General features: G+C 43.0%; 3 protein-coding genes and 1 non-coding gene across 4 annotated transcripts in view; 2 read left to right on the forward strand and 2 right to left on the reverse strand.

The window, feature by feature from the left end:
• Positions 1-1,843, forward strand: part of LOC139423761 (sodium- and chloride-dependent transporter XTRP3-like) — a 17,644-nt gene extending 15,801 nt beyond the window's left edge. Inside the window, exon 11 of the mRNA XM_071175394.1 lies at positions 1-1,843. This exon is cut by the window's left edge and continues 259 nt beyond it. The gene's annotated coding sequence lies outside the window, so the exon portion shown is untranslated.
• A 12,858-nt stretch (positions 1,844-14,701) lies between these two features.
• On the reverse strand, positions 14,702-28,375 carry LOC139423770 (phosphatidylinositol-3-phosphatase SAC1-B-like). Its single transcript, XM_071175405.1, has 18 exons — positions 28,306-28,375; positions 27,633-27,730; positions 26,750-26,824; positions 26,501-26,628; positions 25,721-25,870; positions 25,456-25,515; positions 25,308-25,341; positions 24,364-24,465; positions 21,983-22,155; positions 21,685-21,833; positions 21,392-21,490; positions 21,102-21,240; positions 20,510-20,579; positions 20,265-20,337; positions 19,736-19,829; positions 19,521-19,613; positions 19,329-19,386; positions 14,702-19,078 (listed from the first exon to the last, which is right to left on the reverse strand). Exons 1-18 carry the CDS (start codon positions 28,332-28,334, stop codon positions 18,942-18,944), a joined length of 1,761 nt encoding a protein of 586 aa, XP_071031506.1. The 5' UTR covers positions 28,335-28,375; the 3' UTR covers positions 14,702-18,941.
• A 225-nt stretch (positions 28,376-28,600) lies between these two features.
• Positions 28,601-28,673, forward strand: trnar-acg (transfer RNA arginine (anticodon ACG)). The gene has a single exon. It is a non-coding gene; the product is annotated as a tRNA-Arg (tRNA).
• A 707-nt stretch (positions 28,674-29,380) lies between these two features.
• On the reverse strand, positions 29,381-60,299 carry LOC139423779 (LIM domain-containing protein 1-like). Its single transcript, XM_071175414.1, has 8 exons — positions 58,232-60,299; positions 47,062-47,163; positions 40,404-40,471; positions 39,667-39,729; positions 38,780-38,910; positions 36,019-36,070; positions 31,754-31,822; positions 29,381-30,808 (listed from the first exon to the last, which is right to left on the reverse strand). Exons 1-8 carry the CDS (start codon positions 59,565-59,567, stop codon positions 30,665-30,667), a joined length of 1,965 nt encoding a protein of 654 aa, XP_071031515.1. The 5' UTR covers positions 59,568-60,299; the 3' UTR covers positions 29,381-30,664.
• Positions 60,300-63,421: the final 3,122 nt, after the last annotated feature.

Below are 63,421 nucleotides of genomic sequence, written 5' to 3' on the forward strand. Positions count from 1 at the left end.
ACAGCCTACCTTACGTATCATGGCTGTCTTAACAGAACAGTACCTCACTCTCCTGGTGCAGTGGTTCATGCCACACCACAAACCAAAGGCCCTCTTTCTCCCCCCAGGGCAGGCTGGCTCTGCCACTGTGCTGCTGGTGGACAGACCGCCAGATCTGTACCTAGCATTAGGCCTAGTCGTCCTTTGTCAACTAACACTTACTGGGTGATAATAACTTTTGTATTTTGTAGCTGTGTTTCTGAGCAGGGCTTAGAACTACGTCCAAAATATTTCAGAAGTGAAGAACGAACAAATACTCTTGTCAATGGTTTATTGCATTGTTTAAAGGCCCAGTGCAGTAAAAAACGTGATTTCCTGAGTTTTATACATATTTCTAGGCTATGAGGTTGGAATAATACTGTGAAATTGGGGAAATTATTACAATCCCCCTTTAGTGTAAGAGCTGTTTGGTGGGATGGAGCGTGGTAAATTAGTTAATAGACCAATAAGAAAGAGAGATCAAACCTCTGCATATAACAGCTTAGTTTTCTGTTTTCTCCTCCCCACTCAGATCACTCCAAGACAGTCCTAGCAAAATTCTTGCCTGAGAAATTGCTCTTTGCTAAGTATCTATTTTAGTTTATTTTTGACCATTTTAAATGAAAACAATCACAGTAAGGTACTTAATTGTAACCCATCAATTATTTGATATTGAGATAAAAACGGCTGCATTGGACCTTTAATGTTTAGCTTTCAGTAGCAGATTCTTTGAGACACAGTGTGTCAACCCTCTTTATTTAAAGCTCCACAAAATGTTTAAGATATTTTTTCCCTTAAATGTCATTATGGTGAAGTATTTTGTATCCCATTGGTTTACTGTAGATATTCTGTAGATTACTCAATGAGTTGTGAGATATGTTGAGTGCCTGGATGTACAAGGCAGACCTTCGTCTGACTCGGTTATGACTGAATACAGTCTGACTGGTGTCAAATGACCAAGAACAACTTGTAGCAATAGCTGTATGTTTGCAAACATACTGATAATTTCACATATAACGAACAAATCTCTATGACCAGGACCAAGACCATATCTATACCTTTGGGCTTTGTTGTCAATCCACCATCAGTGACTTCTAACCAGGATCATACTTGGTAGGGTGCAATGTAACAGAATGTTCAGATACATATATATTTGGTATAACATGCACTATTTTCTGTCTAATGGAATTGGAAATCATGTCAGCTCTATAGGAAGCATTTCTTTCTGCAACATTCCCAGAACGTTTCACCTCCTGAACGTGTGAAAGATTGTGTGCTCTTCTAAATAGAAAGTACTGTAGTGTTGCACTGCTGTTATAGAATCCATATCAACTGGACTTAGGATACAGCCCAATGGCTATGCACCAATGTGCTGTGCATATTCACAAACAAAAACACAATGTAGGCCTACTCTTTTTACAGTCAAATATATGGCTTTGCACAGAAATAATTGCCAAACATGTTGTAATACTGTGAGCATTTTTAATGTGAACAATTTGAAACAATAACAGGGGCGCAACTTTCACTGGGGACAGGGTGACATGCCCCCCCACATTCTGAAATTGCATTTTTGTCCCCTGCCGGTTTTGTCATTGGAATGTGATACAAAATGAGGCAACTGTGTGCTTTAGGACCATGCAGAGGCCTCCGAGCGGTCGGGTAGGCTGTTTGAAGTGTTTATTATGTTGAGTACAGGTTGGTGTTAGTGTGAACCAAGTATTGGTGTGAACAATTCTTATTTTAACTGTTCATATGTGTGATGTGTTCATATTTTATAAGTAGTATTTTCTATGGTGAAATGATTAAAGACATGTAGACATTTGAACCATTGGTATGACTGAACAAGTTACACATACAGCAGCCAGCCTGTTGCAAACCAGGCATGTCATTCAGTCCTACTTGCTAGTATCCAGCAAGGATGACACATTTCAATGGCATGAAATCTGGATTTTTTTAAGTGCTTGGTTTGACAAGCTTTGTACTTTATAATACCATTGGATGTATAGACCACAGAACTATACTGAACAAAAATATAAACGCAACATGCAACAATTTCAAAGATTTTACCGAGTTACAGTTCATATAAGGAAATAAATAAATAAATTAGGCCCTAATCTATGTACTTCATATGACATATGACTGGGCAAGGACACAGCCATGGGTGAGCCTGGGAGGGTATGGGGTCACCACTTGGGAGCCAGGCCCACCCACTGGGGAGCCAGGCCCAGCCAATCAGAATGAGATTTTCCCCACAAAAGGGCTTTATTACAGACATAAATTCTCCTCAGCATTGCCTCAGACGATCCCGCAAGTGAAGAGGCCGGATGTGGAGGTCCTGGACTAGCGTGGTTACACGTGGCCTGCGGTTGTGAGGCTCATTGGACCTACTGCCAAATTCTATAAAATGACGTTGGATGTGGTTTATGGTAGATAAATTGACATTACATTCTCTGGCAACAGCTGTGGTGGACATTCCTGCAGTGAGCATACCAATTGCATACTCCCTCAAAACTTGAGACATCTGTGACATTGTGTTGTGAGACAAAACTGCACATTTTAAAGTGGCTTTTTATTGTCCCCAGCAAAAGGTCCAACTGTGTAAGGATCATGCTGTTTAATCAGTTTATTGATATGCCACAACTGTCAGGTGGATGGATTATCTTGGCAAATGAGAAATTCTCACTAACAGTGATGTAAACACATTTGAGCACATTTGAGAGAAATAAGCTTTTTTTTGCATGTGGAAAATATCTGGGATCGTTTATTTCAGCTCATGAAACGTGGGACCAACACTTTACATGTTGCGTTTATATTTTCGTCCAGTATAGCATGAGATTATATTTCTATGGGATAGACATGGGCCATCCAAACACACCACCTGCATTAAATAGCGTGTTTGTCTGAAGTTAAGCACTTTTTTTCCTCTGTCAAAGACTGGAATGTAGTCTTGTCTTCAGCCTACGGTTTAGGGCTGAATATAACAGGGTCATTCTACAAATATTTTAGATATTTCAAGTAGACATTTTAAAGCCTGCTACATTAAATGAAGTGCCCTTTAATACAAACTACATGGAAAATGTAATATATCCTATTTTTTATATGAATAAATACTCGCTAAAGTGCCAAAAATTTTAATTTTGAAATGGCCCACGTCATGTTTTTCTGACTTCTCTGAAGATTATAACACACAACCCCAAAATGTCCCCCCCATGTCACTGTAAAGCCCGAGATATTTTCTTGCATTAGTGATTTATTTACATTTGTCTCACATTTAAAGGTCAATCCTGTTATGTAAACTAGACAAATTGTAATATGCTGAAAGTATTTCTATTAAATGATATATTTTTTAAGAAATACTGAACAGGGAGCATGCTCCCAAGTGGCACAGCAGTCCCGAGTGGCACAGCAGTCCCACACTGTATCTCAGTTCTAGAAGTGTCACTACAGACAGACACCCTGGTTCAAATCCAGGCTGTGTCACAAACAGCCATGATTGGGAGTCTCATAGGGCGGTGCGCAATTGGCCCAGCGTCATCTGACTTTGGCTGGTGTAGGCTGTCATTGTAAATAAGAATTTGTTCTGACTTGTCTAGTTAAATAAAGGTTAAAAAAAAAAGTGTTGTTTTGTGGTAAAAAAAAAAACTGTTAGCGTTGAGCATAACACTTCAAGCCTGTTGCCCATAGATGGGCTAGAAATGTTTTAACACATTTTGTTTTGTTAAGCTTGCAGCTGATTTAAGATAAAATTGTCCATCCTGTTACGGTCAACCCTGTTACTTTAATTGCCATTTTTTCTTAATTTGACCTCTTGAATAGGAAAAACATGTTTTTTATGAATTGAAACGTTTGCTCCTTCTGACAGAATTATAATATTAGGTGAAATATGTTTTTTTTTACAGAATAACACTACCCAAATGTCATTCTTTTTGTGGAGAAAGTGTTTTCTCCCAAATCTCAATAGCCAGTAATAGTTCCATACTTCCAATAGAATGACCAAGGTCCACCTTTTTAGTAGAAATTCATTTTGTGTATATGAGATAGACTAGTTATATTTGCAATATCTGTAGTCTTTTTCAAGATCTGTATGGAATTAAAAGCATTTAGTACTATTTTGTTATGAAGTGTCAACACTGTGACTCTGCAATATCAGAAATGTACTGATACACACTATGGAAATGTACTGATACACACTATGGAAATGTACTGACACACACTATGGAAATGTACTGACACACACTATGGAAATGTACTGATACACACTATGGAAATGTACTGACACACGCTATGGAAATGTACTGACACACACTATGGAAATGTACTGATACACACTATGGAAATGTACTGACACACACTATGGAAATGTACTGATACACACTATGGAAATGTACTGATACACACTATGGAAATGTACTGATGCACACTATGGAAATGTACTGACACACACTATGGAAATGTACTGACACACACTATGGAAATGTACTGACACACACTATGGAAATGTACTGACACACACTATGGAAATGTACTGACACACACTATGGAAATGTACTGACACACACTATGGAAATGTACTGACACACACTATGGAAATGTACTGACACACACTATGGAAATGTACTGACACACACTATGGAAATGTACTGACACACACTATGGAAATGTACTGATACACACTATGGAAATGTACTGATACACACTATGGAAATGTACTGACACACACTATGGAAATGTACTGACACACACTATGGAAATGTACTGACACACACTATGGAAATGTACTGACACACACTATGGAAATGTACTGACACACACTATGGAAATGTACTGACACACACTATGGAAATGTACTGACACAAGCTATGGAAATGTACTGACACACACTATGGAAATGTACTGATACACACTATGGAAATGTACTGATACACACTATGGAAATGTACTGATACACACTATGGAAATGTACTGATACACACTATGGAAATGTACTGACACAAGCTATGGAAATGTACTGATACACACTATGGAAATGTACTGATACACACTATGGAAATGTACTGACACAAGCTATGGAAATGTACTGATACACACTATGGAAATGTACTGATACACACTATGGAAATGTACTGATACACACTATGGAAATGTACTGACACAAGCTATGGAAATGTACTGATACACACTATGGAAATGTACTGACACAAGCTATGGAAATGTACTGGGGTGCTGACTGACATGCACTTACCTTTCCCTTTGTGTAGCTCCCTGTCTCTCTTCCTCCTCAAATATTGATTCTTCACATCACTGGAAGGTGTGAAGTGAGTGAGAACATGCTCCAGACATATCATACAAGCTTCATATTGGCTGCAGATTCAACAGAGGAATAGCTGAGTATGCTAAATATTTTTTTTGCTGAATATGGTCCAACAAGATATTTATTTATTAGGGCTCGATTCAATAAGTAGCGCTGAAGAATTTCAATAGCACAATGGAGCTGAACTTCAGCATTATGGATTAAATCAAGCCCTTAATTAAAGTTAATGTTACCTGAAGAAATTTGATTCTTAACATAATTGTATACCAACTGGCCAATCACATCCACCAATAGTTTTCTTTTTGGACTTATTCAACACCCCTAGTACAACTAAACCCAGCAAAACAAGAAACATCCCTTTTTCAGGAGCCTGTCTTTCAAAGATAATTCGTAAAAATCTTCATTGTAAAGGGTTTAAACACTGTTTCCCATGCTTGTTCAATGAATCATAAACAATTAATGAACATGCACCTGTGGAGCAGTCGTTAAGACACTAACAGCTTACAGACGGTAGCCAATTAAGGTCACAGTTATGAAAACTTAGGACACTAAAGAGGCCTTTCAACTGACTCTGAAAAACACCAAAAGAAAGATGCCCAGGGTCCCTGCTCATCTGCGTGAATGTGCCTTAGGCATGCTGCAAGGAGGCATGAGGACTGCAGATGTGGCCAATAAATTGCAATGTCCATACTGTGAGACGCCTAAGACAGCGCTAAAGGGAGACAGGACGGACAGCTGATCATCCTCACAGTTTCAGACCACGCGTAACAACACCTGTACAGGATCGGTAGATCCGAACATCACACCTGCGGGACAGGTACAGGATGGCAACAACAACTGCCCGAGTTACACCAGGAACGCACAATCCCTCCAACAGTGCTCAAACTGTCTGCAATAGGCTGAGAGAGGCTGGACAGAGGGCTTGTAGGCCTGTTGTAAGGTAGGTCCTCATCAGACATCATCGGCAACAACGCACAAACCCACCGTCGCTGGACCAGACAGGACTGACAAAAAGTGCTCTTCACTGACGAGTCACGGTTTTGTCTTACCAGGGGTGATGGTCGGATTCACGTTTATTGTAGAAGGAATGAGCGTTACACCGAGGCCTGTACTCTGGAGCAGGATCGATTTGGAGGTGGAGGGTCCGTCATGGCCTGGGGCGTGTGTCACAGCATCATCGGACTGAGCTTGTTGTCATTGCAGGCAATCTCAACGCTGTGCGTTACAGGGAAGACATCCTCCTCCCTCATGTGGTACCCTTCCTGCAGGCTCATCTTGACATGACCCTCCAGCAATACTGTTCATTCTCTGTGTGATTTCCTGCAAGACAGGAATGTCACTTTTCTGCCATGGCCAGCGAAGAGCCCAGATCTCAATCTCTTTGAGCATGTTATGTTGAGCTTGTTATGTTCATCCAAATATTTACACATGTTAAGTTTGCTGAAAATAAACGCAGTTGACAGTGAGAGGACGTATCTTTTTTTTGCTGAGTTTACTATGACTAATACTACAGTAGACCAGTAGGCTGATAAATAACATAAAGCTGAGCCATATTTCTGGAGTAAAAAAACATATCTATCATAAATAATAATCTTGAATACTCCACAAAACGATTCAATGGATCTCTCAGTGGCTCTTTAGCCACCACACATTCCTTCTTTAATAATCCCACTTAAGTTACACCAATAGAACAGTCTTAATCAGACAACCTCCAGCTGCTTGTACTCAGCCCCCCAATCCCCTCAGCCCACCCTCTCAGCCCGTCAGCCCCCCAGTCCCCTCAGCCCACCCTCAGCCCATCAGCCCCCCAGTCCCCTCAGCCCACCCTCTCAGCCCACCTTCTCAGCCCGTCAGCCCCCCAGTCCCCTCAGCCCACCCTCTCAGCCCGTCAGCCCCCCAGTCCCCTCAGCCCACCCTCTCAGCCCATCAGCCCCCCAGTTGCCTTCTTAGCCCCCCAGTCCCATCGCTCTGTTCAGCTGCCTCCTCAGCCTAAAGTGGAGTGGCATTTTAAGATTGTTTTTTTCGCCTGCAATCTGAGAACTTGCTTACTGAACCCAAACCCAACAAAAATGTCCATGAGGAATGGGGAAGAGTATAAATATAAACTTAACGAGTCACCAATCAATCATAATAGAAATTGTTTCATTAAAAACATTATTTGAGAGAGATAGGTGTTAAAGGAATATTTCGGGATTTTGAGGCCCTTTATCTAATTCTGTGTGCAGTTTGAAGGAAGTTGCTAACTAACTTGCGCTAGCGCAATTGCTAACTAGCGTTAACATAATGACCGGAAGTCTATGGTACAGTATCTACTAATGCTAGCAGATACCATAGACTTCCAGTCATTGCGCTAAAGCTAGTTAGCATTGGCTCACAAAACAACCTCCAACTTCCTGCATACTGAACAAGGAGACATAAAAATGGTATCCACAAGTTATTCTGACTATGGGGAAGATGATTTTTTGCCAAAATCCTGAAGTATCCCTTTAATTCTTCTTTAAGACAACTGTTGTGAAACACAAATTAAAGGAAGAGCTGTGAAGCCTACTACCTAACTACCTACAGGGAAGGGAACACAGGTGGTTCGACTAAGGTACACTACCGTTCAAAGTTTGGGGTCACTTAGAAATGTCCTTGTTTTTGAAAGAAAATCACTTCTTTGTTCGTTAAAATAACATAAAATTGATCAGAAATACAGTGTAGACATTTGTAATGTAGTAAATGACTATTGTATGTCACTGACATGTTTACCTCAGAGCAGCTTCACAGAATAGCACTAAAAACAAACAAGCAACCCAGAAAAGGACAAAACATAGCCCATATTAACATATGTAGCCTGAGAAACAAGGTTCATAAAATTGACAACTTACTAACATCAGAAAACAATAATATTCTGTCCATCTCTGAAACACACTTGGATAATCCCTTTGATGATCCAGTAAAAGCTATACATGGTTATAGCATATACAGGAAAGATATGAATGCAAATGGGGAAGGTGTTGCTACAGTGCATTCAGACCCCTTGACTTATTCCAGATTTTGTTACATTACAGCCTTGTTCCAAAATTGAATTTAAAAGAAGGATCTCATCAATCTACACACAATACCCCATAATGACAAAGTGAAAAAAAGTTTTTTGAAATTTTTGCTAATTTTTTAAAAACGAAAACAGACATACCTTATTTGGTGATAAGTATTCAGACACTTTGCTATGAGACTTGAAATTGAGATCAGGTGCATATTGTTTTCATTGATCATCCTTGAGATGTTTCTACAACTTGATTGGAGTCCACCTATGGTAAATTTAATTGATTGGACATGATTTGGAAAGGCACACACCAGTCTATGTAAGGTCCCACAGTTGACAATGCAAAAACCAAGCCATGAGTTTGAAGGAATTGTCCGTAGAACTCTGAGACAGGATTGTGTCAAGGCACAGATCTGGGGAAGGGTCCCAAAACATTTCTGCAGCATTGAAGGTCCCCAAGAACACAGTGGCCTCCATCATTCTTAAATGGAAGAAGTTTGGAAACCACCAACACTATTCCTAGAGCTGGCTGCCTGGCGCTTCTCCCCCAAAGCAATCGGGGGAGAAGGGCCTTGGTCAGGAAGGTGATGTTTTTCAGAGGCAGAGACAGGGAGACTAGTCAGGATCGAGGGAAAGATGACCAGATCAAAGTACAGAGAGATCCTTGGTGAAAACACGCTACAGAGCGCTCCAGACCTCATACTAGGGTTGAAGGTTCATCTTTCAACAGGACAACGACCCTAAGCCGACAGCCAAAACAACTTAGGAGTGGCTTTGGGACAAGTCTCTGAATGTCCTTGAACCGCCCAGCCAGAGCCCGAACTTGAACCCGATTGAACATCTCTGTAGAGACCTGAAAATAGCTATGCAGCGAGGCTCCCCATCCTACCTGACAGAGCTTGAGAGGATCTGCAGAAAAGAATGTGATAAACTCCCCAAATACAGGTGTGCCAAGCTTGTAGCGTCATACCTAAGGAGACTCGAGGCTGGAATTGCTGCCAAAGGTGCTTCAAAAATGTAAAGGGTATGAATACTTTGTATAAATGATATTTAAATGTAAAAAATATGTACATTTGCTAACATTTCCAAAAAACAGTTTTTGCTTTGTCATTATAGGCTATTGTGTGTACATTGATGAGGGGGAAAAACTATTTAATACATTTTCGAATAAGGCTGTAACGTAACAAAATGTGGAAAAAGTGACGGGTGTGAATACTTCCCGAATGCACTGTAAACTAAAGTTAGCTAGCTTGGTGGCTTGCAGGAAAAATAACTTACTTAGCTAGCCACCGTATTTCAAATCAAATCAAATTGTATTGGTCACATACACTTACTTAGCAGATACTATTGTGGGTAGTGTAGTGAAATGATTGTGTTCCTAGCAGATTTGTCATCTGCCCTGTTGGCTTCTAGCTAAACCCAACTCTTGGTTTTGAATTCTCTTCACAATACTCCGGTTGAAACATGTATGGTTGAATGTTTCCATGTAGGTTGAATGTTTCCATCGTCAAATTCGTGTTGATGAGGGCAATCACCTGAAGCCATTGCGGTCTTGTCAGTTCTTTCAGTTTTGCCCAAAGGATTGTGTCTTTAGTGTCCGCCTCCCTTTCAAAAAAATCCCTCCTTGGGGGAGTGACAGTGCCAGAGCACAAAACACCAGTACCACACCAGTTGTAGTCTTTCAGAGACTGAAAAAAAGGTGTCAGCTTGAATCTTTAGCAATTAATCCACTGTTAGGAGCATCACTGCAAGACATCCAATGACTTTATGGAACAAGGACAACCATATCTATACACACACAAACGTATAGTGTGATGAATATATTACACAGTCTTTGCGAAATGCCACAAAACAGGATTAGATTTATTTTCAAATCTCACCCCCCCCATCAATACACTGGAAGCCGTCAAATGATAACCCAAACCTGCCTTCCTCCTTGGCAATTATATGTGAAACACATCTCACTGACATAGAAATGCCTCGTACATGAAACCAGGCCCAGGTTCCTCCTGGGTGAAAAGTCCCTTTAGGCAATGGTGACACATAAAATCACTAGCTGTCAGGACAGACAGGGCCATAAATCTTGACTGTCAGGCGGATCAGTAATTATCCTCACTCTCTGTTGAGACTAGTCTATGTGAATATCTCTAATGTGTTATGTTGTAACTCCATGCTGTTTATTGGGCTATGTAAAGATCAAATTGTGTAGCTTGCAGTACCATGTTAATATGCATATTTATTTATATTCTAAACCACATAAATTACTTTTTTGTGTGCGTGTGCGTGTGTGTGGTGACTAAGAGAATAAAACTCTGGATATGGACACAACTGCTTGGTTCTTTTTGGACTGCCTGTAGGGGGTCAGATCATAACAGAGTCAGCTTAAGTCACTAGCAGACGAGGGCTCAGAAGCCAACCGCTCAGACAGCTTCAGCTAGACGTTTTTACATGGTTCTTCGAGACAGATTCTAACCTGCTATAGTTGTGATGTTGAGGTACCCTGAAGAGGAGTTTGTGCATCTCACCATGAGATCACCACCCACCTCAGCTCACATTGCCACACGAAGCTGTCATACACCTGAGGAAGCTGAGAGGCCTTACGCACCTCTCTCATCTAAGAGATGAGATCTAAGAGACAAGCCCTGCTGTGGACCACACCCTCTCCAGTTGGGAGCTGCTGAGAGAATATGAGGAGCTGTCTATGAAATGGAACAGTTCACGAGAGTGTTCTGTAGGCCCTCCTGGCCTGAGTCACCGCAGCAGGAGCACCAATACCTTCGCTACTCTCCTGACTACCACCACTCTAAGCCAGTTATTCACCAGATTCACATAACGCTTTGTATTCAGGACATGAAGCAAATTTATTTGCACAATTTGGGGCAGTTTTATTTTAGTGCCTTATTGCAAACAGGATGCATGTTTTGGAATATCTTTTTACTCTGTCAATTAGATTAGTATTGTAATTTTCTCAGTTTTCTCGAATCACAGCCATTAACCTTTTACTACAGTGGGCTAAACCAGGGTCACACAGAATTCCTTGGTAGTCTTAAACAATCTATTTGAAACAAAAGTATACATCTCACACATGTTATGGGCTTAAAAAAGAAGACACCTATACCATGTCAGATATAGAGTTGACATGTAATAAATGTTGAGTTTGCATCCCAATAAATATTACACTTTGAATACATCACAGAAGACTGAAGTAAGACAAAACAATTTGACATGGAAACACTGGATTTTCTGACAAAAAAAAGTTTATTCATTATGAAATTATGAAAAATATGAAGAACATTCCCCCCGTGAGGCCACTAGGTTATTTGACTGCAGTAAAGTGATACACTCTGTAACTGTTCTAAAGTCACCATTTGCCTCATGGTGAAATCACTGAGCGGTTTCCTTCCTCTACGGCAACTGAGTTAGGAAGGACGCCTGTATCTTTGTAGTGACTGGATGTATTGATACACCAAAGTGTAAATAACTTCCCCATGCTCAAAAGGACATTCAATGTCTGTTTTTTTAAACTCATCTACCAATAGGTGCACTTCTTTGTGAGGGAATCTGTGTTTGAAATTCATTGCACGACTGAGGGACCTTAAAGATAATTGAATGTGTGAATATCTCTGATGTGTTATGTTGTAATACCATGCTATTTATTGGGCTATGTAAGTATTGCATTGTGTAGTTTGCAGTACCATTGTTAAAAAAATGTTTTTATTTATTTAACCAGGCAAGTCAGTTAAGAACAAATTGTTATTTACAATGACGGCCTACCCGGCCAAACCCTAACGATGCTGAGCCAATTGCGCACCGCCCTATGAAACGACCGGTTGTGATACAGCCTGGAATTGAACCAGGGTCTGTAGTGGCGCCTCTAGCACTGAGATGCCTTAGACCACTGCACCACTCAGGAGCCCCAATATGCATGTTTAGTTCTATTCTTCTATAGAAACCACAAAAATCACTTCTGGTGCAAATCTGTGTGTGTGTGTGCAACTGTGAGGTGGTGACTAAGAGAATAAAACTCTGGATGTGGACAAATCTGCCTGGTTCTTGCCGGACCGCTTGTAGTGGGTCAGACCAAAGTAGAATCAGCCTCAGAAGCAAAACCGCTCAGATGGCTACAGTTGGCCGTTTTAACATACACAGCGGGAGCGACACCAGTAGCAACAGGAGTGTCCTTCACCCCCGCCTGCCGAACACTGCTATCCAGCAGTTCTGTTAACGTTACGGCAAGGGCAGGCGTTACACAGGCGTTCTGTTAACGTTACGGCAAGGGCAGGCGTTACACAGGCGTTCTGTTAACGTTACGGCAAGGGCAGGTGCTCGGCAGGCGGGAGCAAATGACACCGTGAGCTAGCTAGTACTCCAGTAACTTTACACAGGCGTTCTGTTAACGTTACAACGAGGGTGTCTGTGTCTGTTTATCACAGCTTTCATCACAGCTTGGATAAAGAGGGTGGCTGGTATATCTATTCCTGCAGATTTAGGAATGCCAACATGCAGGAACGACTCGAGTTGCGGGCCGCAATCACACACTATTACAGATTATTATGAAATATATGCAAATTACTTACTCCAAATGTGTATTAGTCACATGAAAAAATAAAACCTACTGTCTTTTTCTGTGACTGAAATGCACTGAATAGAAAATTGTGTGCTGGACACCATTTAAAAAAAACTGTCCTGTGTATTTCAAAAATACTTTGTGATAGTTGGTTGACATTTCCCAGGGGAAAAGTAGATCCATATTCAAGAAAACAATCCAATCTAATGAGATTGACCATATGACTGGATACTGACCACTGAATATAATTGACTGTTAAACGTTAACTTTCAGGTATTTTAAATGTCTACTTGTCAATGTTTTTGTAACGTCTGTAATGTCTTTTTCGGTGTGTGTCAGACCCCAAGTAGACTAGCTGTCGTCATGGCGTCAGCTAATGTGGATCCTAATAAAATCAAGTAAAATCAACATACTGACATACTGTGCCTCAAGGCATCACAAATGGTGAGAATAATGCTCAAATGCGTCCTTTGTCCTGATCTTGTCCATATTCTGATTGTGCCCACATTTTTAGACAGGTGTAGATGATTAAAAAAGACTCATTGTGATCCTAACCACCTCTGGAGGTAGTCAGGCACGGATTGTCTGGATATCTTTACAAGTGTAGACAGATCTGGACAGAGAAACCATTTAAATAATCATTATCCTGCCCTCTAAAATCATTGACTTATGACATCAATGTATGTTTTAAAATAATTAAAAACATTTATGAAAGAATAGTATACATAAATTTGGATACAGGGAGGGACCATGACAAATTGTGCAGACAGTGGATGGATAAGAGACATTTTAATACCATGTGAAAACAGATTACTGAAAATGTGGGCACACTCAGAATGTGCACAAGATCAGGAGACAGGAATAAACCAGGTATAAACAGGCTTCAAAACCATTTCTTACAAAACATTTTAGCTCTAAAACTAACCTTGGTCTACAGTGCATTCAGAAAGGATTCAGACCCCTTCCCCTTTTCCACATTTTGTTACATTACAGCCTTATTCTAAAATGATTAAATAAATTCATTTTTTTCCCTCATCAATCTGCACACCACCACATAATAACAAAGGGAAAACAGCTTTTTAGAAATGTTTGCAAATGGATTAAAAGTTAAAAACAGAAATACCCTATTGTTATTTCTTCCACAATGTTCACTCTAAAACAAACCTTAATATAGATGATAGGAATTACAGCTAAAGCAGGCTGGACATGCATGTCCTCAAACTATAGTATGAACATCTAGTTCCAAAATCCATCCTTGATCCCTCGTTGTATGCAAAAATTCCCCTCACATGTCATGCATGACTGATCTTGGCATGTCAACTCCTTAATCTCCTCCTTGAGGATAATTTCATTGAAAACATTATGTATAGAGAGAGATGTAGGCTGACTGTATGACACCAGGACAATGGATATAATGAGTTCTGTTATAAAGCTGATAGGCTGTCATATCTTCAACCCTGTAGAATGACCATTACTCTTCAAAAAGGCAAAACAGCATAGCCAATTGAGTCAAGGATGCTGATGAGAAGTGATCCTATTAGATGTTATGAGGAACATTAAAAGCCTTGCATAGTGTATCAAAGTTCGGAAAAGAAACCGGACAATGATGAACCATTATCTAATAAAGAATACACTTGCTAAAATGGACTGCGACACATAAACTACCCTCTAAAGGAAGGAAGGACACTGCTTTTATTACTTCACCAATAGTATGCTCCATATTGTCACTTAAAACTTAACTAAACCAGAAAACACTATGGACAATAAATAGACTACATTTCATGTCAAATAACAATTTTTATAGAACAATATTAGGAAATGGTACAGAAAGACTGATGATACATTTATTACACAATTCTTGAACACAACGATGTTTAAAGTGACAAAAAAAACACAATAATAACAAATTAATATCCTGGAAAATAACTGCCCCAAAATAAATCCTCTGAAACAAAAACCTGTGACAATAATATAGGCCTATAAAACAATAAAAACTGTGGTCCAGATTGTTTTCTTCATACTGCCTTGAGTCAACAGTAGCAACCCATTTTCATTGGTAAAGCAGTCAAACCAAAAAGATGTGTAAAACCGCTCAAACATGACTCAAATATCACAGTCATTTGTATTGATCATTTTGCGCATCATTCTTACAAGCATACAATGCTTTGTCATTACATTAAATTGTATCTAGGCTTACATGGCACCTAAATCATCTGTTTAAAAACACAGATCAGCAAGAGACACTATGCTGGCTGATTCTTGAATTTGATAGGCTTATGGCTGATGCAATGCACTGTTGTCCATTGGCATGGCAGCCGATGTGTACCTTGGGTTATGCTTTATCATAGTAACACCAATGTATTATTGGACCACTACATTTAAAGTTATAGGACATACATACTCTCTCATTGTCATTTTGCACCACTACAGTTGAAGTGGAAAGACACATAAGCGGCAATATAATCAATTTAATATTACAAATATTACATACTTTTTTCTTAACATTCTCAGATCAGCAGGTGCCACTCTGGCAGCAGGTAAGGTAAGTGTGATCCTGTAATGATTATGTACACTATATACCAGGGTTGGGCTCAATTTAATTTCAATTCAGGAGGTAAACTGACATTCCCATTCCAATTAAACATATTCTCAATGAGAATGTTGTGAATTGGAACTTAATTCCTGAATTGACTGAATTCAAATGGAATTGGACCCAATCCTGCTACTAAACACCCCATCTCTTATAATGACCGGTGGTAAAGAAGCAGAATTTGACTTGGGGCTAGTGCCACAGAACAGCCAATAATCAAAAGATAAATAATATAGAGAAAGATTGTGTAAGAGAGAGCAACAGTTCACATTTCTATCCTGAGACACACTAAAACACTTAGAAATCGTCATAGAGGACAAGTGCCATTTAAAATTGCCAATGTCCCATGAGACTTTGTTTAAAATGCCCAGTTTGATCAAAAACTAGATTTTCCCGTGTTTTATATACACTGCTCAAAAAAATAAAGGGAACACTTAAACAACACAATGTAACTCCAAGTCAATCACACTTCTGTGAAATCAAACTGTCCACTTAGGATCAACACTGATTCACAATACATTTCACATGCTATTGTGCAAATGGAATAGACAACAGGTGGAAATTATAGGCAATTAGCAAGACACCCCCAATAAAGGAGTGGTTCTGCAGGTGGTAACCACAGACCACTTCTCAGTTCCTGTGCTTCCTGGCTGATGTTTTGGTCACTTTTGAATGCTGGCGGTGCTTTCACTCTAGTGGTAGCATGAGACGGAGTCTACAACCCACACAAGTGGCTCAGGTAGTGCAGCTCATCCAGGATGACACATCAATGCGAGCTGTGGCAAGAAGGTTTGCAGTGTCTGTCAGCGTAGTGTCCAGAGCATGGAGCCGCTACCAGGAGACAGGCCAGTACACCAGGAGACGTGAAGGAGGCCGTAGGAGGGCAACAACCCAGCAGCAGGACCGCTACCTCCGCCTTTGTGCAAGGAGGAGCAGGAGGAGCACTGCCAGAGCCCTGCAAAATGACCTCCAGCAGGCCACAAATGTGCATGTGTCTGCTCAAACAGTCAGAAACAGACTCCATGAGGGTGGTATGAGGGCCCGACATCCACAGGTGGGGGTTGTGCTTACAGCCCAACACCGTGCAGGACGTTTGGCATTTGCCAGAGAACACCAAGATTGGCAAATTCGCCACTGGTGCCCTGTGCTCTTCACAGATGAAAGCAGGTTCACACTGAGCACGTGACAGACGTGACAGAGTCTGGAGACGCCGTGGAGAACGTTCTGCTGCCTGCAACATCCTCCAGCATGACCGGTTTGGCGGTGGGTCAGTCATGGTGTGGGGTGGCATTTCTTTGGGGGGCCGCACAGCCCTCCATGTGCTCGCCAGAGGTAGCCTGACTGCCATTAGGTACCGAGATGAGATCCTCAGACCCCTTGTGAGACCATATGCTGGTGCGGTTGGCCCTGGGTTCCTCCTAATGCAAGACAATGCTAGACCTCATGTGGCTGGAGTGTGTCAGCAGTTCCTGCAAGAGGAAGGCATTGATGCTATGGACTGGCCCGCCAGTTCCCCAGACCTGAATCCAATTGAGCACATCTGGGACATAATGTCTCGCTCCATCCACCAACGCCACGTTGCACCACATACTGTCCAGGAGTTGGCAGATGCTTTAGTCCAGGTCTGGGAGGAGATCCCTCAGGAGACCATCCGCCACCTCATCAGGAGCATGCCCAGGCGTTGTAGGGAGGTCATACAGGCACGTGGAGGCCACACACACTACTGAGCCTCATTTTGGCTTGTTTTAAGGACATTACATCAAAGTTATATCAGCCTGTAGTGTGGTTTTCCACTTTAATTTTGAGTGTTACTCCAAATCCAGACCTCCATGGGTTGATAAATTTGATTTCCATTGATACTTTTTTTTTTTACAGTTGAATGTGCTGACAACAAAATCACAAAAATATTATCTAATGAGAATATTTCATTCATTCAGATCTAGGATGTGTTATTTTAGTGTTCCCTTTATTTTTTTGAGCAGTGTACATTTCCAGGTTGGAAATAATACTGTGAAAATTATTATTATTGAATTATTGAAAAGACCGCCTGAAATTTCAGGCTGTTTTGGTGGGATGGAGTTTTGACCTGCTGGTGACATCACCAGACAGTAAAAATGAGTTAAGATGAATAACAAAGATTTCCAAACATCTCTGCCAATAACAGCTAGTTCAGTTTCCCCCTCCCCCAAAACCATTCCCAGACAATCCTAGACAACCATTTTAATTGAAAACAATAACAGTAAGTTACTTAATTGTTACCCAGAAATGACTTGATATTGAGATAGAAATGGCTGCATTGGACCATTAAATCCATGCTTCATTATTAGCCTAGGTCTGGGCCTCACAGTCTACTGGTCAAAGACAGATCCTACTCACTATAGTATATAGTTTGATGCCCTCTCACACCTTTTGGTTGTTAGAAACTAACGAGGATTTGTCTTTCCAGCTGTTTCATGAAGCTTTCCATACCTGGGAAGACTAGACAGCCAGACATACCACACAGACAAACATCCCTCTCGTCACATCTCAGAGCAATCCTCATGTGAAACGCTTAGTTTCTGTGCACTCAGAAGTGCAGTGAGCGAGAATAGTATGGGCAGTTATGGCATTAATGGTGATGGGGCACCATAACTAAAGTTCCCTATTGAAACAGTTCAGCCCATTCTCTCCCCAACTATTGGCTAGCTAGAACATTCTCTCAACAACCACTGACCAGCTAGCACGTTCTCTTCCTGCCTATTGGCCAGCTAGACCATTCCCTCACCAACCATTGACCAGCTAGCACATTCTCTCCATGACTATTGGTGACCTAGTTTTGGGGATCATGGCTTGGGCTGGGCCGACAGACAGCCACTGGCACCCAATAGGTCAGCTATCACACTAAGACACTACCTTCAGATCGACCACTAAGGGGCAATGACACTGAAACAATATGGCAACCAACAGAGCAAATATGACATGATGTAGCTAGGTGACAAATCAACAAAAAAGCAAGATCTTTTTTTTAAGTAGTTCCCTTGGCAAGGTTGCTATGGCAACAACAGCAGTGCCCGTTCATATGCATTCCGTGCAGCGGGGTAACTGTGTTACCGTAGTGGGGTATTGTATCATAAAATCAGACAGTTTTCAGCTTATACAGTCAGTCTATGGACAAGGTTAGGGATCTTCCCCAGCCCCAGCCCAAATAATGTGCTTAGTGGTGTGGACAGCAGCAGGCCAGTGCAGAGCGAGTCCCTGTATGCTTCACAGCCCTACATCTAACACCTGGCCTTTTTCTCACCCCATCCTCCTCCTCCTCTTCCTCATGCCGTTGGCTCAGTAATCAGTACAGGCTCCAGGCCCGCTGATCCTGAGGGTACGATGATGAAGAAGAGTGGGATGAAGAGGAGAAGTCTGTGGGGCGTAGCTGCTTTCCACACGCACACATTCAGTCCATCTTCTCCTTCTGGACCAGCTTGGGCGCGTCTACAAACTCCCGACCGTTGAAGAGGATGACGCCGGCCGTCACGAAGCTAGCTGTGCCCCAGAACAGCACATACGCCAGGGTCTCCGTCCACGTGTCACCTGAGGGGGGGAGACACGGAGGGTGACTACAGGTAATAACTAGGTACCGAAAAAGTACTCATTGATAGCACATACTTGCCTAGTCAATACCAGTGGAAACAGTGTTGTAAAACGAAGTACGGCAAAATGTGTTTATGGGACCAAATCCTAACTTGAGATTGGTGCCTATGTAACTAGAATTTTCAAACAAATTCCATGCCCCTATTAGGATTCAATGTAGAATTGACAAGGGAGTCCACTGCGGTCTTACCAGCCATGAGGAGGCAGATGATACACATTGAGAATGCCACAACCATGATAATGGGCAACTAAAGGGGGAGAGGGGAAATAGGAGTTAAATAAGATAACGAAATTTCAATCTACCACCTGTGACTGAAACCAACACATATTGTAGCCAATCAGTACACATAGCAGTGATCAGGCCTAGCCAATCCGATCTCACCGTGAGGAACTTCCAGTCTTTGGTCTCATGAAGGGGTGTGGTCATGTCTGCCTCATCAATGGAATAGTTACCCAGGAACAGATCAATAGAGTCCTGATGATCAGGAGAGATGTCTCAATTATCAGTTACCACACACGTCAAGCATTTTTTTATTAGTCACATTTACAGAAACATGACTAATAACTGGCACACTTGCACAGTAGACACACACACACCTGTCTGAAACCATCTGAGAAGTTGTTCTTGTAGTATCTGATCATGGAGTTCCATCCATCCATCACCAGCCCCCATTGTGTCCTCTTCCCTGTTCTGAGACATGAGCAACTCTTCAGTCATCCTCGTCATAATCTCTCTCACACACACTACAAATAATCATTGACGTCATCCTCCACCCTTTCCTGAGCACGCTCTTACTCAAGAGTTGTCTTCCTGGTTATAACAAAGGTCACTAGCAAAACATCCTACTCCTTCCTCCCTGTTCTAAGGGCACCAGTCCATTCAATACTCATCACCAAAACCAGTACAATGTTTTATGTAGTTCATAGCCAATAATGCATGGCCAACTTCATAGGTGTATGGGGTGTGACTGACAGTGGGATGGTACTGTGCCAGCAGAAAGACAACTAGTTCTCTGTCATTGTAGAAATGGACAAGTTCTATTGGAATCCATGAAGAGAGCCAGTCCTGTGCCTTAGTTTGCTAATCACCAGATTAGCAAGAAACACGTGAGCCCCTGTCTCTCACCTTGTGAAGTCCGTCTTCAAGGCCCCTGTGCCAGCATACTGCTTGGCACACGCATTGGCATTGTCTGCCCACGCTGCAGTGAGAGGGGGGGTGGAAGAAAGAAAACAGATTTAGTGAGTGGAAAGAGGGGAGGATTTCAATCATGTTAATAAACCGTAGGGTTTGAATAATCTCATAAGGAAGACAATGCTGTGCTCGTGCTGGCAGAGGGGTAGGAAAGTGTGCAGATTTCAGCTGAGGATCACCATTTTTGTAGATCTTCTCGAAGTCGGACTGATCTTCAATCCTCTGGCCCATGTGGAGAACTCCCAGCCGCTGCAGATAAACAAAGATGTGTGGTGAGATACTGCAGTGGCCTGACCACAGGGAGCAAGGTGGAACCATTTGCCATTAAGATTTTTACCATTGCTTTTACAGAATGTAAAAGGGGAGGCTAGGTCTACACCTTTAATGAACAGTAAAACTCCTGAGGTGGGACAGAGAGGACCATGACATTGCTCATTATGTCAAAGACAGATAGTGTGTCTAGATGTGGTGGAAGTGTTTAGATCAGGGATGTCAAACTCATTCCGTGGAGGGCCTAGTGTCTGCTGGTTTTGGGTTTTTCCTTGCAATTAAGACCTAGACAACCAGGTGTGGAGAGTTCATTACTAGTTAGTGACCTTAATTCATCAATCAAGTACAAGGAAAGAGAGAACCCGTTGCCACTTGGCCCTCCGTGGAAGGAGTTTGACACCTGTGGAATAGATGGATGTAGTAGGAGTGTGTGTGATATATATATATATATAAAATGGACATGTCTAGTCAGTGTGGGCGTGTCTGGTTGGTGGTTCCCACCTCCAGCTGTGACTGCAGTGAGCGTCGTGCCAGCAGACTCTGGATGACGTTGGTACGGTCCAAACAGTCCATGCAGTTACTGCGGAACATCCCTTCCTGTTGCACCAGAACGTTCCCATCCACATCAACCAGGAAGTACCTGACCAACCAATCAAACTATTTGATTCCTATTTGATTTTACAATAACATTTATCACAAAACAAATCAGCAAACCAGAGAGATGAACACCCAACAACAATAAGTACACAAAGACAGAATGACATGGCCGGCCATGCAGACTAAATACTTACCCATACTCATCCTGCATCTCTGTCACCATATCGACTAAGATCTGCAGGCGATGCCACCTCATCCGACTGCATTCCTTGTGGAAGTCAAACGCTATGTATCTAGAGGTGCACGGTACAGGGAGAAAAGTTACGGAAAATCCAATTAAATAATTTTCTTTAAGGGGTTATTTGGAGTTCCATGACTTTAGACAGAATGTTCACCCCTAAAAAAAATATATACATGAATGACGTTAGAAGAAGACGAGCAGAGTGGGATCAGAATGAATGATGGGGAAAAGCTATAGAGTCCTTACTTGACCATGCCGTTGCCCAAGCTGGACACCATTTTGTCAAAGGCCTGTTCCAATTGCTTTTCTGAGCCTTTCTGGTCGATCAGATTTAAAATCACTTGCTTTCCATAAATGATAATCTGCGAGTCAAAATGCCTTTGGAAGCCATCCAGCTGTGAAAGCAGGACAATAAAGGTAAGAAAGACTTCAGAACTGAGTAATAGTAATCCTCAATATCATATACCTCTACTGTAATTAAATGACTTGTACTGTAAATTAAAATGTTTGAACATGAAAAAAAATATTGTAACAGGTAGCTTACATGGTCAATGGTTTTGCTGATCTGAGGTTTTGGTTTGTACTTGAGGTTGGGTCTTTGGGACCAGTAGAAGGGGATGGAGCCTCGGGTCTGTACGAATGAGGCCTTGCCCCCGCTGCACTGGACAATCTGCTCTGTCTCCACAAAGTTAGCTGCATGACCCTCTGAGTCAATGCCTGATGGACCAAATAGACATTATGTAAAGATCCGTCTGAACGAGGAGTGTTTGACAGTAAAACTATAAAGTGGACAGGTCAATATTATCTGCAAAGGGCTGGTGTGTGTGCAGGGTTTTGTTCCAACCCAGCTGTAAAACACCTGATTCCACTAATCAATATATTGATTGAAGACCCAGCTAGCATATAACGTTCTGAGAACCATGTTTCTTAAAGCTTGGTGAGAGTGTGGTTGTCCTATGGTTATTTTGCAAAAAACCTTCCCACAACTTTCCAGAAATGGTGCAGGATAGTTCATTGCTTGGAAAATTCTCAGCACATTTAGGGAAGGAAAATACTTGGTATTTCATTACCTTAACAGAACATTTCCTAAAAGTTCAAACATGGTTACATTGAATTTCAATGTTTGTAATGTTCTAGGAATGTTCTCCAAGTGGTTTGACATTGGGAATAATTCTAATTATAAACTAAAATGAACAACTTTGTATTTGTTGGAAAAATATATGGCATGCTAGCTCCATCCTGGTGGTGCAGTGGACTAATTCCATGGATCGAGAACAGAAGAGCATAGGTTTGAATCTCACCTATGCCATGCCACAATAAAAAAAAGAAACACGTTTGAATGATTAATGCCTAAGCATTTGAATTTCCATGTGTCCTATCTGTGCACAAAACAGTTAACCCAAACTAAGATAGCAGTGTTAAAAGTCCAATTGAAACTTTTGCTCAGAACGTTAATAAAACCTAACAGAAAAACTTTCAGGGAACCATAGTAAAACTTTCTCAGAACCTCCCTGCAAACAAAAAATGTATGTTGACAGCTTTGCACAGCCTTGTCATTCTCTCAACCAGATTTATGAGGTAGTTACCTGGAATGCATTTCAATTAACAGGTGTGCCTTGTTAAAAATTAATTTGTGGAATTTCTTTCCTTCTTAATGTGTTTGAGCCAATCAGTTGTGTTGTGACAAGGTAGGGGTGGTATACAGAAGATGGACTTAGGGCTATGTCATGGCAAGAACAGCTCAAATAAGCAAAGAGAAACGAAAGTCCATCAATACTTTAAGACATGAAGATCTGTTAATGCGGAAAACTAAGAACTTTGAACGTTTCTTCAAGTGTAGTCGCCAAAACCAGCAAGCGCTATGATGAAATTGGCTCTCATGAGGACCGCCACAGGAAAGTAAGACCCAGAGTTACCTCTTCTGCAGAGGAAAAGTTCATTAGAGTTAACAGCAGCTCAGAAATTGCAGCCCAAATAAATACTTCAGAGTTCAAGTAACAGACACATCTCAACGTAAACTGTTCAGAGGAGACTGTGTGAATCAGGACTTCAAGGTCAAATTGCTGCAAAGAAACCACTACTAAAAGACATCAATGAGACATGCTTGGGCCAGGAAACACTAGCAATGGACATTAGACCAGTAGAAATCTGTCTTTTGGTCTGATGAGTCCATATTTCAGATTTTTGGTTCCAACCGCTGTGAGACGCAGAGTCGGTGAACGGATGATCTCCGCATGTGTGGGCCCCACCGTGAAGCGTAGAGAAGGAGGTGTGATGGTGTGGGAGTGCGTTGCTGGTGACACATTATTTATTTAGAATTCAAGGTCACACTTAACCAGCATGGCTACCACAGCATTCTGCAGCGATACACCATCCCATCTGGTTTGCGCCTAGTGGGACAATGACCCAATACACCTCCAGGCTGTGTAAGAGCCACAGATGATCTGGCCTCCACAATCACCCGACCCCAACCCAATTGAGATGGTTTGGACCGCAGAGTGAAGGAAAAGCAGCCAACAAGTGCTCAGCAAATGTGGGCACTCCTTCAAGACTGTTGGAAAAGCATTCCTCATGAAGCTGGTTGAGAGAATGCCAAGAGTGTGCAAAGCTGTCATCAAGGCAAAGGGTGGATACTTTTAAGAATCAAAATTATATTTTATATTTTTTTTAACACTTTTTTTGGTTACTACATGATTCCATGTGTTATTTCATAGTTCTGATGTCTTCACTATTATTCTACAATAAGGAAAACCCCTTGAAAGAGTAGGCGTATCCAAACATTTGACTGGTACTGTGTGTATTACTGTTTGGCTGGAACAAAACCCCCTGCACCCACACCGGTCCACTGTGGAAAAAATTGTCTGTCATCCCTGCTCTAGTCAGAAAGCTCCAGTTAGACGTGCTGGTGGATGTGGAGTCAGTCACCTCTAACGTAGTAACGTACTCCAGCCCTGAAGCAGCTCCGCCTGGAGATGATGTTCCAGTCAAAGATCTTCCCATTGATGCAGCAGGACTTCATAATGATGACTGGACAACACATGGTTAGGGATAACACGGTCTTAACCTTTAAAGCCTAACTTTACCTCCTGAATTCAACCTTTCTCTGACCTCCTTTTCAGAAAATGTTTTGGAGTGTTGTGATGTTTAGAAAAGTGGGCTCCATCATATTATGTCAATGGATTAACTTTCCTTGTCTGTAAATACAATACCCCTAATTTCCCAATTATAATGCGACCTATATGAATCTCTCGCTCCGCCTTGTGGCTAAAGGAGCAAACTGCAAGTTCACTTCTATTGATATTTATTCAGCTTTATTTAACTAGGCAAGTCAGTTAAGAACAAATTCTTATTTTCAATGACGGCCTAGGAACAGTGGGTTAACTGCCTGTTCAGGGGCAGAACGACAGATTTGTACCTTGTCAGCTCGGGGGTTTGAATTTGCAACCTTCCGGTTGCTAGTCCAACGCTCTAACCACTAGGCTACCCTGCCGACCATAGACCATGTATATGTTTTTCTCAGGGAAAAGATTGACGAGACTAATCCAGAGAAATGGGGAAATCACTAGCTGGTTTACATCCAGTCACTCAGACCGCTAAACCCCATGCAAAATATGACCATGTAATCTAGTGTGTTGTGCACACATGCAACTGTTCACAGAGGGTAGATTTCACACGATTTACAGATTACAGGGTTTAAACTACAATGCTGTTTAACAGTTCAGTCACTATAAACAACCGCCCTCTCACATGGGCAATATCTGTTGTCATACACAGTAAGTGGTAATGAGGTCTTCCTGTTTATGAGAACTGAAGAGTGGGAAAAGTCTTAATCTGGAGTTTGTAACAAAAAAACAAACATGAAAGGATACAGCCGTGGACAACTGGGAAAGCAAACCTGTGCAGCTGTCAAGAGAAGAACAGAGACAATGCAGTTTAGAAAGATCATAAGATCTGTACTGGAGCGTATTCCTTCTATATTTACCACAAGTGGTTAACATGTGTCAGTTCTGTCCTTACCTCTGGCTGTGGCATGAATTCTCTCAACAGGTGACCATTCCACACAAACCGCTGATCTGCCTAAAAAAAAAGGGCAAGAACACAACATATCTTTATCATACCATTCGACTTGTTTCCACATGCCCTGCATAGGAAATATCTGCATCTGTACAGGACACAAGTACAAACACATTACTCGTGTTTTCATGAATGTATCTCCAAATGGAAACATGTTTTTACATTATTTTCCTCCCTCACATACATATATATCCCCTCATTCTCTCACCCTTTCCAGCAGGCTCATCTCCTGGAACTCAGGGCTGGTGTTGGCAAGTCTCTGCAGAGTGTGGGTCAGGTCGTAGTCTGTAGCAAAGTAGAAGCCGTCTGTGAGCAGAACACTGTTGATCATGGACAGGAAGGCTTTGTTGTCCTGCATCTGATGAGGTCAGAGGTCAAAGATAGGTCAGGTGGCAGGTTGACCAAGGAAAGCACAGAGGTCAAAGGTGAGAGGTGAGGAGGAAGGTTGAAGAAGGAAAGCAAAACAGAAGTTAGGTGGAATGATAGTTAGAAAGTATCAGATGACCACTATCCTAAAAAAATACATACAAGGAATCTAAACTTATAAACTATAAATAACATCTCCTCCACCAGTACTGTAACTAGAAGTCAACATAGAGATGCTCACTAATAGAGAAACACTTGTCTAGACTTGGGGACAGAACAGAGTGTTCTTGTAACAGCTACATGATGACACCATCTGAATGCAGTACTTGTTCTGTCTGTGAGAAGGGGTCTCTTTCTCTTTGCCCTTCACATACACTTGACTGTCTACAGACACACTGTCTGCCGTGGATCGGCTCCATAGTCAATTCAACACAGGGCATCTATGTCAGCACAGATGCCTAGCATCGTCTGTCCAATATAATGCATTTGTATTGGTCAGGCTAGGGTTTGACAGGTCAGCATCCACATCAAAACAACCCACCGTCATTAACATGTTGTCATGTTGAGCTTGAGTGCTTGTGGTTGTGGGCTGGCACTGGGGCCCCAACTCACACCTTCCTACCTGGTTGTCTGTCAGGTGCAGCACAGTCTTCTTGTAAGAGATAACGTCAAAGTCCATTGCCTTCCACACAGCATGGCCCAACAGGTCACCCACCTTTTTCTTCTTTGTGACAACGATGAGGTACGTGCCTGGGGAGGGTAGGCAGAGGGGCACAGGTAAAGTAAACACTCACCCTGTTAAGAACATTTGTGTGTACACAGGTAAAGTCTTCTCAATGGATAATTTTACAGAGTGCAAGATTGAACCTACCTGCCACCAGACGGATAGTTCCCATGATCCCACATATTGGCCTGGTGACCGCATGGGGAGGAATGTCCTTCCTCACTAGAGAGACAAAGACAAACAATCAGCATTTTTTAAAACATTTTAGTCATTTTAGCAGACTCAAGCGTTATCTTGAGTGACTTACAGTAGTGAGTGCAGACATTTTCATACTTTTTTTGTACTGGTCTCCCATGGGAATCAAACCCACAACTCTGCCGTTGCACAGTGCTCTACCAACTGAGCCACATCATTTTTTCATTGCCTTTATGATCACAAACCACCATTCGCTTATCTTTCAGTTTGCTACAGCTAGCGACTGGAACGAGCTGCAACAAACACTCAAACTGGACAGTTGTCTCAATCTCTTCATTCAAAGACTCAATCATGGACACTCTTACTGACAGTTGTGGCTGCTTTGCTTGGTGTATTGTTGTCTCAACCTTCTTGCCTTTTGTGCTGTGGTCTGTGCCCAACAATGTTTGTACAGTTTTGTGCTGCTGCCATGTTGTTACCATGTCGTTGTCATGTTGCTACCATGCTGTGTTGTCATGTGTTGCTGCCATGCTGTTGTCGTCTTAGGTCTCTCTTTATGTAGTGTTGCGTTTATCTCTCGTCCTGATGTGTTTTGTCCTATTTTTAATCCCAGCCCCCGTCCCCACAGGAGGCCTTTAGGTAGGCCGTCATTGTAAATAAGAATCTGTTCTTAACGACTTTCCTAGTTAAATAAAAAATATATACAATGGACTTGGTCGGCATAAGACAGTATAATGCCATGATGATATACACACACACACACACACACACACACACACACACACACACACACACACACACACACACACACACACACACAGCCTACTCAACATACCGGTGAGGATAATTTCTGTGGACACCCTGTCAATGGACAGTACATCATTGGAGCCGTCATCACAAGCCTCAATGTAAAACTTCTCTGGGGTAGTGTGCCTATGGGGGGGAGAGTGGGCACAGAGGAGGGAGATACAAAATCAGTGCCCTTGGTAGACGAACATTTGGCATGGTGACGCCTTATACAAAGGGAAAACATTGGCTTGATTTGGCAAAAGCTCAACTTAGTTAGTGGCTAACGTCGCCACAAGCTAGCTCACACATACTAGCTACTCACTAGCTGTCTCAATGGGCTAACTAACGTTAACAGCTAAGCTAACTAGCTAGCTAGCTGCTTCATCAACAAGATCGATTGAATTCTACCACTCAATTAAATCGAAAGGCAGATGGCTAAATAAGTACTGTTACGGACAACACAACTACACATCATTGACATGACTGTAAACTAACGTTAGCTACAATACTGTAAACTGAAACAAATCTCGCATACGAATGACTGCAGCCTGTAATTGCTGTTGAACGTTAGCTAACTAGTTTATAATCTGCTAGTTAGCTCTAGACGTACACCTACGGCAATTTTCTCTCATCATAATATGGCAACGTTTTCAGAAAAGTTGTACTAGCTAGCTTCTGAAAATAAAAGACTGAAAACGATATATATTTTCAAGACTTACAGGTTGAATTTCTCGTAGGCGGTCGCCATCTTTAGAGGTCTGACCTAGTGACGTGTCAATGAATGTGCACATTGTATATTATGGCTGGACCGGAGTTTGCGTCCAGGGTCAGACATTTAGCGTCGTAGTACATTTGCAAACTATGATAAAGTATAGGCAGCAACTTATTATGTATCACACACAAATACATTATTTGATCAAAGTTACAGTTTAGTAATCGCACTACTAATCGCATTACTCTACAAATCAGATCGTGTTAACTTTATAAAGTGACAGTGCCTGTATCACTTTCAGCGGGCTAGTGGCGCAATGGATAACGCGTCTGACTACGGATCAGAAGATTCTAGGTTCGACTCCTGGCTAGCTCGTTCCTTTTATCTTCTCTGATATTTTTTCTCCGAAGATGAACCTATAGGTTGCTTGTTGTCATGATGAAGGAAGATATTATTCTTTGTTTCGATGGTATCATGACTTGTTTGATTGTGTTCGACTTGGCTGACTCTGATCTTCCGATTCAGAACTTAGGAGTTTGTTGAAAAAACATCGCTGTCTGGTCTGACGTTACTGCTCATATTAAGGTTTATCAAACTTTTTGTATTCTATATGTTTTTGTGTGTCCAAATAGCCTCAAAGGGACAATCAGCAGTTGATATATCCATACATTAATGCTCTGTACCCATTGATTCTTGAAGAATATAATTTATATTCTTCAAGAATCAATGGGAATCAATAAATTTATATAACTGTCGTACCCCATCAGAACCAAAAATATAAGCTAGTTTTACTCAATCTTTTTAAAAACAAAGTAAATGTTAATAAAAACAAATTTAGCATCCATAGCTATGTCTATGAATATGAGAGGGATTACATTTCTCCAACCCAATCCCTCAATTTTTTACTGAAACAGTGGTGGGGTACGCTTTGTTCTCGTTGCAACTGCTGATTGGCCCTTTAAGGCTGCATTTATTTGGATTATCCTAAATACCTGTGTAAATATATACCTACCACAGCTGTGCAAAAGCTTTCGTTGTTGTATACAGGCTACTTGTTCATGAAGAAGAGACAGACAATTTGACAATCTATTACAATGCATTTATTTTTGTTAAATATTTGATATGGACATCTCTCAAATCATTTTCAAATACAGTAAACGACTGGAATACTTCACATACGTCACATACTTTGAACATATGATTAATGACCATGGGATTTTTTCCAAACAAGGATAAATATAAGAAATCATGAAATATGATAGACTAAGCCTACTGAAACTTAATCTTTTAGTCACTTTTTTTGTCACTACAAACCAAAATGGGTTATCAGGGGTTGTTCATAGATATTGAATTCGGGGGTTTATTGGAATAGAATAAACCTAGTTATCTATTTTCTTGGGTGGTAATTGTGTGCAGGGATTTTGGAAACATTGTTGACCCAGACATAACATAACTGCTATATTTGGGTTAATAATGCAAAAGAAAGTATATTCTATGAGTGGTGTGTGACAGAGGACATTGGGAATATTAGCCCAGTATCAGTGTTGGGAACAGAACATCCAGGGTTCATTTAACAATAGAAATGTAATACTAATTCAACATGATTCCCACTGACATGGAATAATAAAAGGACCATGTACAGTTTGTGTATTAAATTGCTAACTTTGACTTTCTAGACACTACCTGCATATTAGCTAAAATGAGTAATGAAGGTATTTCTAGTAAAAAAATTCATGGAAACGCACCTTCATAACCCACACACAGAGACATACAACAAAACTGGGCAATTGCTCTACAAACACATTGATTCAAACTGAGCAACTGAAATTGGTGGCACACAAAGGGGAAAATGAAGATCAGGATATTTACACAAGCACATGAAATGCATATTTATTTACACACAATGCGCCTAATTGAGACTATAAATTGTATTGTTATAATTCCATGCTTAATTGTTTTGGTATCAGTCATTAAAATACAACTGTGCTTTGGCATTGGTATTTAAATATATATATATATTTAAAAAATATTTCCAGAGTATTAACATTCGTGTCAGATGAAAGTTCAACACTTTACAACTAATAAACAATGTCTTCGATAGAGAAATAGATTTTTTCATAAAAAAATAATAACAGGTCTATCTCATTTACAAGCACGCTCCCACACATGCACACACGCAATCAATCAATCAACCAATCGCACAATTAACCCTAAAGGGACCACACTTACATCAGAGATGTACAGTAAAGGCATACATTATCATTCAAACCATTATAGACAGATTGTTTTGGGCAGATTGGTTGTGGTTGGTTATTGGCAGTTAGTTCAGAGGGCCACCTGGTGGCACCATGCACTAGATCCTAAAACTAGAACTGGTGCTGGTAGGAGGCAGCGGTGGGCGAGGCGCAGCCCGGCTCGATGTGCTTCAGGTGGCAGGTGTGGCAGAGGAGGTGGCCGTCCAGCGGGTAGCAGCGGTGCCCCTCCTCGTCGTTCAGCTCCATCTGACAGTCCTACAGACCAACACAGAGGGATGAGGAAGATAAAAGGGAAAAGCCTATCAAATAAATCGAAAAGGTGATTGTGATTCCATCTACATCTATCTGATTCTATGGGATCTTAACTGCAAAATATGCATTAAAAACGCTGGTTTAAAATACACATTTGTCTATATTCCATAGGCATAGCTATCTATACCAGCAAGGTGAATTGTGGGCCATTCTCTCCTCCAATGTAAACATCTTTGAGAAGAACAGAACCTTGTCAAAGGCTAAATAACTTGAAGATATTCTTAAATCCCCTTGAATTGCCCAGCAGGCTTGACAGACTAAACACTGTATAAGAAGGACATTGGGTGTCCTCTTTCCACTCCTATTAATTGTTTAACTAGCTTCCACAGTGGAGCTATTCAGAGAGAGATCCTCAAAAGCTCTCGTCTCCACTCGGCTTACTGGTGTTTGTTTTCAAGTGCTCTCCGAACTCCATAAGTCAATCAAATGCTGTTGAGGCGGGAGTCAGGAGAAGAGGCACTTGAGGAGAATCATCAGACAGTGTTGACGAGCGAAGCAAATGAACATGTGCTTGAGCTCCTCTTTCTAGCTCGCAATTAGTACCAAGACTGTAATTAAGCACTGGGACCACCTTGTCTATGATCTGTGTGCAGTAAATAGCTTTCCAGAATCTCTCTAACGTTTATTTTAAAAGACTAAATGATGACTGAAATATGGAGTTCTTGATATGATGAGAAGGCTGACATATGGTATAGGATCTACCCCCTGGCATTTAAGCACATTCATGTGGAGAAATAACGAGGCATTTTATAGTGGATATACTTGCTAAGATGACAGCTTTAACATTTAGTATGGTCACCAACAACACAGAACATCCAGTCTCTACAAGGATATAGGGAAAACAACAAGGAAATAGAAAAGGCAATTTGTATCTTAATGTTTACCCACTTCACAGTGATAGCACTCCACGTGGTAGTCTTTATCCATGGATACCACTCGGATGGTTTCATCAGAGCCCTGTGGAGACAAACAGACAGCCTTTTCAGTGTCCACTGAACCTAAGTAGCTATCAGTATAATCTGGATCCGTTAATTTAAAACAGTTACACATGGCATGCATGGCCTGGACAACTCTCCATTTTCTTCTGCGGCCAATGTCAGGTGTGGAGAAATATGTGACAGGTGGCTCTGTTCAGTGGAGTTTTAAAATTATATATAAAAAATGTAGACATTTAGCAGCCTCTCTTATCCAGAGCGATTGACAGTTAGTGCATCTTAAGATAGTTGAGACCATAGAGATCCTATTAAATTATTCTATGGGTGAGACAACCACTTATCACAGTCATAGTATGTACATTTTTCATCAGTAGTTATCAGCAAAGTTGTTTTGTTTGTTGGTTCATGGACAAAACCGTAAGTAGATGTTGGCAGTAACAGAGTGCATTCAATTCAGTGCACTTTTCATCTTCTGCAGGTGCAGGTGACAGTGGGAAATGCATCAGCCAATCAGAGTCCTGTAACCAAAGAGATCCTATTCAAATGGGATTCTATAGGTCGTTATCAATAAACGTTACAATAAGGTACAGAGTGTTAGATTTGCCTGCTGGGGGGCAAGGAGACCCCCAGCTCCACTAAAACCATTGACAACTACATGCTGCTTTTAAGGGGTTGTTAAATGTAATAACTATTTGGTTTTAATACCATCACCTTGAAGAGCATAGTCAGAACTACACAGTTCAGATTACTCCACATTTAGCTCTGTCATCAGAGTTATACAGCAAGTAACTGCATGCTTGTCATGATCATGATCATGTTAGCTAACTTCACGCGGCGGACCTACGTTGGTTGGAGAAAAAAGTACATTAGCTCTACTTAGCACTACGTTTAGCCAACTGTACAAAGTTTCTACCGGTAGCTTGCAAAGTAAGCCATTATCAGCTAACAATGGGCTTACATCGGCAAATGCGCCCTTCTGCTGCTTGACAGGCAGAGCCCACCAAGGATGGTGAAGTGAACCTAAACCACTCATACTAATCAGCTGTAGTTCACTTATAATTCAATTATCAAATGAATGGTGGCCAATATTGAGAGATATCGTGGGGCTACCGTCCTTGCCTTATTGTGACGTTTTATTGATAACAACTTAGATGTAATTCTATGCCTCTAATAGCATGTATTATCATGTCACAACACCAACATGATGGAATTCATCAGTGACATAATCACAACAATGACAGAAGTCAACACTCAAATGATAGATTGACCACCACTAACTTGAGCTCTCCACCTTCAGAGAGGACTGTTGAGATCCTTAGATAGCCAACAGTACATTTGTTTTAACATGCTGAGCATCCATTGATAAAAATATCCCTTTGCGTTATAGGCCTCTGTCCATTGCTTTTTCATTTAGCCTGATTCTTTTTCAGCTACAGTTAGCCGTGATTGCTAACAGGTACAGTAAACTAATTACTGCTGATATATCAACCAGCAGGCAAGCTAATTAGGCTTTGTTCTGACATCCATATGTGTCCTTTTACTTCCAACCTTTACAAACTACAACATTTGAAATAGGCCTACAAATAGGCCAAAATGATATGTGTCTTTGACACCTGGCTGTTTTCTCAGGTGAAGGTTCACAGTACTGTCCAGAATTCTGGTGTTGGCCAAAGAACACATTTCTACACAACATATGGCTAACGAACAGTTAGCTTCTGACAGACAGTCTGGGTTCAGCCTACTACAGCTTCAGAGGGCATGTACTACAGCTGGAATGTTCCATATTTATCAGACTTTCACCAATTATTACCGTCATCACACAAGCTATTCATCATGGACATGTGGTTACATACCATTGTTATGTGATAATAAAGCAAGGCTTGTCAGAACTGACATTATAATATAATTAACTATTCAGCTAACTGACATCTTATATTCTATATCAGCCAGACACACTCAGCAGGAGGGTACATGGAAGATTTTCAGCTATCTATCAACTCATTTAAAACCAGTTACACACATAAAAAAAAAGCTATTCTAAACTCTCCCCCTTGTACTGCACTGTGGTCCCTTCTACAAACCACCTGCTAGTAGGCATGAATTTATCTGGCCTTTTTCATGACAAAGTACATGCACGTCCAACACAAACTGCCCCCCCCCAGCTCTGAATTCTACCCTTATAGCCTCAGTGAGGAGGGGCAACATTCCTGTCGAGTCAACTCTAATTTTGGACATTTTTTTAAGAGGGAGGGATAATGTTTAGGGCAACAGTCATGCACTGGGTAGGCTGCAGTGCCTGCATCTGAACCACACACCAAAATAGGCAAACAACACCCCTCCCAAAACCACCCCACATAGGCTTACACACAGAGGTCTCAAATAGAAGCCCAGCCCTGAATCTAATAGCTCTCTTTCAGATACATTAATAGTTTGATTGAGCCTGAATGGAGTGCCAGATCCTCTGGGTTTGCTCTTTTGGGACTTTTCCATTGGTTCCATTTCGCCAGCTCAATCAAGCACTAAATAAATATATAAAATGTTGGGGGGGGGGGGGGGGTCTGCTGACCTGCGTGTAACTATGGCAGCCATTACAACAAGAGATGTTCCCAGGTCTGTTATCAAGTTGGTTTATTGTTATAGCCCAAACCTTAGACTGATTGATGTCTTCCTGAATCCTGACTGCAGCTTGCTTGGCTCAGGAGAGAGTGAGACTTCAGAGACGAGTTCCAAATGATTAAAGAGGGAAAGCTGATCATCATGCCTGAGATCCCTTTCAAGTCCCTCTACATCCAAACAGTTGCTTAAAGGGATACCTGCTCATATGCAACATGTTAAAACACAGCACACCCCTTCCTCCTCCTCCTCCTTCTCTTGCACTAGAGCCTGACCTAGGATAGTAGCATACTTGATCGTTTTCTACTGCCTCAGTAGGATACTTGATCGTTTTCTACTGCCTCAGTAGGATACTTGACCGTTTGCTACTGCCTCAGTAGGATACTTGATCGTTTGCTACTGCCTCAGTAGGATTCTTGATCGTTTGCTACTGCCTCAGGAGGATACTTGATCGTTTTCTACTGCCTTAGTAGGATTCTTGATCGTTTGCTACTGCCTCAGTAGGATACTTGATTATTTGCTACTGCCTCAGTAGGATACTTGATCGTTTTCTACTGCCTCAGTAGGATACTTGATCGTTTCCTACTGCCTCAGTAGGATTCTTGATAGTTTGCTACTGCCTCAGTAGGATACTTGATCGTTTGCTACTGCCTCAGTAGGATACTTGATCGTTTGCTACTGCCTCAGTAGGATACTTGATCGTTTGCTACTGCCTCAGTAGGATACTTGATCGTTTTCTACTGCCTCAGTAGGATACTTGATCGTTTGCTACTGCCTCAGTAGGATACTTGATCGTTTGCTACTGCCTCAGTAGGATTCTTGATCGTTTGCTACTGCCTCAATAGGATACTTGATCGTTTGCTACTGCCTCAGTAGGATACTTGATAATTTGCTACTGCCTCAGTAGGATACTTGATCGTTTTCTACTGCCTCAGTAGGATTCTTGATCGTTTGCTACTGCCTCAGTAGGATACTTGATCGTTTGCTACTACCTCAGTAGGATACTTGATCGTTTGCTACTGCCTCAGTAGGATACTTGATCGTTTTCTACTGCCTCAGTAGGATACTTGATCGTTTGCTACTGCCTCAGTAGGATACTTGATCGTTTGCTACTGCCTCAGTAGGATACTTGATCGTTTTCTACTGCCTCAGTAGGAATCTTTATGTTTGCTACTGCCTCAATAGGACACTTAATCGTTTGCTATGCCAGAGGAACTCTCTCCTCACATCTGGCTCCTGTCTCAGGTTCAACACTGGGGTTGGTTATCAATCTTTACCCTGAGGGAATCAGGTCAGATGTTGCAATGTGACTGTCTATATCGACATGGGATGGGAGTGGAAGTGTTTGCATCGTAAACCATAATATATGCCTGAACATTTTGATTATCATTCATCATTACTGCGGACAGGAGTTCTTCCTGTTGAAATCACTTTGCAGACAGGAACCATTCCAGGCCCTGTTCATTATACTAGTAGTCAACCAATCAATTTGGTATTTTTATCATACATGACATGCAGATGATCAGAAAAACACCTATTTTATGGCTGTATACATGTAAGTCCTTAGGCTATTACTTGAAGATGTTGTGTTCAAAGAGAGCTTACCTCTGAAGGCAGAATGGGCTGGTTACATGCTGCACATTTGGGGGCCAAGACCCTGAGAAAACGAGAGAACAAAGAAGATACATCAATTGGTAGAAATAATAACAGTTTTAGACTGAAAATATATGTCTGGTTTATACTGGTTCCCTACAGAAAAACTACCAGGCTTGATATAGATACAGCACAAGTATCTGTTACTCTTTTTTAAGGTTAATACTTTTAACACTTCCTCTCTTTCACCAGTTCCCCCATTGCCCATTCTCTCCTCCTTTGCCCATTCTCTCCTCCTTTGCCCATTCTCTCCTCCTTTGCCCATTCTCTCCTCCTTTGCCCATTCTCTCCTCCTTTGCCCATTCTCTCCTCCTTTGCCCATTCTCTCCTCCTTTACCCATTCTCTCCTCCTTTACCCATTCTCTCCTCCTTTACCCATTCTCTCCTCCTTTACCCATTCTCTCCTCCTTTGCCCATTCTCTCCTCCTTTGCCCATTCTCTCCTCCTTTACCCCTTCTCTCCTCCTTTACCCCTTCTCTCCTCCTTTCCCCCTCTCTCCCCTTCAGTGTGTGTGTGCATGAGAGCGTTGAGACTGCTAAGGAGAGGTGGTGAATCTCCAGGTCTGATTCAACCAATCCAGAAAAATACATTCATTCTTTCCCCACACACACAGACACACACACCGTGTGCAGCTGGCTGGCACCTGAATGTCTGAGTCTGTAAAACAAAGGCCCTCTCAGTGTAGTGGGCATGACTAGGTCTGATTGAGAAACCACACACATTTCTTGTCCTAGATATATGCGTAATAGGGTATCCGTATTAAATTCCTGTTTTTCCTGCACTCTGCGCAGTATTTATAAGAGTATTATTGTGTTAATAGCCCAGAGTAACACCACTGACTTGAATTGCGTTAAAGGGATAGTTCAGCCAAATTACAAAAGTACACATGGTTTCCTTATCCTGTAAGCAGTCTATGGACAAGGTATAACAGCAATCCATGCTTTTCTTTAGTTTCTTTGGCACTGTTTCCACATGCTAACGTTTTAGCATTTGTGTCACAAATCAAGTCATGGGACCAATATTAGCATTTTTGTGATATCGTGTTCAAAGCATCTATAATTGACTTTGTTGTGGATGCTGGTTTGAATCCCCGAGCTGACTAGGTGAAAAATCTGGTGATGTGACCTTGAGCAAGGCACTTAAACCACATTTCACTTGTAAGTCGCTAAAAATTTAAATGTTAAGCTTCACAATATTTTTTTATTACATTTTTTATTTTTATTCAACCTTTATTTAACTAGGCAAGTCAGTTAAGAACAAATTCTTATTTACAATGACGGCCTACCCCGGCCAAACCCGGATGACGCTGGGCCAATTGTCCTTCGCCTTATGGGACTCCCAATCACAGCCGGTTGTGATCAGCCGGGAATCGAACCAGGATCTGTAGTGATGCCTCTAGCACTGAGATGCAGTGCCTTAGACCGCTGTGCCACGCGGGAGCCAAATGATGATTTGGACATGCTGCACGAAAAATGCTAATATCGGTTTCATGACTTCAATGGGATTGGTGCCACAAATGCTAAAATGTTAGCATGTGGAAACAGTGACAGGGAAACTAAACCAAAGCATTTTTATTTAACCTTTATTTAACACTGCGAGTCAGTTAAGAACAAATTCTTATTTACAATGACGTCCTACCAAAAGGCAAAAGGCTTCCTGGGGGGACGGGGGCTTGACACACATCACAACAAGAGGGACAACACAACACTACATAAAGAGAGACCTAAAGACAACAACATAGCAAGGAAGCAACACATGACAACACAGCATGGTAGCAACAAAACATAACAACAACATGGTACCAACACAACATGGTAGCAGCATAAAACATGGTACACACATTATTTTGCAGACAACAGCACAAAGGGCAAGAAGGTAGAGACAACAGTACATCACACAAAGCAGCCACAACTGTCAGTAAGAGTGTCCATGATTGAGTCTTTGAATGAAGAGATTGAGATAAAACTGTCCAGTTTGAGTGTTTGTTGCAGCTCGTTCCAGTCGCTAGCTACAGTGAACTGAAAAGAGGAGCGACCCAGGGATGTGTGTGCTTTGGGGACCTTTAACAGAATGTGACTGGCAGAACGGGTGTTGTATGTGGACGATGAGGGCAGCAGTAGATATCTCAGATAGGTGGGAGTGAGGCCTAAGAGGGTTTGAGCATTGATTGATGTCATACCTTGTCAATAGACTGCCTATAGGTTAAGGAAACCAATGTGTCATTTTGTAATTTGGGTGAACTATCCCTTTAATCAAAGCAACAGTATGCTAGTGAATGAATGCTAGTGACTATTAATCATGAATAGGCGGGAAAAGACATCTGGTGGCTTCAGTACAGTGAGCTCTGATTGCTCTAACATAAGGCCCATGGCTCTTAGTTTCCCCATGGTTCTGTCAGTATACTGGGTGGTTGCCCTGGTCTGGCCTGGCCGGCTGCTGTGGATTCCATTGTGACCAGATTCCTGATTCAGTGTGTTTGTTGTGCTTGGCTGAGGTGACCCCATGCTGCTACTCCCTTTGCTCTTCCACAGGAGACTCATCCCTTCCTACCTAACATCTCTCTCCCCCTTCCTCTCCACCTGGCAAAAACCTGATCCTGCTGGAACTGCCGCTGACTTCTGTTATAGCAACATGACTTCTGGCCGTATTGTTAGCGCCAGTTCAACTAATATGTTTATGTTTTGCAGTGTTCATAATGGTTGTACCCATGTACCTGTGGTAGTCTTTGACACAGTAAATCTTGTTCTCTGTGTCCACAGTGAAGGGCACTCCGTCCAGACTGTCGTTACAGATAACACAACGGAAACAGCCAGGGTGGTAAGACTTCCCAAGGGCCTGCAGGATCTATAGAGGTGGAGGGGGGAGAGATAGAAAGGGAGGGGAGAGCGAGAGAGAAAGAGAAGGGGAGAGAGAAAGAGAGAGGGTGGATGGAGACAGAAAGAGAGAAGGGGAGAGGGAGAGAGAGGGGGGGGGTGGAAAGAGAGAGAGAGAGAGGGAGAGAGAGAGAGAGAGAGAGAGAGAGAGAGAGAGAGAGAGAGAAAGGGGTGACGGAGAGAGGGACAGAGAGAGAAGGGAATAGAGAGAGCGAGAGAAGGAGAGTGAAAGAGAGAGAGAGAATTTCAATGCTTTATCATATCTAACAAGTAGTGGATCGCTGATCACTCATCCACGAAGCATAGAGTTGACTGTCTTACAGTGAGTTAGTAGCTGAGGGAAGCAGTGTGTTGGAGAGAGAGACAGTGATAATAGGAAAACATATCTGTCCCCCCCCTGCTACAGCTCTGTGTGGTTAACATGTGTAAAGCCATGTCATGGTAAATCCTTAATGTGTTACAACACCTGCTGATGACTACTGGACTTGGGTTTTACATTCTCTCCTTGTGTCCTGGTTTTACCCTAGGTTGTGTGTGTGTGCCTGTGTCCTCAAACCACCACTTCCTCCTAAGCTTTCTCCAGATGTGCGCACAGGAAGTTCTTTGCAGGAGGAGTGACTCCATGTTTCTGCTGCTCAACACACTGATGGAGGGCACACTCACTCACTCACTCACTCACTCACTCACTCACTCACTCACTCACTCACTCACTCACTCACTCACTCACCATATCCATGATCAGATGTCCGCATGCGTTACACTTGTCTGCAGACTGCTGGAATCCAGAATACTGGAACAGGCAGAGGAGAGGGGAGGACAGTGCGGTTACGGCTGCTACATCATCTCATTGGAAACTGCTGGCATCTTAGACTGACTCTTAGTCTTCTTCTCATATGAGCCCAGTCCACCTCATATGATACATGGGGGACTTCTCCCACATCAACTTAATGTTTAATTAGGGATAAACACAACCATGTCCAGAAATAGTCCTCTAATACCAGGCGAGATAAGTTAGACTCATTAGCAGCACAGAGACAGTAGGACAACTGATTGAATCGACTAGTAACAGACAAACTGTAATGTAATGGATCGTGTTGTTGTGACAGGGCAGCTGAGTTAAACATGGGTCCTCCTGCTCGTTCTTCTTTATACAAGGTGGCATTGTGCAAAGCCCAGGGGTGTATTCCTCTAAAACATGGATAAGTACTAGCTCCAGTTACCCGACCCCCTTCCCTAATGCCCCTACAGGAGTAAACTGATCCAGAATCTCTTAGAAACTTGAACCTGGGCCACGAGGTGAAGAAATCAAATTTAAACTATAATCAGGAGTCCACAGGTCACGTATGGTCACAGTAGCACACAGTGGAAGACACATATCTGCTGTCAGAAATATAGATAATACTCTATTCACATACTGCTAAACTATGCAGGGTTCTAGAAACTGTATCCAGACGGACTACTTACCAGAAAGTCCTCTTCACAGAACACCTTCCCACCGACGTAGTAAAATGCTTTCCCCCGTAGCCTTCTGCCTGGGACGAAGAACAGAGAGATGGGCTTTTAGAGTATAAACTTAACTGAAACAACACTGAACAGTTTGGGCTGGGCCCAACCATGAGACCCATTTGTCTGACCATAATTAGACCAAACATTACTTTTACTAAATTGCAGCAGATCACACAGGAGGCATCTGGGAGTATTCGGAGAGATGTGTGAACTCCATATGAAATCCTAGCCTGGTCTCAGATCTATTTGACAGCACAAACTGTTCTGGGACCAGGCTAATGAGCCCTATACATCTCCCCTAAGTCACACCAGAAGAATGCCCAGAAGTGCTGTGGTAACTTATTTCAGCTCAAAGGCTCCAGAACGTCAGACAGAATCCATTAAGTCTGGCTAATTCCCAGACACCAACTCAAATAAACACTGAGTCTAATACTGTAGCAGCCTCTTGATTTAATCTGCTTCAGAGAGAGACTGGCCTGGTTGGACAGCTTTCTGCTGCACTGGGAACTACTGGGAACACACCTGGGACCTCGCTGAGACAATCACTAGCACATGAGGAGAAAATGGTGTGATTGAATATAATGACTAAACAGAGCGTAACTGATTAAAACAGAGTTCTCTAATGGTTTGCTTCACGTGGCAGAGAGAGAGAGAGAGAGAGAGAGAGAGAGAGAGAGAGAGAGACAGAGAGAGAGAGTGAGAGAGACCCAGGCCTCAGGCCCAGAGGCAGCGCTAGCTCTTCTTCTTTCCCTCATCTTTCCTGATTTCTGTCTGTTCTCTAATAGATCACTCCACACACCGAGAGCACATCCTGTCTGTCTGAATCCCCCTCTCCTCCTCTCCTTCATAATAAATCCCCTTCTCTTCTCCCCTCCCTCCATTCCTACAGCCCATCCCACAGGAAGGGGAAACATTCCACACATTTTCAGGGAGGAGGTGAAGGAGGGACGGGGGAGAGAGGGAGGGAAAAGGGAGAGAGAGAGGAGGGTTAACACTAGTGAATGGGAGCCTTCTTCATCTCTGCCACAGAGCTATTAGCTACACACGTTAGACTAATCAAAAATGGAGGAAGGCGAGTAGAGCGATGGTGCTAAAATAATCACTAAGCGATTAGGAACTAACATGTTTTATTCAGAGGTCTCATTGTCAGAGATGGCTGGCTGAGGGAATGGGGGTCTTAACACAACAGGCCTGGGATGGAGAGAAGAGCAGAGCACCGGTTGCAATGATACCAGTGGTGACCTGATCATGGCATTGAGGAGGCAGCAGAGTTCAGACAAACAGCAAGGGCACACCGTAGCAAAACCTTTTGCAATGGAAAACGGACATGTGTGTTCTTATTGGACAGTTCAGGTAGTTTTGGCCAATAAGAACACTGAAGTTCAGGTAGTACCTCCCCGTTTCTCCTGAGTTTCAAAAGGTTTTCTCCCCTACTGAACATGACCCTAGTGACCCCTGAGACATTCCACTGATGGAAATATGGGCCATATGGGCCCCTCTCAGGGGTAACAACAATAGACACTAAATCACAGTAGATCTCCTGAAAGCCCACAGCAGCCATCTGAAAGGGTTTGATCCTCTTACGGACATGGATAGAGCCAAACAATGAGACATCCTGTACTATACTTGTATCAAGGCTTTGAACCTGCACATTCAGTAGCATTATGAAACTGGCAAAGCTTCCAGGCAAAACTCGGAACTAACGGTGTAATCATGTACAACATTTAATTGAATTACATTGAACTGATTTGAATGGATTGTAACATTCCTTTGTAATAAGTGCCATATGACATGCCTATCCTGCCTGTCCTTCAGAGCGATAAACTGGCAATATCAAGGTCAAAAAGGCAATCGTTACAACAACAAGACAACCATCTCTGCATCAGGAAAAGGTGCAAAACTGTCCCTTGAATAATCACAATTTAATAACCCTATTTTCCCCTTCATTTCTCTCAGGAACGAAGAAAAGAGTGATGGATGGAATGGGGGATGAACAGAGAGAGAGAGAGAGAGAGAGAGAGAGAGAGAGAGAGCCTTGTGAGACGATAAGATGAATGAATGGCAGAAGAAGACTGTGCTGACAGTAATGAAAGAGTTCCAGAAGAATGATGACTCTGTCCCCCCCTAATATAAATAATAAATGCCTCAGAGACAGAAAACGCACACAGGCCTGGGCTGTTTTCTAGTGAAAACGTTCTTTAATACCTCAAGGTTGATTCTAAGATCTATCTGTCCACTTCTCCAACACCATTCATGAATTATGTATAAGTCTGTCTATTACTTTACTATAAACACTAGCAATCTAGGAAGAACATCACAAGAGCTACGTGAGAAATGCACAGATCAGATGCCGTCAAAGCAAAAGAGAATGGACCACATTTCACATGTACTGAAAAAATTCATAATACCCATAACTCACTCTTCCTTAGAAAAGCTGTAATGGTTCTCAACAAGTATGTGAATTTAGATTAATTTAGTTGAATCCTTTCTAATCCTTATTTCCCCAGCACAACAACATATGTCCAATAGGACCTATAAGTGTTTACTTGGAGGATATTGTTACTCACAGCAACGTCCTCCCTTACCTCAATCACATTTATCAGATGTAGAGTGTGGACACAGGGACAGGGTAGGGTGTTTAAGCTTCACAAACTATCCACCATCTAAGAGTGCCAGCAATAAAACCACAGCAGTTTTCAGATCACTAACGTCACATCCAATCCATGCTTGTGTTCTATAACGGCAGAAGATTAGTTGGAGAGGCTAATGTTGTAATTGGTTGGGATTGGTTGGGCTCAGGACAAAGCAACAATTACACTTCTGTTCTCACAAAAAACAACCCAGCTCCAGTCTCATCTCAGCCAAAAGCTCTAGTCCAACCCAGCTCCAGTCTCATCTCAGCCAAAAGCTGTAGTCCAACCCAGCTCCAGTCTCATCTCAGCCAAAAGCTCTAGTCCAACCCAGCTCCAGTCTCATCTCAGCCAAAAGCTCTAGTCCAACCCAGCTCCAGTCTCATCTCAGCCAAAAGCTCTAGTCCAACCCAGCTCCAGTCTCATCTCAGCCAAAAGCTCTAGTCCAACCCAGCTCCAGTCTCATCTCAGCCAAAAGCTCTAGTCCAACCCAGCTCCAGTCTCATCTCAGCCAGCGCACTTCTGTATGTTGGTCGCTGCCCATATCATTGCATAATAAAGAAGATACACAAGAGTTCAGGGGCCTTGCTTTAACAAAGTTAACCATTTTCACTGTAGTGTCCAAAATGTTTTTCAAGCTGTCTGGTATTCCCTTGGCAGCAAGAGCCTCTCGGTGGATGCTGCAGTGGCATTGGGAGCAACTGCTTGCACGCGCGTTACCACTCTACTATGTCTCCCTGTCATGGATTTTGCGCCATCTGTACAGATACCAACATATCTTGACCACTATAGTCCATTTGATGTCACAAAGATGACCAGTACTTTAAAAACATCCTCTCATGTTGTCCTGGTTTCCAGAAGAGGATGTATTCCTTAATTGACCCCCATAAACGTAACAGACATATACCAGGAGCTGTGACAGGCCAGCCACGTCTGTTGACTCATCCAGCTGTAACGCATATAATTCACTGGCTTGTATGCGAAGCAGTAATTATTTCAAAACATCTCCTGCCATGTTAGACAGTTTTCCCAGTTTGGGAATACCTGCTCCAGTCCACACACACAATGCGCTACTCTCCACTTGATCAAATCATGCCAAATCAAGTTCCATTGGGAAAAGTTGGGAGATGGCTGACTAACTGTGTGTAGTGAGGGCAGATTTAGACTCTACGTTTGTGGGAACAGGGTCTCTTTATTGAGGGAGACAAAGACAACACTTTTTTTCTACGCAAATATCTCTAGTCGTGCTGGTATTAAAGGTGTTCCCTTCTCTCTGGTCCAAAGTTGTATGGTGGACATTTGAATGAGAATGATGGTGCAAAATAAAATTCATGGTGGCAAAAATATCTTAGGCGTCATGGCGACCAAAACCACTTGCTGCCCATGTAATTTCCTGCCCAGTGCATTTTTTTTAAACCTTTATTTAACTAGGCAAGTCAGTTCAGAACAAATTCTTATTTACAATGACGGCCTAGGCCTCCCGGGTGGCGCAGTGGTTAAGGGCGCTGTACTGCAGCGCCAGCTGTGCCATCAGAGTCCCTGGGTTCGCGCCCAGGCTCTGTCGTAACCGGCCGCGACCGGGAGGTCCGTGGGGCGACGCACAATTGGCCTAGCGTCGTCCGGGTTAGGGAGGGCTTGGTCGGTAGGGATGTCCTTGTCTCATCGCGCACCAGCGACTCCTGTGGCGGGCCGGGTGCAGTGCGCTCTAGCCAAGGTTGCCAGGTGCACGGTGTAGCCTCCGTCACATTGGTGCGGCTGGCTTCCGGGTTGGAATGCTCGCTGTGTTAAGAAGCAGTGCGGCTGGTTGGGTTGTGTATCGGAGGACGGGCTGAAGGTTGAAAGTCATGCGACTTTCAACCTTCGTCTCTCCCGAGCCCGTACGGGAGTTGTAGCGATGAGACAAGATAGTAGTTACTACAACAATTGGATACCACGAAATTGGGGTAAAAAATTCATATTTAAAAAAATTAAAAATACAATGACGGCCTAGGATCAGTGGGTTAACTGCCTTATTCCAGGGCAGAACGACAGATTTTTATCTTGTTAGCTCAGGGATTCGATCTTGCAACCTTTCAGTTACTAGTCCAACGCTCTAACCAATAGGCTACCTGCCGCCCCACGGCTTCCCAGCCGTCTAGTCTGCTGATCTGCTCTGAGGCTGAGATATGTAATCCCCCACAATCCTTCACTCTAGTTCTCACCTACTCTGGGCTTTAGCATCCTACTGGAGCTTTGCTCTCTCCTCTCACTTTCTGGTTTTGTTGCTCCTTCTAAAAGCCCTTTGTCTTGACCAACAGATTATTGTCATAGACTACCTGGAAGCCCACTCTATAGCCCACTTTAGACCTGGAAGTCCTTCTCCTCTTTTACAAACAAGCCCATATCTCCCCTGGATGAAGGGGAGTTCTATGGGGTTAAAGGGGGTTGAGTGGGGTTTTGGGCTGCTGTGTGCTGGTGTTTTAAAGAGGCTTGTGACCTTTCTAGAAGCTGCTTTAACTGGGACCTTTAGTGAGCGATGCGTCTTCTGTCTTCTGTCCTAGACATGCAGCTTCAACTATCCTCCTGCCTAACTAAGGATGCACCCCTTGCCTCCCCCTACCTCCACCCTGCCTCCCCCCTACCTCCCCACTACCTTCCCACTACCTCCAGCCTGCCTCCCCCTACCTCCACCCTTCTTCCCCCTACCTCCACCCTGCCTCCCCACTACCTTCCCCCTACCTCCACCCTGGCTGTCTCCCAGGCACCTTGAGGAAGGGGGGAGACATTCCCCTTTAAGTATTTTAAGTTCAGGGTCTTAAAGATTCTGTTATGCAACAAAAGAACCATGAAGGTGGTTGAGGGGTTAAGGGGGAGAGAGAGTCTGCTTAACAAGACTGTTGCTGTGTGTGTGTGTGTGTGTGTGTGTGTGTGTGTGTGTGTGTGTGTGTGTGTGTGTGTGCGCACGTGCCTACATGCAATGTACACAGAAGGTGAGGAAAGAGTGAGTGAGGCAGGTTGGGTTTGTGTATATAGATCAGTAGGTTTGGGGGGTGGCTGATGTGGTAGTGGTTGTGGTCGTGGTAGTGGTTGTGGTCGTGGTCGTGGCCAATGGCGCGGTCTCCTTAGAGGCCGAATTGTAGATGCCGTACTCTTGGCCGCAGACAACATCTTGCTGTTTTCTAGCTAATTTCCTACAATTTTACACATTTTGTCATGGGGCTGAAAGACACAAGCTAAGTTCTTATGCTATCTGAGTAACAACAACATTATAACAACATCAATGGGGGACCCATGCCATGACATTTTTAGAATTTTAGATCGTCCCGGTCTAGTTTTTATTTTGGTGATTGTTTGTTCTCAAAAGATGATTATATTTAAAAAAATATAGCTCCATTATATTTTCTACATCATTTATTTCTGTTTAAGTCATTTAAGTTTACACTGAAAGTGCTTTACCATCCATAATAAATAAATAACAATTTTTGTTTGAATAATTATATGCATATATATTAATATAGGGGGGAAAGTGGTAGGTTACTTACTTCAGGTGAAGTATGTCATGTTAGAGGTAAGGAGAGAGTAGGTGAGGTGGACAGGGTTTACTGTAGTAGTACTTACTGCAGGTGAAGTATGTCATGTTAGAGGTAAGGAGAGAGAAGGTGAGGTGGACAGGGTTTACTGTAGTAGTACTTACTGCAGGCGCTGCAGGTGAAGTATGTCATGTTAGAGGTAAGGAGAGAGTAGGTGAGGTGGACAGGGTTTACTGTAGTAGTACTTACTGCAGGGGAAGTATGTCATGTTAGAGGTAAGGAGAGAGAAGGTGAGGTGGACAGGGTTTACTGTAGTAGTACTTACTGCAGGGGAAGTATGTCATGTTAGAGGTAAGGAGAGAGAAGGTGAGGTGGACAGGGTTTACTGTAGTAGTACTTACTGCAGGGGAAGTATGTCATGTTAGAGGTAAGGAGAGAGAAGGTGAGGTGGACAGGGTTTACTGTAGTAGTACTTACTGCAGGCGCTGCAGGTGAAGCAGACATCATGATAGAGGTTTCCCATAGCCTGGCAGGCCTCAGTGGCTCCGTACACCGCCTTGTTACACTTCACACAGCTCCCTGGAACACAACACAACAGCCAGGTCAGAGACATGAACTAGAGGTCGACCGATTATGATTTTCCAACGCCGATACCGATTATTAGAGGACCAAAAATAGACGATTTCTCTATATATATATATGTAATAATGACAATTACAACAATACTGAATGAACAATGAACACTTATTTTAACTAATATAATACATAAATAACATCTATTTAGTCTCAAATAAATAATGAAACATGCTCAATTTGGTTTAAATAATGCAAAACCACAGTGTTGGGGAAGAAAGTAAAAGTGCAATATGTGCCATGTAAAAAAAGCTAACGTTTAAATTCCTTGCTCAGAACATATGAAAGCTGGTGGTTCAATATTCCCAGTTCTTCAATATTCCCAGTTAAGAGGTTTTAGGTTGTAGTTATTATAGGAATTATGGCGTGTCAACTATTTCTCTCTATACCATTTGTATTTCATATACCTTTGACTATTGGATGTTCTTATAGGCACTTTAGTATTGCCAGCCTAATCTCAGGAGTTGATAGGCTTGAAGTCATAAACAGCGCTGTGAATCAAGCATTGCTTGGAGCTTCTGGCAAATGCAGTATAGTTTAAATGAATGCTTACGAGCCTGCTGCTGCCTACCACCACTCAATCAGACTGCTCTATCAAATATCAAATCATAGACTTAATTATGATATAATAAACACAGAAATACAAGCCTTTGGTCATTAATATGGTCAAATCCGGAAACTATCATTTCGAAAACAACACATTTATTATTTCAGTGAAATACGTAACCGTTCAGTATTTTATCTAACGGGTGGCATCCCTAAGTCTAAATATTCCTGTTACATTGCACAACCTTCAATGTTATGTCATAATTATGTAAAATTCTGGCAAATTAGTTCGCAATGAGCCAGGAGGCCCAAACTGCTGCATATACCCTGACTCTGCGTGCAATAAACACAAGAGAAGTGACACAATTTCCCTAGTAAATATCGCCTGCTAACCTGGATTTCTTTTAACTAAATATGCAGGTTTAAAAATATATACTTCTGTGTATTGATTTTAAGAAAAGCATTGATGTTTATGGTTAGGTACACTCGTGCAACGATTGTGCTTTTTTCGCAAATGCACTTTTGTTAAAACATCACCCGTTTGGCGAAGTAGGCTGTGATTCGATGATAAATTAACAGGCATCACATTGATTATATGCAACACAGGACAAGCTAGTTAACCTAGTAATATCATCAACCATGTGTAGTTAACTAGTGATTATGTTAAGATTGATTGTTTTTTATAAGATACGTTTAATGCTAGCAACTTACCTTGGCTCCTTGCTGCACTCACGTAACAGGTAGTCAGCCTGCCACGCAGTCTCCTCGTGGAGTGCAATGTAATCGACCATGATCAGTGTCCAAAAATGCAGATGACCAATTGTTATGAAAACTTGAAATCAGCCCTAGTTAATCATCCATGCTGATTAATCGGTCGACCTCTAACATGAACACACACACACACACACACACACACACACACACACACACACAATCAACATCATGTACTTTGGCACCACTAGTGTCTCAGTCATAAGCAGTTGTCCTGTTAGAATAAAAAGTTAGAGTTGTACGCATTCCATAACACAAATAAAAACAGTCTGATTAAGAGGCTGGATCCATAACAAGCAGCCTGATGAAACCAGACACAAACAATGGAATGAAAAAAGCCTAACAACAGTCAAAGGAAATGAGTTAGCCATGCTGTATCATTGAAAGGGGAAATATATTCCAATCTGCTTGTTTGGTTTGGCTCTGGGCTAGAGGAGTCTGTCACATGAACACAGTGATAAAAGACCTGTTCCTGCCAAATGCTGCTCCCTTCACACACTGCTGCTAGACAGACAGCACGCACGCACACACACACACACACACACACACACACACACACACACACACACACACACACACACACACACACACACACACACACACAGGCAGACGCACACACACACACACAGGCAGACGCACACACACAGGCAGACGCACACACACACACACACACACACACACACACACACACACACACACACACACACACACACACACACACACACACACACACACACACACACACACACACACACACACACACACACACACACAGACGCACACACACACAGGCAGACGCACACACACACACACACACTGTTCTACACACTTCAGCCAGACTGAAAGGCACAAACAAACGTCCCTTTCGCCCTCCCCTTTATAGACCACCAGTCAGACAGGACAGGAAGTGAGAGGTTGGTGGTAGAAACAGACAGACAAGAGAAGGAAAGAGAGAGAAATGAGTGAGAGAAAAAGATGAGAAAGGGATAGAAAAGTAAAAGACTGTAATGCAAGTTGGAGAGATGTCCAAGCTAGTGTGTGTACCTGTGGTGGGTGAGGTTCAGTAGTTCTTATGGGCCAACTGTGATTGGGTTGTCACCCAGAACATGCCACGTCTTAATCAATGTATAATGTTGGGTCTTCACAGCCAGTGGTTTGTTCTGTCACCCTCTTCAATCATGCATGTGCATACTGCAGTACATAGCAACGTACACACACAGCCAATCATGCAGTATAATCTAGTTGCTGACAGGCAGCGGAGGTGGAAAGTTCCATAGACTGATAGGGAGTGTGAGAGAGCGAGAGAAAGAAAGACATAAAGAGTGAGAGAAAGAACGAGAAAGAGAGCGAGAGAGAGTCCAGCGAAAATAGAAAGAGCTTGTGTCATGTGTCCTCTGAGGTGTTTTGTATGCTGAGGTCTTCTGACTGAGCTGAGAGGTTGGCAGTGTGCTGAGAGAGATGTGGTAACAGAACAACATGAGCCCACAGCAGCATGGCTGTGTGAAACAACAGTGTGTTACACACACAACATTCCCCAGGGGGACGAAGACCACGCCAGGGACACTACCGCCTCGCCTAGCCACTCACAAAGAAGCTTCTGTCTCTGGCCTGCTCTCCTGCAGACAGACATCACCAGGCACTACGTCTGTATGCCTCCTCCCCTAACTCACTAGCAAGATCCCCAAAGGCCCCTACTCCCTACATTGGGAATAGGGGCCCATTTGCAACGCAAGAGACGACATTAAGTTCACCTCTTCATACTGTAACACAATATAGAGCTATACAGTTTATTAGGTGCCCCACCCCATTCCCGAAAATGGTTTGCTCCTACAGACAGTGATTCATGTGGCCGTGGCTGGCTATATAAAGCAGGTAGACAGGCATTCAGTTACTGTTTGATCGAACGTGCAAAAGGAGTGACCTAAGAGACTTTGAGCGTGGTATGATAGTCGGTGCCAGGCTCGCTGGTTCCAGTATCTCAGAACGGGCCGGCCTCCTGGACTTTTCATGCAGGACAGTGTCTAGGGATTACAGAGTACCACACAGGGTTCCACTCATATTAACTAAAAACAAGAAGAAGCGGCTCCAGTGGGCACGCGATCACCAACACTGGACAATTTAGGAGTGGAAAAACATTTCATTGTCTGACAAATCCTGGTTCCTGTTGCGTCATGCTGGTGGCAGAGTCAGGATTTGGCGTAAGCAGCATGACTCCATGTCCCCATCCAGCCTGGTGTTAATGGTACAGGCTGGTGGTGTAATGGTGTGGGGAATGTTTTCCTTGAAACCAATTGAGCAATGTTTCCATACCCCAAATAATTCAGACTGTTCTGGAGGCAAGGGGGGTCCGACCCGGTACTAGATGGGTGTACTTAACAAACTGAACGTACAATGAGTGTGCAAAACATTAAGAACAACTGCTCTTTCCATGACATAGACTGACCAGGTGAATCCAGGTAAAAGCTATGAACCCTTCTTGATGTGACTTTTTAAATCCACTTCAATCAGTGTAGATGAAGGGGAGGAGACAGGTTAAAGAAGGATTTATGAGACACGGATTGTGTATGTGTGCCATTCAGAGGGTGAATGGGCAAGACATGAAGATTGAAGTGCCTTTGAACGGGGTATGGTAGTAGGTGCCAGGCACATCGGTTTGTGTCAATAACTGCAACGCTGCTGGGTTTTTCCATGCTTAAGAATGGTCCACCACGAAAGGACATCAAGCCAACTTGACACAACTGTGGGAAGCATTTGAGTCAACATGGGCCAGCATCCATGTGGAACGCTTTCAACACCTTGTAGGGGGGGTTCAACCCATTATTAGGAAGGTGTTCCTAATGTTTAGTATACTCAGTGTAGATACTGTAACAAAATATAGGAATACCTCTGATACTGTAACAAAATATAGGAATACCTCTGATACTGTAACACAATACAGGAATACCTCTGATACTGTAACAAAATATAGGAATACCTCTGATACTGTAATACAATACAGGAATACCTCTGATACTGTAACACAATACAGGAATACCTCTGATACAGTAACACAATACAGGAATACCTCTGATACTGTAACACAATATAGGAATGAGCTATATACAGACCTTATTGAATTAACCCTCCCTTCAAAATGACAATAAACCACTGTAGCCTACAGCACAGTCATCTACCTATCCCCTTACATAACAATGTCTGGAGACTAAGGTCCTACTCCTCTCATCATGTGTTCCTCCCTTCTCTCCTCTCCTCTTCCTCTACCCCTCCTCTCCTCTTCCTATACCCCTCCTCTCCTCTCCTCCAAACCATCTGGCCTCAACCCTGGAATTATAGGTTCAATCCATCATTAGACAGACAGACAGTTCTACTGTATGGACTCAACAGGGTTGGGTTTGTTCAACTTTGGTTTTACTTGGTGAAATTTCAAAACAGAGAATTGTATGATTTTCCACCAGAGTTGAAAGTCACAGCTGTTGTTTGTAATGCACATGCCATTGAAACTGTAAAATGCACTGAAAGGTAAGAGGGATACATAAACAACCAAACAAACTGGTTCCTGTTTAGGACAAACATTCTTAGGTAAAGAAGCAACATTTTCCTCCCTGATTACAGTCCCATATTCCAAACCCCCTGTGATTTTATAGGGGAGTGCTTTCTTTAACGGTTATGAGGGCATGGGTGAGGGGGGAATGGAATCAAAACACAGAGCCAAAACTTCACCCCCCAAACACCAACCCAGCAGCCAAAACGTCTGCCTCTACTGCTTCCCAATGGCTCACAACAAGCCTCTTCATAAACCTCCAGTTGTTGACTTGTCATGTTAGAACCCAAATAAGACTACTGCACTTAGTAATAGTCCTTATAGTAGTACTAGTTTTTGTGTGTTTTTATCATATGGAAGTATTAGAATCCAAGGCTAGGACATTATGAAATCACATCAACACTGGTCCAACCCAAAACAACAGCCTAACATCACAAAAACATTCTCTCACTACACGAACACACATGTACTTATACAACCAATCAAACACTGAAGCAAGGCCCAAGGCCCAGACACAGAGAGAGATGCACACACACACACACACACACAAAGGCTTCCTGCAGGACTTGTCAGGGGTACAGATTGAGTGCCAAAGCAAAAGCCAAGACACCCTGGGAAGAGTTAAGGTAAACTGTCCAGTCCACAGAGAGACAACAGCCTGATAGGAGAAAGCCATTCTTAATCACAACACAATACAAAGCACTCAACCTCTACTATCTGTGTGTGTGTGTGGGGGGGCTCCACCCTCTGTCCTGTCCCACCACTCACCCTTCCTGTCTGACCTCCTACCCATAAATCTGCTCTCTGCTCTGCCTCTCTTTCCCTGCTCTACCTCCCTCCCTCTCTCTCTCACAGCCAAAGACGCGACAAAAGGTTCTATAAATTAACCCGAAGTACCTTCTGTTAATCTAATCATTTATGAAACTAAGTGTGCTCACCACCCGCTCTTTATATTCCTCAGCCCCGTCCCGTCCTCCAGACATTCCTCTGTGTTCCCCCTGTGCAGCCGTTTGGCACGACACTCAGTTTCCCAGAACATTCAGCTGCAGCTCTGCCAATCAGAGCAGAGTGTATATGATTTGAGACCCCAGCCCTAGCTGGCTGGAACTCACTTGGCATGGATCTGAAATGGCACCTTTTCCCCTATACAGTGCACTACTATATGGGCCCTGGTCACACGTAGGGCACTAAATAGGCAATAGGGTATCATTTTTGGAAGTGACCCATATGAGCCTTTAGGATGGCCACACTAAACTCCCTTTTACATGAACCTACTAAATCACTAGGTATATGCCCCCAGTTTAAATATGACTTACATACTTAATACTCTACAGTCACACTGGTCAATAATATACTGTATCATACAAATTAGGCAGTCCTTTAGTAAATGACACCAAATATTAAACTGATAACCCTGGAATAGAGCATCATTCCCATAGTATTATGGTTCTGCATTTAGCCATAGTTTACTTGTTAGAGAGGAGTAACTCAACACAATCTGGCCTTAATGACCATGTACTCTTATAATCTTCACCCGACACAGCCACCCCTCGGAGCCTGGTTCCTCTCTAGGTTTCTAGGATCCTGCCTTTCTAGGGAGTTTCTCCTAGCCACTGTGCTTCTGCATTGCTTGCTCTTTGAGCATCCAGACCTATGGTTCAGGCTGAGAGAATACTCCTCTCCTTTCAGTGGAAAAAGCAGGTCAGGGATGGAGCTTCTCTTTCAGTTCAGTATGTAGACCAGGCCAGGAACTGCATCTGTCTGTCACGCAGGCTATTTTCTGGCATGACAGCATGACGCAGAAAATGAGTGTGTGCTGGGTGTGTGTGCTTTGAGCGTGTCAGCATTACAGTATTGTCATACACAAAGGTTCTACTATCTTCCACTGCGGCCCCCCCATAGGAATCTCTATAATATGTTAACATGTGTGCTTATGAATCTGTGTGGGTGTGTTCAGCATGACAGCGACATGACCCAGAAAATCTTCCCTTACATACTGAAGGAGTGGACTCTGGGGGGCTGGGACGAGAATTACAATCCGGACTGACGTTCCTCGTTCCTGCAGGAAATTCCTTTTACGAGGCGGCAGTGAGATGCTTCATGACCGCTGGACAAGTGCACGCTATGTGTTCCTCTCTCTCTCGTTGTTCTTCACTCTCTCGTTGTTCCTCTCTCTCTCTCGTTGTTCCTCTCTCTCGCACTCTCTCGGCTGGACGTCCCATTCTGATGACTGCCCTTGCCTCAACCTTCCTGAACCCAAGCATCCATGTGAACTAAACTTAATCCCAAATCAACATTGTCATTCACACACAAGTCTTAATAATGACTATACATACATGGTAGTACATACAGTGGGGGAAAAAAGTATTTAGTCAGCCACCAATTGTGCAAGTTCTCCCACTTAAAAAGATGAGAGAGGCCTGTAATTTTCATCATAGGTACACTTCAACTATGACAGACAAAATGAGAAAGAAAATCCAGAAAATCACATTGTAGGATTTTTTATGAATTTATTTGCAAATGATGGTGGAAAATAAGTATTTGGTCACCTACAAACAAGCAAGATTTCTGGCTCTCACAGACCTGTAACTTCTTCTTTAAGAGGCTCCTCTGTCCTCCACTCATTACCTGTATTAATGGCACCTGTTTGAACTTGTTATCAGTATAAAAGACACCTGTCCACAACCTCAAACAGTCACACTCCAAACTCCACTATGGCCAAGACCAAAGAGATGTCAAAGGACACCAGAAACAAAATTGTAGACCTGCACCAGGCTGGGAAGACTGAATCTGCAATAGGTAAGCAGCTTGGTTTGAAGAAATCAACTGTGGGAGCAATTATTAGGAAAGAACGGTGAGCAAAAATCCCAGAACCACACGGGGGGACCTAGTTAATGACCTGCAGAGAGCTGAGACCAAAGTAACAAATCCTACCATCAGTAACACACTCAAATCCTGCCAGACGTGTCCCCCTGCTTAAGCCAGTACATGTCCAGGCCCGTCTGAAGTTTGCTAGAGAGCATTTGGATGATCCAGAAGAAGATTGGGAGAATGTCATATGGTCAGATGAAACCAAAATATAACTTTTTGGTAAAAACTCAACTCGTCGTGTTTGGAGGACAAAGAATGCTGAGTTGCATCCAAAGAACACCATACCTACTGTGAAGCATGGGGGTGGAAACATCATGCTTTGGGGCTGTTTTTCTGCAAAGGGACCAGGACGACTGATCCGTGTAAAGGAAAGAATGAATGGGGCCATGTATCATGAGATTTTGAGTGAAAACCTCCTTCCATCAGCAAGGGCATCGAAGATGAAACGTGGCTGGGTCTTTCAGCATGACAATGATCCCAAACGACATAGTATACTGTACGCATATTTTACATGGGTACCGTGTCAGTGTGAGTAACAGGACTAGCCTGGAACTGGGCTCTCAGAGCAGAGTAATAAACACCGTGTCAGCAGTTTCTAACTGCACACAGAGTACAGGTCTGGTACAGTACAACAGTACAGCAGTATAGCTGGGGGAAAGACAGCCAAGCACTTATTTTCTCTCCCTTATTTCCAGATAAGAACTCAAAGAGAGCCCACAAACTGGGTGCTGCGTGGCACTAGCTTAATAAAAGGAGCAGAAAGCAATGCTCTTGGGCCATTTACGAATCTGTTTCTGCTGACCGGTTGAAATCCTCCTCCTGCCCTACCTCTTTCTCTCTTCTCCTCCTGCGCAACCTCTTTCACTCTTCTCCCCCTGTGTTACCTCTGTCTCTCTTCTCCTCCTGCCCTACCTCTTTCTCTCTTCTCCTCCTGCCCTACCTCTTTCTCTCTTCTCCTCCTGCCCTACCTCTTTCTCTCTTCTCCTCCTGCCCTACCTCTTTTTCCTGCCCTACCTCTTTCTCTCTTCTCCTCCTGCGCTACCTCTTTCTCTCTTCTCCTCCTGCCCTACCTCTTTCTCTCTTCTCCTCCTGCCCTACCTCTTTCTCTCTTCTCCTCATGCCCTACCTCTTTCTCTCTTCTCCTCATGCCCTACCTCTTTCTCTCTTCTCCTCATGCCCTACCTCTTTCTCTCTTCTCCTCCTGCCCTACCTCTTTCTCTCTTCTCCTCCTGCCCTACCTCTTTCTCTCTTCTCCTCCTGCCCTACCTCTTTTTCTCCTCCTGCCATACTTCTTTCTCTCTTCTCCTCCTGCCCTACCTCTTTTTCTCCTCCTGCCCTACCTCTTTCTCTCTTCTCCTCCTGCCCTACCTCTTTCTCTCTTCTCCTCCTGCCCTACCTCTTTCTCTCTTCTCCTCCTGCGCTACCTCTTTTTCTCCTCCTGCCCTACCTCTTTCTCTCTTCTCCTCCTGCGCTACCTCTTTCTCTCTTCTCCTCCTGCGCTACCTCTTTCTCTCCTCCTGTCCTACCTCTTTCTCTCTTCTCCTCCTGCGCTACCTCTTTCTCTCTTCTCCTCCTGCGCTACCTCTTTCTCTCTCACTCGCTCCTTTTCCTCTTTCTTTCTTCCGCAATGCTTTTCTCATCTGTGGATCAGCCCCACCAAACATGTGCTCTTTCACTTCCCCTTCTCCTGTTGCACACATTGGGCACAAATGTTATATTCAAGTTATTTCTGCATTAAAAGGGAAGAGTGTAAATTTACTCGGAACCAGTTATATATTAATCTGTACTTAAACTAAACAAGAGACTGATGTCATGTATCCTAGGGCAGCTACAGGCTACATGGAAAAACACTAACAGGTGCTGTTATTCAGTTGTCATTGTCTGTATTCCCCAGACTGTGGCTGCATACAAAAGGTGGGTGTGTGTGTGCCTGTGTGCCTTTGTGTGTATATGGATGCATGTGTGTGTGCGTGATTGCACATGGCGGTTTAGAGCAAGAATGTGCAAGCCCGGGTCTGTGCTCGGCCATGTGATATTATTTGGAAAGACTGAGTCAAACAGCCAAACACATGACAAGAGAATGCATGTGATCGGGGAGAGAATGGATGTGATCGGGGAGAGAACGGATGTGATCGGGGAGAGGGGAGAGAACGGATGTGATCGGGGAGAGAACGGATGTTATCGGGGAGAGAACGGATGTGATCGGGGTGATCGGGGAGAGAACGGATGTGATCGGGGAGAGGACGGATGTGATCGGGGAGAGGACGGATGTGATCGGGGAGAGAACGGATGTGATCGGGGAGAGGACGGATGTGATCGGGGAGAGGACGGATGTGATCGGGGAGAGGACGGATGTGATCGGGGAGAGAACGGATGTTATCGGGGAGAGAACGGATGTGATCGGGGAGAGGACGGATGTGATCGGGGAGAGGACGGATGTGATCGGGGAGAGGACGGATGTGATCGGGGAGAGGACGGATGTGATCGGGGAGAGAACGGATGTGATCGGGGAGAGAACGGATGTTATCGGGGAGAGAACGGATGTTATCGGGGAGAGAACAGATGTTATCGGGGAGAGAACAGATGTTATCGGGGAGAGAACGGATGTTATCGGGGAGAGAACGGATGTTATCGGGGAGAGAACGGATGTGATCGGGGAGAGTATAGATGTTTTACAGACAATGACGAAAGTGCAGCGCTGATCTAACAAAAAGCAGCCTGCATTCTGTTACTAATGAATGTTGTTATTGATGTGTGCTCCACTTAATCCACCAGGCTTATTACAGCTGAGAGGAGAAGACAACCTTCTCCTGGTTGGCCCTGGGCCGAGCCTCAGCCGGAACTATTAAAGCGTGTATTATTACTGAGAGGTAGGTGGGCTAGTGGCAGTCAGTGACATACACAGACGGGATGATTTAAAGAGAACGAGAAGAAACAAATTAGACTATTCAATCTAGACTAAAAGACGGAGAAGAGAATAGAAGAAAGGCCTCTGGCTAAACGCTGTCTGTCTGTCTGTCGAGTTCAACACTGAACAACAGTATCTGCCATGATGATCATAAACGTACACAGACAGAATTACCTCTAGGATGCCCTCACAACTATTCCACTTGATCTGGCATGAGCAAATCAACACATACACACACATATACAAAGACAAGGTTAAATGAATGAGGTGAAAAGTTTTGAACAGTGGGCCATTTTCGCACTGTGACCCACACAGAGAAATAGTGAATTTGATTAAAGAAAGACACCAGGTCGATCAAAATGTCAAACTAAGCTTACCGAAGTAGTCTGCCTTTGGCTGGGCGTCCATCTCCTTCTCCAGACGCTTGGTCAGGGCTTCTAATTTGATCTCGGCGGCAGACGGCCCCTGCTCCGGCTGGACATGGAGAGTCTGGCAGGGCAGTTTGAGAGACTGGGGCTGGTGTTGGAGCTGGCAAGCCTCACCACCAGAGGACAGCTGGCTGTCTAGGCCAGAGGGCACATCCACCCCCATGGCCACTTGCCTGCCCTGGGCCTGGCCTATACCTTGACCCTGGCCAAAGCTTCTAGAGACACTGGTTCCAGAGGGAGAGGCAGAGGCAGGGAAGTAAGCTCCAGTAGTGGCTTTGGGCTGGGCTGTCTCAGATGGGTGTACAGGTGGGGTTGGGACAGCCCCTTGAGCAGGGGTGGGGCTGGGGGTAAGAGCCACAGGACTCTGAGAGAGCCCGTTCTGGCGTAGATTTCCCTGGTTGGCGGTTGGTCTTGGGGCCATGTAGGGTGCTGCTGAGTAAGGGCCTGTTGGCGGTGTAACAGGGGCAGGTTGTGGAGACAGATGCTGGTACAGGTCAGCTCCGCCAGTGAAGGCACTCAGAGGGAGCGGTGCAATCAGCTCTGGGTTCCCCAAGCTCCGCATCCAGTCTGCTGCAGCCCCAGCCACCATGGGGGGTCTCTGCCGCACTAGTAGAGTGGCAGCCTTGCTCTGGTGCAGGCTGTCGGAGAAGGAGGGAGATGGTGAGTGGTGTGGGGGCTGCTGAGGTGGGCTGCACATAAGCCCTGATGATCCACCAGGGCTGGAAGAGTAAGAGGCCCAAGTGACAGAGGGACTGGCAGGGTGACCAGAAGCATGTGTGGGTGCATTCCCTGGGCTGGTGGGACTCAAGGCGTGGTGGTAAGAATGCGGCTCAAAACGCTCCTTGTTATCGTAATTGTTTCCGTAGCTGTATGGCTGTTGACTGGGTGAATGGTGTTTCAGAGCGTCATAGGGCGCGTACTGACTCGCGCCACTGGCGGTGCCTGGCAAAGGGCCAGAGAGTATGGGAGGCTTGGCCGCAGCTTCTCCTGCCTGTCTGTAGCTATTGATAGGCGGCCTGTCTTTGGTGTAAAACGTGCTGTCTGCCGTTCTGTTGTGACCCCCGTTCATTCTCACTGCCAAATTGTTTTTGGCTATTTCCTCTTGCTGTTTCTGTATGTGGATTTTTGTCATTTTGGAGGCAAAAACCCTCCTGGTTTCTTCAAAGTCGGAGTTGTTCCCTGCATCCCTCTTCATTCGGAACAGCCCGTCCCTAGATGCCTCATACATATTGAGGTCTTCTAAAAATTTACTTGCCTCAAGATCCAAATCGTCGTATTTATCCATCTTGAAGTGAATTACAAAATGTGTATAAACTATGATCTGATTTAAGATTCGAGCCACAACTGTCACAATAAAACGTTCTGTCCAAAATAAAATAAAAAGTAGGCTAGCCAATAAAAACAATGTTAAACACAGTAAACAATTGAAACGAAATGATTAAATCCAAACCCTCGTCACTCTCAAAGTAAAAGATTACCAGGCTTCTGTCCAGTCCAGGCAGCGGAGAGAGAGCACTGTCAAGCGGTATTCTGACGTGAAGATCCCGACCTGAAGTTGAATTACAGTTTCTCCCGTAATGTGTTAGCTATCCCGCGGAAGCAATTATGCCTAGGCCTACTCCGGAATGGACAAAGATCCGAATAATAGCGAGAAGAAGCTGCGTCCTCTCCTCCGTGAGCCAGCTGACTCTGCTCGCAACAGGATACTTACTGTCTGTTTATAAAGTCAGATCAGATAGCCTACGACCCCAGCCTGCGCCCCCTTTCCGAACTTCACAGCCGAAGCATCCATTAAAAAAACGTTGTTTGCAACTTTGTAGCGAGTGCATGAGTTCCAAACTTTTCCCGCGAGTTGCTAAACAAATTCCAGCGGGGTCCTATCACAACGCTAATTTAGCTCGCCTATAATTGAACAGTTATTACAAGTGCGTACGGCAAAATATACTGAACTAAAGCAAACCTCTTGCTCCGAATGTGGATAGTGTGGAGTCGACCGTGGGATTAGGGAGCGCTGTTTGTTTTTAAAGTCGCAGTGTTCACTTCATTCTGGGGTAGATTTTGAGTCACGATATCCGGACCCCCAGATAACTCAAGGCACATAGCATAACAAACATTTACCTTTAGGCTATGTTCTTTCTTTCTTTTTATCACACATTGTTTATTGATATACTTACTTTATGCCCACAATCTCTTTGGCTACCTTGTTGGTGCAGAACCAACTGAATTAAAGTTCATTATGAATCAACAGTGTAATAGCTAAGGAATCATGTAAGGCTACAACGTGTGATTTGCAGTCAAAATTAGTCACTAAAAAAAATTGTCCACATATGGTTAATGTGGATTTATACATTCAGATGACTCAAGTTCATATGATGTGCTGACAGATGTGTATAGGCTGCTTCGACATGTTCACATCTTGTTTAAGTTTTTTTTTTAAAGTGTCAAGTTTTCAAGTTTTTTCAGGTAGTCCAGAGCAGAGCAGACCGCCCACCCCGCTTATTCAATGGTAGGGAAAACCATGGCATATTGGTTAATAATTGCTGATGACTATACTCTGTCCACTCTACTGTCGTGGATGTATGATGTCACTCATTCATTCCCCTCTAACCACGTGCATGAGCCCAGAGGCTCCAAGAAACCAGAGCATTGTCGCTGTGCCCGATTATACCACCCACTCTATAGTGTTCCAGGTCCCGACCCAGGGTGGAAAGTTGGTGGGAGGAGAGGGAGGGCAGGGATAGTGCTAAGATCATCATAGACTGTATAAACCTGAGCTATAACCTGACCTATTCATGGTTTCCCATAAGAAATGCACAATGGTGCTTTGTGGCTGGGAAGTACTGTTGTACTAATCAAATCAAATTGTTTTGGTCACATACATGTTTTTTAGCAGATGTTATTGCGGGTGTAGCGAAATGCTTGTGTTTCTAGCTCCAACAGTGCAGTAATATCTAACAAGTAATATCTAACAATTTCACAACAATACACACAAATCTCAAGTAAAGGAATGGAATTACGAAAATATAAATATTTGGAAGAGCAATGTCAGAGCGGCATAGACTAAAATACAGTAGAATAGAATAAAATACAATTTATACATATGAGATGAGTAATGCAAAATATGTAAACATTACTGTGTGGAAAGGAGGGGGGAGGGTCTTTCTCAAACTGACAAGTTGGGACACATCTGTATTTTTCTGTGTCCTTGGTGGGGACTTTAAGTACTGTGTATGAATCCCATTGTCTGTGGAGCCAAGCTGTATATGTAGAAGGATAGAGACTGTGAGAGTGGTGGCTGGCTGTGATGTAATCAAAACAGAATGTTTATAAAGCACAGTCAGTAACCATCTGTACACTAATTAGGAAACGGTCACCACAAACAGCCATCCTCAAAACGGAGCTTAGTACACTTGTTTATAACGTTCTCACGCAAATACCCACCAACAACAGGCAGGCACTACTTTGAGCTAATTAAGATTGTGATGGAAATCTTGTTGGAGAAAATCATGTTGTTTTACTGCTCGGATTAATCAGCTCTAACAATTAGAATATGGATATTTATTAAGGCAGAGCTCTCCCTTCCCAGCAAATGGTACAGTTTCAGGCAACAACCATTAGTGGTGCATGGGTAAAATCACTGGGGAAGCCAAGCCATAATTGGTTGTTTGCTCTATAACCTGTTAGTTCATATGCCTTAACACCGTGAAATATACGCCTAAGGCCAAGACAATAAGATGACACAATGGCAAAATAAATTCAACAACACATTTGTTTCACCACAAAACCAGAGAGCAACCTCTGCCCGGTGAAGTCCACAATGCATACTGCATGTAACAACAGTTATAAGACCTACAGCACGGTCAAGCAAGTTCATGCTTCCAAAATTTTCAGACAACTAAACAACTATTGATTTAGAACCACAGAGAGTTACCGCAAGTCGCAAAGAAAATAGGAGCTGCCTCCAACATTCCAGCACCATTTTAACGTCAACATTTCAACATCATCAGATCACCTATGCTTAGTCTAATGTAGCTAGCCCTCATACTCCACCCTTTAGTTTCCACCAAGTCAAGCTCGGGGCAGGGGAAACTTTCAAACCCATTAAAGACTATGTTAATGTAGGCCTTCTGTAAGTCTTTGGAGAGGGCCTGCTGCATGGATTGTGGTCTTCCTCTGGTAGTTGAGTCACAGAGGAATATTGTTGCCCATTTAATGACTTACAGTAGCCATGGAAACAGCCGGGCTGATGAAGGTGTCAAATGTCTCGGGGGCTATTGCTAACACAATTAAATGTGTGTTCAGGGAAATTTTGGTCTGAACTGTGTCAATATACTGTATGATAACTGGGAAATGAAATGTATTTATGTGAGCATAAAGTAATACCTAACTTTTTTATCACTATTGACTGTCACTAGCTATGTCTCCATTAAATTGTGTAGACTTTTTGTTGACATTTAGAAAGTTTGCATAGAAAATAGATGCGGGAAAAAAATAGATGCTTTCCCATTTAACGATCTTGTGTGTCGATAAAAACAGTTGGGTGTAATGACGTCATAATTACAAAATAATCATGCAATAATCTATATTGTCGAATAAAAGTGTAGTGGTTGAAGTGTTTCCATTGCCCATTAAGGCAACTTGCGCAATAATAAATTGCCACAGCCCATATGTCCTGACACCTGTTTCAAGTCTAGGTAGCCCGCGAAAGTCAGCATGGATAGAATGCAATAAGTGACTATATTTACCATATTCTATTGTCTCGTGCTCACATATCGCCAGGGCCCGTGCCATTGTGAAACTTGCAGATCTGAAATAATTGGATGGTGAAACTTCCCGGAGAACCAGAAAAGCAAAGCGAAGCAATTCAAGCAGTCTTCAAAATCAGGACAATCCTTGTCAGGCAAAGCAAATGTGTTTAGCAAGCATTTGGCTAGACATTTATAATTAAATGTGGAGTGTATAGTTATGCTACGCGATGACATCATGTGCCCGTGTACCTTCAGAATTAATCAATGATAATTTATTCTAAAAACAGCATTTATCATCATCATTTGTTAAAAAAAAGTTAGACAAAAGAAATCCACCCCTGTCGAACGGATAAATGTTTTTTCGACCTTTAAACATTTCTATATCTGCAGT

Source organism: Oncorhynchus clarkii, chromosome 2, assembly GCF_045791955.1.
Source record: "Oncorhynchus clarkii lewisi isolate Uvic-CL-2024 chromosome 2, UVic_Ocla_1.0, whole genome shotgun sequence".
NCBI lineage: Eukaryota > Metazoa > Chordata > Actinopteri > Salmoniformes > Salmonidae > Oncorhynchus > Oncorhynchus clarkii.

Bases quoted from the DNA above. Each gene is read 5' to 3' on its own strand.
- LOC139423779 (XM_071175414.1), bottom strand. From the start codon at position 59,567: ATGGATAAATACGACGATTTGGATCTTGAGGCAAGTAAATTTTTAGAA. The intron at 47,164-58,231 runs GTAAGCTTAGTT...GTTGTGTTCCAG, and splicing joins GCCAAAGGCAGACTACTTCG to GGAGCTGTGTGAAGTGTAAC. The intron at 40,472-47,061 runs GTAAGTACTACT...TCTTCGTCCCAG, and splicing joins CTTCACCTGCAGCGCCTGCA to GCAGAAGGCTACGGGGGAAA.
- LOC139423770 (XM_071175405.1), bottom strand. From the start codon at position 28,334: ATGGCGACCGCCTACGAGAAATTCAACCT. The intron at 26,629-26,749 runs GTAGGTTCAATC...TACCCTCCCCAG, and splicing joins AACTATCCGTCTGGTGGCAG to GCACGTACCTCATCGTTGTC. The intron at 20,338-20,509 runs GTGATCCTCAGC...CTCTCACTGCAG, and splicing joins CGAGAAGATCTACAAAAATG to CGTGGGCAGACAATGCCAAT.